The sequence below is a fragment of the Cryptomeria japonica genome, chromosome 1, assembly GCF_030272615.1.
Source record: "Cryptomeria japonica chromosome 1, Sugi_1.0, whole genome shotgun sequence".
Classification (NCBI taxonomy): Eukaryota; Viridiplantae; Streptophyta; class Pinopsida; order Cupressales; family Cupressaceae; genus Cryptomeria; species Cryptomeria japonica.
The window spans coordinates 83,546,324-83,618,412 of NC_081405.1; positions in this window are offsets into that span (position 1 = coordinate 83,546,324).

The window sequence follows — 72,089 nt, forward strand, 5'->3', positions numbered from 1 at the left end:
CTACACTTCGGACCTACTCAGAGTCCAGGCGGGTATACCTTTGTGAACTAAATTCACACTTTCAAAAGATAAATCCACAACAAACCAGTCCAGAAAACCAGTGGATCTAATCACCTTGAAAATAACTGAAACAAAGGAATGAAAATTATACTCATATTCAGTATGTTGACCTACAAAAAATGTAATAGAAAACTTCGATCTATACCAGTGCCTTATCCAAGGTCACAAAGTCATCTAAATTCAAACAATATTCCCTAAACAAAATATCTTCACACATCCCATTGGCTCAGCTTCTATCAACCCTTATATATGCCTGACACACATAAGAATTTATGCATACCAAATTAAACCATGCTCATCAAGATTCAAAGTATCCTATAGAGAATTTACTAGTAGAAGTGATCCCCACATATTTAATTTCCCTGCTAAAGAGAAAAGCTAGCAAACACATCTACTGAAAATTGCCTTACAACCCCATTCAAACAAAATAACCCTGGATGATTCGGAATGAAATAGTAAACAATTGCAAGCACATTTGAAGACAACACAAAGTTTTACTCAAAACCGATGGTCTATATATTGATATATTCTTCAAGAAAGTATTACAAAAACTTTTGAATATTCTCCATTAAACTTAGAAAAGCTCAGATATAAATTTCTGCAGCGTTTTCTTACAATTCTTTGTGATCCCTCTACTCTTAGTCCTGGTATCCATTTATAACAATATGGATGCACATAGCTTCAGACTTTCCTAGGAGAATTGGTTACAATCATTTCCTTTCCGAAAGAAGTTACAAAGCCTTTTACAAAAACAGTTACATGTCCTTTTTGACCTCTACAACTTCTTCTAATTGTTGTCTGGTTGCAACCTCTTCCTAATGTCCACAATGATCATTAGCCCTCTTAGAAAAATAGGTTAGATCATCTTGATAAACCACCATGATGACATTGATGAATTCTTTGAAGGCTACATCCATGGCTCTCTGAAATGTAGCTCTAGCATTTTTCAGTCCAAATGGCATTCTCACATAAACATATGTTCCCCATGGAGTAGTGAAGGCAGTTTTAAACTGTTCAGATTCATTCACTAACACTTGATTGTACCCCAAAAAACCATCCATCATTGATAAAAGATCACAACATGTTACTCTCTGCAGCATGGCTTCCATATTTGGGGAAGAGTAGTTATCTTTCAAAGAAGCAACATTTAGATTCCTAAAATCTACACACAATCTAATGTCCCCATTCTTTTTTCTTACTGGGACCAGATTGGAGACCCATGAAGAATGTCTTATAGGTTTGATAATCCCCCCTTCTCTTAATTTAGTCAACTCTTTCTACATCTTAGTTTCTAATAGGGGATTAATGGGTCTCTGTTTCTATCTGAAAGGCTTAGCATCTGGAAGTAAAGGAACTTCATGCTAAAAAAGATCTTGTCTATATGCCTTTATGTCTTCATAAGACCAAGCAAAAAACATGTTTATACTTCCTCAATAAATTAATAAGGTTAGTCCTGACATGAGGGGGTCATTTTTTCCCAATGTATACTAACTTAGGGGATGATTCAGTCCCCAGGTTTACATCCTCTAGTTCTTCCAACTTGGTGGTAGACTGTTGATGTAAGTGTCTGTCATTGTAACTAAACATGCTTTCTAGCTCTACTAGCCCTTTAGGTATTTCATTGATTTCCAACTGGACCAAATCATTTCCAAATATTGTTTCCCTATTATCCACCACCTCCACCAGTGCATTGCAATCAATCTTTTGTCCATCATAATCATCAACACATTGAATAAACCTAAGAATGTCTTCATCATCAGAAAAAACTTGCCAATTGTACACATTATCAGGAATAGCAGGCCTAGATTTTATTTTCACAGTGGAAATACCGGTTAGTGTTGCATCATCATTTTTCAAGGCCACATTAGCTAGGAAATCTGCCATAATGTTTTTTGACCGCTTTATCCAATTAATAGAAAATGCACTAAAATTCTCAATAACATCCCAAACTACATGTTTATATCTCTTCAATCTATCATTCTTGGATGCATATTTAGATCTTACCTGGGATACAACCAATTCTGAATCCCCTAACACTGTCAACAACTAGATTCCATGCTTCTTTGCAACCTCAAGCCCCAACAATAAGGCTTCATACTCTGCAGTGTTATTTGTGCATTGGAAGGCCAATAAGAATGAATCCTTGAAGGTTATACCTAATGGGGATTCAAAGAGAACCCCTACTCTAGATGCTTCTTTGGAGCAAGCTCCATCAAAATACATCTGCCATAATCCATACTGTTGTGCTTCTAATTCGACCACAATGGGGTCAGTATTCTTCAATTGGGGTAAAATTGGTTGAAGTCTAAAATTATCAAGATCTACATCAATCATACAATTGAGCATATTAGGGTCTACATTTTCAATTACCCTAGGAGCTCGTGGCTCTCTATACAATTTGACCTAATTTCCATTGATTGGAATGGTGGCATAAGATAAGTCCAGTTGAACATTTCCTCCTACTACTGCTACCCACTGCCTGGATAGTAACATACCATAATGGGGCTTGGTATCAGTAACAATAACATCCATTTTATAAGTTGCCTCAGGAAATGCTACTATTTTTACCTCAACATCTTTCATTGTACCTATCACAGGTACTTCCCTATTATCCATAGCATAACATTTCCCATATATAGTAGTTACTGATAGTCCTAATTCTTTCATAACACCATAAGGCATTACATTAGCAGTAGCTCCTGAATCTATCATGCAGTTTTTAATCAACCGGTTGTTTACTAACAAAGTAACATAGAAAGGATCTACCTGTGAAGGCTCTTGAGTGATAGTGGCTCCAACATAAACCTCTGGGGTTTGGAACTCTTGATCCTTTCCAATTCTATTTGAACTGGTGGGTAAGACTATGTCACTATCAGATATACTAGAAAATAAAGACAAGGTTGCATCCCTATGTTCTTTAATCTTCAGTAATTCTACTAATGGCACAGTAACCTTCATTTGAGTAAGAGCTTGAGCCATGTCAAATGTAGAACTACTACTTGTTTCAGTACTAGCTCTAACTCTTTCTGTCTTAAGCTGACTTGCTTTTTTCACTATGGTAGCTCCTTGTATATCACCAGTGTTTTAATCATTTGTACCCTTGGGTACATCCTTAACTTGTTCCCCTTTTTCTTGACCAATCTTAGGAACAGTAGTAGCACTACCTGCTGCCCCCTTTTGAGTGACCTCTTTTATGAACATGGAACCCAGTTTACCCTGATCAGTGTCTCTCTTAGTGCTCCTCAAGTTATAGTTGTGTTTTGCTTTGGCAATGGCAGCTTTAGTGAGATTTTTAACCTCTTCCTCACTAAGCCTTCTAAGATGAACCTCTTCATCCTCAATTGTTACCATATTCAATTTAGGATGCCAATCTAAGGTTAGTTGTCCTTGAACAAACCTTACTTATCTAGCACATCACTGTATTCACTTTGCACGGACTCCTCATCACTTTCTATGATGGTTTCAAACATATTGATGTCAGGCTCAGCTTCTTGTCTTATTGATTCTTCAAGAGCCTGAGCCACTGCACACTGATGAGGAGAATGTGTCCCATCACAAGCAATACACCAGGGAGTATTTTCTATATTATGGATAGTTTTCCCTTTCAAGGGATCTGGAGTTTGGCTTCTCATTCTGGGGTTTACCATCTTTCCAATTTGTATTATATGACATGGCATGTAATCAAGGGGGTCTATCTTGCCAGTTGTAATGAGGTTTGTCATTTTTGTTACCTTGGCAGTCAGATCCTTCATTGCAATAACCAGCTTCTCTATCTTATCTTCCTCCTTAGCAACTTTATTAGGTTGTTGTTTTGTCTCTTGCCATAATCTACCATCTGTTCTTCTTCCCAACTTCCTGGATACTTTTATATTACTTTCTACATTAATGGAAATTCTAAAAGAATCTCTCAAGTTATGTGGATTTTTATCTCTCAGGATATAGGCCATCTTAGAATCAAATGCATTGTAGTAGGTATTTAAACACATGTTATCATCTAATCTCGTCACTTGATACAATCTGTGCATAGCCTTTTGGAATTTGGCATTGAAGTCAGTGACCATTTCATTATCAGACTTTCTGATGTTATTGAACTCATTGAGCATGAAGCTCACATTAGTCTTATCACCATACTACTCTTGAAAACAATTTATAAAGTCCTCCCATGACCCTATGCTATTAACTGGAAGACCTCTATACCAATCTCTTGCATCATCAACCAGGGATTAGACAAACAGTTTCATGATAACATCTTCATCCACTATCTCATAATTGTTTATTAGGTCCCCAAAAGATTTCAGATGTTCCTCAACACTAATTGCATTGTTCCCAACAAATTTATGGAGTCTATTTCTTAACTCAGTAGGAACATGATTGGGATATCCTGGGATCCCATCAAAGAACAATTATCTATATTGTTCTAGATTGATTGGTCTCCTTTGAAAAGGGGTAATAGCATTATTGTTTCCCATGGTCATTCTAACTTTTGGAATTGGAGACTGAGATACTTGGGCATGTTGACTATTCACAAGGATTTGACTCATCGAGGCTATATTAGCAGGCACTGTAGGTTGAATCTTAACCGGGGGAAGGGAAACTTATTGAGGATCAAGCTTACTAAGGTCTTCTGATGGAAACATGATAGGGGGGTCCTTTAAGTAACTAATTTTTCTTTTTACTTCCTGATTTGTCGCTTCCAATTCAGCTTTCTCTAGTTCCATTTGGAGATCCTCTTTTTCTTTCCTCGTTCTCTCCATTTCTCTCTCATGTGCTGACAACCTATGAGAAATATCCTTTGCAGTTTTAGATTCAATTCCATCATCCACCCATTTCTATTTTCCTTTATCCATATTAGTCCTAGGATGCTAAGAATCACTAAATACTTCCCTGTTTGGTTGGACTATTGACCTATATGCTTGCTTGGCTTCTAGGATCAGAATTTCTCTAATCACAAGGCCTTCCTCATCACTCTTTTCTTTCTCCTTAGCTATCACTTCAAGATCAGCTATTTGTCTAAGAAGCCTATCTCTCTCCATTAATTTAGCTTTGACTTCCTTCTCCCTATTTGCTTCCTTTTTGGCTCTTAGGGAAATTAGATGGTGAACTCTTTTATTTAGATCTTCAATTTCTTGGGATACTTTATTTTCGTCAAGGAAATTTTCCTCAGAATCTGATATATTGACTTGATCTATGTCAGTCAAACTAATGTTCCCATGAATTGTTCTAGGCACAGAGTGTCTAATTGCATTTGAACTGGTCCTATCTTTTGCAGAGACACTAACATGGGATAAATCTTTATTTAAAACATGTGCATTATCAATATTTCCAAACAATCTAGAATGGAAACCTAATATATCTTGTTTAGAATCCCTGGAAGAAGAATTAGACTTTGCATAAATAGGTCGATTAGGCATCTTACCAGTATTATTATTCTTTTGTACCCAAGTAGCATTTGATGGTTCGTGTAACACTGATCTCTTCTAGCCCCTTTATGACTGCTCTGGTAAACCTTCTTGTAAAGTTTCATGAAGATGCTTCTTCATGAATGATCTAGTTTTTTTTCCTCCTTGCATTATGCTTATTTTCCTTTTAGAATGATTTATAATTCACAAGGACTGGTTCCAATATGACAGAGTTGCCACCCACAAGAGTATGGGAATTATGAAAACAAAGTTTAGAATAATACACAGGAATTCCACATACACAATGATTTTCTTCACAACTTAAGCACAAATTTACGTCAGGATCCTTAATGTGACTCTCCCCAACAGAGTTGCCACTTTTGTTGTTTTCAAAATCTGATTCACTTCAACATCCTTATAATAAAATGATTAAACTCTGTATAGGAAAGATGTCAAAGGGAAGGAAACTCTTTGGACAACATATGACAAGGTTTGATTTAACCTTCTACACTTCGAACCTACTCAGAGTCTAGGCGGGTATACCTTTGTGAACTAAATTCACACTTTCAAAAGATAAATCCACAGCAAACCAGTCCAGAAAACTAGTGGATCTAATCACCTTGAAAATAACTGAAACAAAGGAATGAAAATTATACTCATATTTAGTATGTTGACCTACAAAACATGTAATAGACAACTTCGATCTATACCAGTGCCTTATCCAAGGTCACAGAGTCATCTAAATTCAAACAATATATCTTCACACATCCCATTGGCTTGGCTTTTGTCAACCCTTAGATATGCCTGACACACATAAGAATTTATGCATACCAAATTAAACCATGCTTATCAAGATTCAAAGTATCCTACAAAGAATTTACTAGTAGAAGTGATCCCTGCATATTTAATTTCCCTCCTAAAGAGAAAAGATAGAAAACACATCTACTGAAAATTGCCTTACAACCCCATTCAAACAAAATAACCTTGGATGATTCGGAATGAAATAGTAAACAATTGCAAGCACATTTGAAGAGAACACAAAGTTTTACTCAAAACCGATGGTCTGTATATTGATATATTCTTCAAGAAAGTATTACAAAAACTTTTGAATATTCTCCATTAAACTTAGAAAAGCTCAGATATAGATTTTTGCAGTGTTTTCTTACAATTCTTTGCGATCCCTCTACTCTTAGTCCTGGTATCCATTTATAACAATATGGATGCACATAGCTTTGGACTTTCCTAGGAGAATTGGTTACAATCATTTCTTTTCCAAAAGAAGTTACAAAGCCTTTTACAAAAATAGTTACAAGTCCTTTTCAACCTCTGCAGCTTCTTCTAATTGTTGTCCAGTTGCAACCGCTTCTAACTATTCAAGAGTGCCCTCTAACTGCTCTACATCCTGGATGGCATATTTTCTTGTCCATTCATTATACACATCATCAGTTGGCCATGCAAAATTAATCACTTTTGTCTTAGCCTTGGTCAACCTTTTCCAAGAATTTCTCATCTTGTTGACTTTTGAATTGGTAAACCCCAGGAATTTTCTCTATCTCCTGAATTGTCACAACAAAGAAGGAAGCATCATCTAAATCAATAATTCCTTTAATTCTGGCTGACAGTTTGGCCTCTAATTCTTTTAGCCACACCTATTTGTCCTTCAGTTGATCTGGGCTAACAAAAACTTCTAGGAGAAACTCAAAAACTTGCTCAACATACTCCTTTTTGTACAAGTTGATTTTTCTATCAGCATTATCCACCCCTTCTGCTAATTTTACTAGGTCTTTGGTGGTGTCACAAGTGGATTTGATGATAGGATTGGCCCCTACTTCATCATAAGATGCACAAATAAGCTCCAAGTCCTGCTATCTAGGCCTCCACTTGTCAAAAATAGGTGTCAAAATGGCCTTATCTCCATTGAGCTCATTCCACATATCCAAAATCTTGCTTATATTATTATGTAATAGTGAAGCATTCATTGTATCTGCAAAACTTGAAATAGTAGCTCTGACTCTTTCCTCATATTTCTTGGCATACAAGGCCTGAGCCTGTTTCAAATTCTCTAGCTCTTGAGGAGCAATCTCAATCATTTGGGAGCTAGAAGGTGCTAGAGATGGTGGGAACTCAATGATGGGGCTGCTAGGTGGAGGTCTTGCAGGAGAGGAGGAGATCATCAGTGTTGAAGACTCACCTTGATGGTACTATCCTGTCAACTGGCTCTGCAACTTAGCAATGATGCTATCCTTACCTTTTACCTCCTCCTTGGCATTGTTATAGGCCTTTAAAGTTGTCTCCAACTTGACTTGGAGGTCTTCTTTTTCCTTGGCTTCCTTCTCTGCTACTGCAACACTAAATTTTGCAGTCTCTAGCATAGTGCTAGCAGCTTCTACCACCCCTGTGTTCTGCACTCTCTTCACTATCATTCCACCAAGGTAACTTGACCCTGGAGTATCTTTGCTTCTCTTATTTTCATCTCTCTTGAGAGACCACATGATGAGTGCAACATTATCTTTGCTGAAAGTAATTCCCTCCATGGGCTTGATTTCCTTCCTCACTACCTCCAAAACTAGGGCATCTGTTATGTCCCACTCGGGGAGAATAAGCACTCCATCTTGTGCCACCATATCTCTTCCTTGCTCAGGAGTGATGGTCTTAAATTCTTCCATCGTTTCTTTTTTTATTTCCTCCTCCACTAGAGCTAGATATTTGTGAGATTTCTCACCTTTTCTCTTCTCACATCTTGCATTGTATTTGTCTATATTTTGTTTCCATACAAACTGCATAAATGCTCCTGAGGTAACAAAATTGTTATCAGCCAAGAAGTCATCACTGGCTTGCTTGATCTCAGGATCCCACTCTTGGCCCCTAAGTTCATTGGTAGTGATGTTCATTTCAGCAGCAAGGGGCTCTTCTGGCATCCCCTCTTCTATTTCATCATATGTATAGGCAATTTCTCCTAGACTGCCTAACTGTATCAGTTGTTCAGCTGTTGCTTGTTCATCTCCTATATGGATAGGGGATTGGGATGGAGAGTACAAGGGTGTATCAGATTGTACTTCTTTTCCTACTCTCTTCTTTTTAGGGCTCTCTTGGATGTCAATGACATCTTGTATTTTCCTCTTTCCTTTGGAGGGGGAGGGTTCCCCTGTTGTAGGCATCAACACACTATAATTGGATTTCTTGTGCAGTGTATAATCACCAGGAGGGATTGCTTTTGTGGAGGCAGACCTACTTAGAATCATTCTTGCCTTTTCAGGGTTACTTTTAATCACAGCTTCCCTCTTTTCCTTCAGGGTCTGCATCACATCCTCAAAGCAAACAATTAAAAACTTTATTTTCTCCCCAAAAGGGAAAAAGCTAGACAATGGATCATAGTTGGCATCAAACTAATGTACAAAGTCTAAGGCTTTCTTATAAGCCACCCATTTTTCCTTCCTCAGCTCCTACTCATCTAGATCAAACTCATTTCTGATGAGGTCTTCAGGAAACTAAAATTGATGGGGTCTACCTCTGCACACTGCTCTCTTTCTAAACATGCCATTCAAGTAGTCTTCTAGATCGGCACACCTAGCTACTACAGTTGACAAATGATAAGGTTTGAGAAAGTCTTCAAAACAATTCCAACCTCCCTTGGTTATTATAAATTGATGGGCTATGGTAACCATAGGGAAAATAGTCCCTTTACCCCTACCTGTCAGCTCTGTCTCTTGTACACTACCAATATGTCTGAGGACTTCTACAATTCCCACTTTGAGAGGGACCTGATAGGGCAACAAGAATGGGGTGCCTCTAAAACCAAAAACTTTGAAAACTGTTAAGACTGGGTATAGGTAAATATCACCCCAATTATGGACAATCTTTATACTCTCTGCAAATTCTTTTGGTCTAACAAATTCCAAAAGAACCTTGGGGATTCTTGGGTTTTTTTAGTAGAGGAGAGTCCTAATCTTTGATGCAAAATAATTATCAAATTTTAAGAAAATGGCATCCTCTCTGTCCCATGACAACACAGTGCTCCATAGCTACACTGGCATTTTTTCTCCCTCTTTCTCTTTTATGAGGTCCAGTCCACTTGCAAAGTAATCACCACCTTTGAACAAAAATAGATGCATAAGGAGTGAATACCATCTGAAAGGCCTATCCACCTTCCCTTTTTTTATTCCTATTAATCCTCCATGGATAGCATCAGTAATGAAAGAAGAATAGTCAAATGTTAATGCAAGGGAAGGATTCAAAATCTGAGCAATCATTAACAAGTAGTGATTGGGTATACTTGAGCTAATGATTTGAAGTTAATGGGTTCCAAAAAACTAGTAAACTCATTGAGCCCAAAAGCACTTCTGAACTCTTCATCATTGATTTCAATAAGGGCTTTCCCATTTATGTCTCTAATGCTTCTTGTGACTGGATCATAATTATGTGCAATTTGAGTCAATAGATCCATGTCCATGAATACCCCTGGAACTACCAACTTCCCTACATCTAACTCCTAGATGCTATTCTATGGGGCTAGAGAATTTCTCATTCCGAACCCAACTTTGAATAACCCCAACCCAGACAACCTAGCATGTGGATCTTTCAACCAGTTGCCCTTATCATATAGCCCTTCTCCTATCTTCAAGCGAGGAGCTCTAGGCACTAATTCTTTTACCTTTGATGCCTGGTTAGTTGACAACGTCAACTGCTCAAGAAAATCATCACAAATGGCCCTCTCCTGATAATTAACTTTCCCAGAAAATTCTCTCTTAGGTTCCATATTGAAAATGCAAGCAATCAAAATACTACCCCAAAAAGGTTCAACCACAAATCACAACCTTAATTAAAACACCACAAAGAAATGGCCACACAAGAGTACAAGAAAACCTAATTTTAGCTTGAAGGAATCCTTTCTGCAACTGAATTGACTCATTCTATATTTGAAGACAATAGCTTTGTATTTTCTCTTCTGCAAAAATTCTTTTGAATGATACCTTTACTTAATCGACAAGAGATCATATATGGTACCTAGTGTCTTAACTGTGACATTGATTCCGCATGCTTTGGCCATCCCTTCAGAATTGATTTCCTGAGAGAATTCGAATTTTCGCTCCAATGGGTCACAACATTCCTCCAATTCTTTCCTTTCGCTCTTTCACTGTTTCGCAAAGCATAACCTTTAGGCAATTTCATCAAACGAAATTACGCCAACCGTCCGATCAAAAGAAACTTGATCGGTCATTATACTGACTTAACAGTCTTGCCTTCGCGTTGGCCCCACCTCCTTTCCGCCATTTCGCAGACTTTATCTTTCGAGCACTTCTCCTTCATGAAACTGCGCCAGACATTAGATGGAATTCTAACTACTTGGTGTTTAACTTTTACCGAAACCATCGACATCTTCATTAACCGTGCCTTTACCTTGACTGCTAGCAGTCTTTCGCTATTTCACGAAGCGTAAACAGCTTTCAACTTCGGGCCATGAAACAACATGAAGCGTTGGATCAAATTGGAGATGACCATCTTTTAAGGGAAACCTTTATGCGTGCTTTACTTACACCACCTTTTCATTGGTTACTGATTACTACGTGGCATTTGACCACTGGTTTTTGAAAACCATTCAAGCCTAGTTCAACGTTAGCCACGTGTCTCTCCCTTTTACCACCGGTTATACCTTGGCGGGCCCTTGACTTCTTTTTGAGACCATGTGTCCATGGACACGTCACCATATAGCATGACACCTGTATACCTTTTCTTCTTTTCACTGTTTCATGAAGCATATCCTTCGAGCACTTCACAACCACAAAATAATGCTATTCGTTGGATCAAAATGAAGTTGATCCTCCTTTAACCTCGTGTTTCATCTGCCTTTGGGGATGAAAAACCTTTTTGCCATTTCGCAGGGCATAAAGCATGAGCATCCTACCCTTGCAAATTCACGCGGGCTGTCAGATTATTTGTGACTTGCTTGATGCTTAATAATCGGAACTGACTCTGGCAGACATGGGCCCTCCGACTCAACCTCAAGCACCTGGCATCTAGTCAATTTCAAAGATGACATGTCAGTCTTTCATTTGCTAAGAGAAAACACTAGGTTTTACCTTTCCCTTGCCACCTATATATGATTGTACTTCTTTTCCTGTGGCATGACTCACCTCTAGGACCCACCTTCTTTTAACCCTTAGACCCTCCTTGCTGACTATTGTGACCTCTGCCACGTACCACCATCTTACTCGCCCTCTCGACCAGCTGGACCATCTACGTGGAGTGCCATGTCGTTTCACCACTTCGCGAAAGATAACTATCGAGCATTTTCATCTTGCTAAATAGCTCGAACCGTCAAATCAGATTGGACTTGAACACCTTTTAGTCCCTTAGAAAATCCTCGCATGCAGGGTCCCACCAGACACTTTTGCCATTTCACAAAAGGTATTTCACTTGCAAGTTCAGGCTGTGAAATAACGCCAACCATTGGATCTTGGAAGAGATGAAACCTCTTTAAACCAGACCAAAATCGCCATTTAGAACGCATTTCCTTTTCGCCATTTCGCGGATCTTAGACCACGCACAACTTCATCTAACGAAATAGCGAAAACCATAGATCTTCCTGAGAGATGCGCACAACTTAATGGGCCCGACAACATTAGGAGGAAAATATATAAGGCGTAAAATTTTACGATTAATTCAAATGACCTCCTAGGTAAATGACAAGGGGGGACACTTTCTACGAACCTGAGACCCATTACTTAAGTGGATAAAGTAACGAAGAAATAGAAACTAGAGGGTTTTTTGATAAAACATTGAACAATTTAAAATTAAAACCCTAAACCCCTAAGACCTAACACAAAGCTGAAGCAATTGATAGCATGTCTAATTCAAAATTTCAAAACTTAGCCAATTTATGGGAAGGGAAAACCCATTTTTTAAACAGTGATAACAGGTTCTAGGTGCAATGTAATCATTCTCTAGATAATATGTTGCATATTCTCCAATTCCTGATAAGTGCAACTTCATCCTTTTTTGCCATGTGGTGAAACTTGGCTTGTTCAACTTTGGTGCATCCCTTTTATAGATCATTGGATCTTGCCTCAAGTTCCTTTAAACTTTTCTTTTGGAGTTCTAGCTCTGATACCAATTGTTAGTTAGATGAGAGGGGGGGTGAATCAGATAAACTCACAATTCAAAATATTCATTAGATTCAACCTCGGTAGACCTTACTTGATATGCAACTATGACTGTAAATCATTCAAACTCATAAACTGATAAACTTGAAACAACAAAACACATTTAACACGAGATTTAACGTGGAAACCCAAATAGGGAAAAATGACTGTGGGGTTTTAGACCTAGAAAGAAAATATACTCTTCTAGAGTATGCTCAGTTAAAAGCCAATACTGTTAAAGATTACATGAACACATTGCTAGATGTGACCCGGTCAAGGGATTTCCCTCAGATTTATCAGAATCTTGCACTTTGTTAGAAGTGACCTTGTCAAAGGATTTCAAACACTCATTCAGAATGTTACCTTGCTACAAGATTTACAAATAAGACTGTTAGGTCATTTGGTTAAGAGATTTCTTGTCACTTACAAAAATAAATAATAGTAATTAAATATATCTGCAACTTCACATCTGAAATGTTAAAGTAGACTCTATGTGCTCAAAATAATCTTGTCAAAAGACTTATCTTCCTCCTTGTTGAGCTTCTCAATTTGTTCTTCAATTAGATCTTCAATCTTCTAGACTCGGTAATCACCTCTGCAGTATCACTGCTCTTCTATTTGCCGCATACTTTGTTCATCAAATTTTATTTATTTATAAGCAATTCCTAACTGCTTAATATCCTTAATCACATTTCCCATGATTAATCTTAGCCAACAGATCTTCAAACAGGACTAGGTTCATTGAATCCTTCAAACTTGTTGGTCACAAATTCTGATTTCCCTCCTATCCTCTTGTAAGAAAATGAATAACTCTGTCTGCATACGAAGAGATCAGGGAAATAGAACTCAAGAACAACATATAACAAGGTTTGAGAACCTTCTACACTTTGAACTTGTCTGAAGTTCAGGTGGGTATACCTTTTGTGAATAAATTCACACTTTTAAACAAAGATCCACATTAAACCAATGCATAAAAACCTATGGACCTCATCACCTTTGCAAATACTTGAAAACATTTGAAAATAATATGTGTTTATCTTTGATATTGATCACCAAGAAGGTCATGGAACCTAGAAAAACTATACCAGTGCCTTATCCTAGGCTTCAGAGTCACCTAAGCTATATAAGAATTTTGAATTTGGACATTTCAATACATTCTATCACTTCAATTTCATTAACTTAATATATGCCTGACATATTTGTAAGTTTTTCCTTTATGCTAAACCTGTTCATCAAATTCAAGCAAAAAACACTACTGATTCACTAATAGAGGGGTTCTACGTATATTTAATTCCTCCCCTTGAGAGAAAAAACTAAAATACCTTTGCAAGATTGCCTTGCAATCCCCATCCAATCAAATAACCCTTGATTATTTAGAAGAACACAGTAAATCAATAAATGCATGCAAGAAGACAACAGAAATGTGAGCTCAAAATGATCTAGTCTGTATATTGATATCCATCATCAAATTCTACATCTAACTCAGAGTAATTCTTCAAAACCAGAAGAGGGCCCCCCAAATATATTTTTGCCAGAGTTCTTTTACAAAATTCTTGAGATCCTTACAAATGAGAAGAAATTGGAAATATGAAGAGGAGGGAAAAATTAGGTCTGCAACCGAAATTGCCAAATGTCTCCTTTTCCAACCGAATTTCAATTCCTTCCTTTCTCCCATGGAAACTTCTCTCAAAAGATCTGATCTTTGTTGAAACAAACTTCATAACTGCATTCCTCATCTTGAGAGCTTTCCGATGATATATGATACTTGCCATTTTGACCAAAAATGGAGCCCTAAGTGAATTAATTCTTCAAGTGTGCACAATCATTTAAATTTTTGAATTTTTAATATAGTTTCAACTATATAATAAACCTCATTTAACTTTTATTTTTGGCTCTTGTTGTGCTCTGATGCTTTTCCACGTGCCAGCCTCTGATTGGTTCGTAGGGTCTATTGGGTGCCACCTCAACTGACACCTCATCACCGCCACATGTCTGCTTGCTTGTCTGTCCACCCATACACCACGTGTGTGCCACATCACCACCACTGGGACGAGGCCTGCCTGCTGGACCTCTGACTGGACCTACCACCTAAGCACCATCGTGCTTTCGCCATTTTGTAGCCTCTAACATTTGTGCATCTCGCCTTCGCAAAGTCGCCCGGCCCATCAGATCAACATAGACTTGCTCGATCTTTACCACTTCATTTTCATGGATGCATTTCACCATTTTGCCTTTTGCCATTTCATAGCCTCAAACCAGTGAGCATCTCCACCCTGCGAAGTCGCGTCGATCATCAAATCATCTCGAACTTGCTCACTGGTTAAGTCGGCCTTTCTTTGCAAAATTTGGCCTCTTTCCTCGAGAAGCATGCCTACGTGGGGTCCACCTGTCGCCATCTGTCACCTCCTCGATTGCCTTGGGATCCATGCCCATGTGCATGGGGTCTGCTTGGGTGCCCAACGGGCACCATCTGTCAAAAGCCTTGATGGCTTTGACATTATAGATGTGTGGGCTTTTGTATTTAAATACCAAAAAATTCCACAGTGAATGTGGGATAATGTCGTTTTGCCTAGAACTTCATTTTTCTGAGTTTTAATGGATGGCAACACATTTGTTTGGGATTTATATGTCTTTTCCCACACCATACTCTATCCTCAAGCTTGCACACAAGGAGAATGTTGTTGTTGCCTTTGATTTGGTTAAATGTTGCCCACCAAAAACTCCATGCAAATGGACAAACTATTGTTTGCTTAGGCTATGGGAGGTTTTGAATCCTTCAACTCCCTCTCCATGCTCTACTTACATTTTAATTGGCTACTCACACGTGAAAGGATTTGCTGGCGATTGAACTTGCTACCACATTTTCTTTGAAGTTTGCTTAAAACCTCCTTTCAACACCACACATAGGAGGACATTGGTACATTTACTAATTTGCATTGGATTGGAAGTTGTACTCTTTCACTTGCCACGCAGAGAAAGGATTATTGGCTACCTTGCAAATTTGGAATTACACCTGCCAGCATTTGCATTGAAAGCTTATAATGCCTCATTTGTTAACTACCAACTTGCAATTTGGTTTAATAAATGTCCCTTCGTATTTCAACTGCACAGGAGATGGATTTTATCATCATCACTCTTATAACATGTTTCAAAATCAAAATCTAAATTTAGATATTCTAAAAATCTCTCAGTGAACAAAGTCGTCAATAAAATAATAAGGCATAAGCATGAGCCAGGTCGGGCCCCAAAGTGGGTCTGACTAAAAAAAAAAATTGTTTTCAAGCAACTGGCCTTTGAAATGCTTCAGACACCTTGAACATACCTCTGGAAATGATCGACATCATTTTCAGATCATCAAACTGAATTTTACAACCTTCAAGCAGCTACGCCACATTTTCGCATTTAATCACGAAGATGTAATTTTCAAAACCTGTCAAAACACCTTTCTGGATCTTGAAAATTTACAAGCATGTACTCTGATATACAAGCATGAACATTGCCAAGCGGTTTCTCAAGATGAGTCCTGAGTGAAGAGATATTAATTGGCGAAAATGGCCAACTGGCCTTGTCGACACTGCGGACCTGATGAAGTCAATGTTCTGGCAACACATGATGCCTTTCTCAAAAATATCAAATGACCTTCGTAGGCCCTCAAATTTGAAACATAGGTACCTTGAAGTACATATTAAAACTTAGAATTCTCAGTTTTGATCACAAGAATAATAGGATGCAAATGGTGCACTCATGAAAATGGCTACATTAACTGATATAACACTGAAAGTACAGATAACTGAAAATGATGGCTAAATGAACCCTTTTGAAAATCGATCAAACAGATTGGTAGGAGCCTGAAACTAGAAACAAAGCTTGTCATTTATACTAAAATTAACCTGGAAGAAACATTTGGCATGACACCCACTGAGGCAACTTTTACACTCGTGCAAAATAGGGCACCGACAAGTTGTCGAAACAGGGACTTACCAGAACACACAAACTGCAAACGGATTTGGCTTTAAAAACTGAGCAAATGGATTCATCAAGACTTGAAATTTTGTAGGGTGACTCACATTTATGGATATAATTGAATCCATTTTGAATTTCTTCATGAAAATCAATAGGGAAAAAGATATAATCACTCAAAGTAGGCTACTTGATAAAATTTGCATTTGTGCCTAAAATGCACTTTCAGCTCACCCCTCAAAATGGGTACCTGATAAACTTATCCAAACTAAAATCTCAAAGTTTCACTCACTTCATAGGCCAAATGAAAGGTGTAGGACATGATTCAAAGCTTTACCCTTTGAAAATCAACCAGTTCCATTTTACCCTCTCACAAACTAGGCCATTCAAACTGACTCATTTGGAAACTTTTCTAACATGCAGAGAAAAATTTTGAAATGGGCCTCTAAAATTGACTCAATTTTAATGAGTCCCAACAGAACTGAAAAATGTTTTATCTTGCCTTGAAACTTGTATTCCTTCCTTGGTACTTGTGCTCGGTTATGACCGTTCAATCTGTGTTGTAGATCCAACTCTTGAATTTTCATTGTCATTGATCCTTAACAAACTTCTTGCACGATATTCCAATCTTCTATAAATCTCCAACTCATTGGCATCCTTCATTTAATAATGTATTTATTCATCCAATTCATTCTGTTACTGCTCGGTTGATACTCGGTAAATACTGAATTTTACTCAGTAACTTCTTTCTTCTTTAACCGACACTGATAACCTTGGTGTTTACCAACTAGCTCCTTGCTCGGTAAAATAGAACAGTATCAAACCTTTACTCATTATGTTGCATGAAATCTTTTCTACTTCTTATTCAGTCTTCGAATACACATATATAGGATATCAAAACATTCAAAATATCATAATCTCATCACTGTCTAACTCAGTAATAGTTGCCCATTGAATAACTTATTACTCCCCTTCATTTTCACATTCTTTCTGTGTCACTTATCAACATCTTTATACTCATCAAAACATACTCTTTAAGATATAGCAACATCATACTGAATCAGAAAATCAATTGTTTGACATCAATGACAAAATAATATTATTAAGACAGTAATCATCCTTTATCAATTATATCATCAATATCCATCAACCTTCTCAATATCATCATACCAACAAACTTATTGTAATGCCAAAAGAAAAATGCGCTAAGTGGTCCAAATTGTGAAATTGACTAGCAAAATGATCTCGAATTTTGATTTCGATCTCGAAAATGGAGTCAGAATGGGTGAATTAGCTAAGGGTACAATTTTCATGTCCTTCAGAGCAAGTTGAAAAATTAGGGTTTTGGCTATATAAGGGGTAAAAGTGTCATTTTCAATTCATTTTAATCCTCCAAGTTTAAAAATTCAAAAAGACTTCTGCAAAAAAAATGGTGGTCCCTACTTGTGAGCATCGATCTGGGCGCTAGAGATGACATAATCGATCTCGACACTATGAGCCAGCAGTAAGTGATCAATCTTAAGCCTCTTTATGTTCTCAATTTTGAAATTTTTTGTTCATTTTTCAAGTTTTAGCACGTTTGTAGTCAACCCTTCTTGTTTTGTCATGCGAGACAGGATCCTGTCTCGTACGACAAACTGTGGGAGCTTGTTTTGTCATTTGAAGCCATTAGTTTTGTCATTTGAACCCCACCCTTATGTCATACGACAACCTTCATAAAAGACCATTTTGTTGTCCTAAGTCTAATATTTTGTTGTATGGGAGTCTTTTGTCGTATGAAGCCCAATCCTGACTCGTATGAGTTGTTGTCCTTCTATGTTTTGTCATTTGGAAAATAGTGAGCATCTTTTAAGGTCTAAACTTGAAATTTTGATTTTGTAATTGACGTAGTTGGATTTGCGTGATATTATACTCCTCTTGTAGGCTTATTTGGAATGTTTTCTGATGCTTCATTGATTGATTTTTGCAGGTTCAATTGCCTCATGTGATCTTCAGATGTGTTTATCCACCTACCATGACATTAGTGCGACAGTTATTTGAGGTTGATCAGGCTCATATTGATTTGTGCGGCTTGACACATCTTCTTGGGTTACCAGAAATCCGTGTGAATCACGGAATGCTCATAGCATTGGTTGAGTGATTCCATTCAGAGCATAATGCCTTTCATTTGCTAGTTGGGGAGATGACTATCACTCTCGAGGATGTATATAGGATCCTTTGTATCCCTTTTGCTAGGGATAAGGTGGATTATGATGCAGCACAGCTACCTGGATTATAGGCGTTCAAACATGTCTTCAGGGATCCTGATATTTTGACACATTCCATCAGTTGGGACATCATGATGAGCAGATACATTAAGGAGCTTCCTCTGGCTTGTGTTCTAGCAGGGTTTATTAGGTGTTTTCTGATGCCGGATAGGGGACAATAGGGATTCCAATGTGGATTGGGTAGGATGCTGGAGAGATTGATGGAGACCCCTTAGAGGCTTGGCTGGGGTTCTTTCTTATTAGCCCACATGTATCACGAGATGCATGAGATAGTGTACAGGGAGGGCAAGAGAATGGCCGCTGGTGTGTTGATCTTACAGGTTTGGGCTTGGGAGCACCTTCCTGTTTGTCGGCCTATTGTAGATGATAGTAGAGAGCCTGGGTAGCTGATTATATATAGGTATGTTGGTTACATTACATAGCCCCATCTAGGCAAGACCAATTTTTGGCGGCAGCAGTTAGATGACCTTATAGTCGTGATATGGAGACCTTACAGGGGCCTAGAGCCATGAGATGACTGGCGGTTGGTACACCAGGATATTTTTGTTACACGCCCACTTATTGGCAGATCGCAGACTATGGTGGAGCGATTTGTAGTTTCTCAAGTGATGAGGCAGTATGTTAGGCCTCAAGGGATCTCGCAGGAGTACATAGCATATGCGAGATATGCTAATGAGGAGAGGAAGTGATGGTCATCGAGGCTATCCTATGCCTTGAGTATGCAAGAGCTAACTGGTTTACAACATCTTAGATGGGATTACATGGATGATGTTGCGGATGTAGGGGTATTTCCCCAATATAGGGATTGGTTCCAGCAGCATCCATTCCTGAGATTCATAGATCCAGCTAAGAAGGCTCCTCATATTGATGAGATTGAGGATGATGCCCTAGCATACGGATAGGGATAGAGATAGGGACAGGGATAGAGAGCCGAGGCTCCAAGGCAGGCAGGTGGCAATCCTGGTGCTAGTAGTAGCAGGGTTCCAGCTAGGGTTGGACACTAGAGGGGTGAGGGTGGATCCCTAAGGAGTATAGGCATGAGATTGGGTAGAGATGAGGAGGAGAGAGCAGCACCGAGATAGGTCCAACAATGCAGGGAGGAGTAGGGTGGAGTTGGAGGTGGGGGTGGGGGTGGAGATGAAGGTGGGGGTGGAGATGGGGGTGGACAGCCTACGAGAGAGTAGGGGACTGCCATGGGACGGTCGATGAGAGAATGTCTTGCAGAGTTGTAGTCATAGTTGATAGTGGCTCAGATGCAACTAGCGGAGCATGGTTGATAGTTATCATAGCTTAGGGTTGAGCATGACCATCAAGTCGCAGAGATGAGAGCAAAGACAGAGGCTTTGCAGCAGGAGGTCCTTCACAATATCAATAGGGTAGCTTATTACATTGCAGCATACAGTGTAGCAGTTCCAGTTGTGCAGCAGGTTGTCCCCTACTCATAATACATGGTACGGTCAGAGGGACCTCGGGCACCTTGTCAGGATCTTGATCAGCAGGCTCCACCTCCTCCACCAGGCGATGAGGGAGAGGCTAAGAGCTAGAGATTATTGGCAAATGCACACTCCAATGAGATATTGTAGGTGATTGAAGGTTTTGTCATTGATGGCAACCTTACAATCCTATGACATCAGCAAGACAATTTACCGGCATCGACAAAGACATACCCTACACCGACACAGAGACCACCAACAGTACAAGGAAGCATACCAGCACAGAAGCTGACAGAAATTTTGTTTGTAATATATTTTGTTAATTATTGTAAAATCATTGTAAGCCGACTTGGAAAGTTGTAAAATGACTCATATATATAAGAGATCATTGTAGAACATTTTGTAATAGAGGGAAGGAAATATATAGGCGAAATAAGGCAGACCTATTATGCGAATTATAGGTTAAGGGTTTATGTATGAAGCAGAGCTATAAACCAGTACTGGATCTGGCATAGTAGATGTTATTTTGAAGTAGTACAAGACATTGGATTTATATAATCCATTCTGTAAGTCAGTGAGACTTCCCATTTTGTAATTGAGCAATGAGCTCTAGGCACTTGGCCTTCCTGCATGTGCAGGCCCCTATTGTAGCAGTAATATTCTCTTATTAGCTAGTAAGTGAATATTGTGGGTCACAAATCTCACCAAGGTTTTTCCCACTTCGGGTTTCCTCGTTAAACTACTGTGTTATGGTGTGTTTTTCATGTGGTTGTTGTTATTTCTATTTATTGCATTATTTCTTGTTTACCAGTATACAGTATTGATATGCTCTATATGTTTTAAGTTAAAAAAATCTTATAACCGGTTAGATACTGATTCATCCCCCCCCCTCTCAATATCTGTGGGAATCCTAACAATTGGTATCAGAGCTTGGTCCTCTATTTTCAGAAGTCTAACAACTTGAGGAAGATCTTGACACCGGTAGAGATGGAAAACCTGATGAAGCAATTAGAAGTAGCTCTCTCAGACTATGATGCAAAAAAATTGAAAAATATCAAACTTGAAGATGATCTAAAAGCTGCACAGGATATTATTCAAGCACTTCAAGAAAATCTCACCATTTCAAGAAACAAGAGAAGAGAACTTTGTGAAAATATGCAAAATGAGAATGATGAAATGGAAACTCTTAGTGATCTGATGAATAAGCTGAAACAAGAAAACATGACAACAAAGAATGAGATGCAAGATATGACTATGAGATTTTGTAAAGATATTGAAGATAGAAAGAAGAATGAAGAAGACTTGACTAGAAGACTGAATGATGCTAAAAATGAAAACACAAGACTTAGTTATGAAAATGATATGTTAAAGACAGATCTGGTGCATGCACAGAATGACTCAAATGAACTCCTGAGACAAAAAGGTATCTTGGAAGGAGAACTAGCTACTACAAATCAGAACAAAGAAAAATTCAAGAAAAGCTCATAAGAACTTGGTGACTTGTTGAAGAATCAAAAACCTAATCATGAGACTAATAGTCTTGGCTTTGAAGCTGGTGAAAGCTCCAGTACTGCAAACACATAGGACCAAGGAAAACTGGTAAGACAATCTACTGCTTATAAATTTAATGGCCAATGCTTTAACTATAACAAGTATGGTCCTAGAGAAAATCAATGTAGATCTAGAAATTATCAGAATAACAATACACCCACCAATCAATGTTCAAAATGCAACATAGTTGGTCACAATTCAGAGAATTGCAGAATGAATGTAAGATGTTGTGTTTGTGGAAGATTTGGACACTTATCTAATCAATGCAAAACCCAAACCAGCATAGGATATGGAAAAACTATTCAGAAAAAATAATGTGACTTGTTATGCCTGTAACAAGATTGGACATATTGCAAAATTTTGTAGAAGCAAGTCCTCACCGGTAAATAACAAAGGTCCTAGTTTGAAAGGTAAAGAAAAGGTTGAAGAAGTAAAGCAGGAATTTTCAAAACAATGGATCGGGAAATCAAATCTAAATGGTGATAGGAACACTCCTCCACTGGCAAAACAGAGTAACACTCCATTGGCAGAAGAGAGTAACACTCCACCGGCAGGAGACTCTTCATCTAACTAAAGAAAATTCCCTTGAGGGTTTAGCAATCAAATGTGAAACATACTATTATTCCCTTAGTTGATGGTGAGAAGTTGAAATTACTTCTATACCGGCAGATAAGTTAAGTCATTACTTAACCGGCAAGCATTAAATGTGGTGGTTGGCAAAATTAACATTATAAATCAACTGTTTTGGCTCCAATTCCATTTCACCGAGCATTCAAACATTTGAAGAGCGTGAAAATTCCAGAGCAAACACACTCCAAGCAAAGAAGTGAAGCAATTCAGTAAGCAATCATTCCTAAGGGAGATAAAGGTATTTATAATCATGGCTTCTTCATCTGTTCCTAAATTCATAGCAAACCCTATTATAGTCAAAGTGATTAAATGCCCTAGACCTGTATTTCAGTTAGTTCCCAAGATTGCCAAGAAAGATGATAATGTTGGTGCTTTTTCTCAAATCCCCAAAGGAGTAGTTTTTGTTGAAGACCCTAGAATGTACATACATTGTCACATAGAAGAATTAGGTGATGAGGAAATCAAGAGCATGTATAAGACTATAATTTGTGATGATTCTGGTAATATTAAACCTAAACAGAAGATAGTGGAAACCCTAGGTTTCACTAAAATTCTCAGTATTCCAGATTTCCCTAAGGATGTTATTAGGATAGTTCTAAGCAGGGCTCATGGTGAATTCTTCTGGTTGGACTCAGTTCACAAAATTACAAAAGAGGCAGTAAAGGCTGTGATAGGGTTACCTTCCACCGGTAACAGATCTGATAAAACAAAGAAGGTCTCAAATGACCTAGTGATTAACCTAACAGGTGCAACATCTGATAAGAGATCCTTAAGAGTAAATGATGTAACCGACATCAATGTCAGATTCATTAGCATGATTTTAGGTTACAAAACCACACATGCAAATAGGTTAAACTCAGTCTCTAGCCTATGCATAAAGAGTGCTTATGATATGATTAAAGATAATGCAAAAATAGATGTGTGTGAGTGGTTGAAAGATGAACTTATTGACAATCTTGGAAAGATAAAGAAAGACAAAAAGGGGACATTTAGATTTGGAAACCTACTTGTCTGTTTAATGCTACACATAACAAAACAAGTGTCGGGTATCCATAACAAAAATCTTGGTTTTGACATACTAGTAGGCAAACAATTGTAAGATTTACTAATCAACATGGGAGAGAACAGAGAAAAGAATATAAATGAGTACTTTCAGGCATTTAAGGCCTGGATGAATACTAGAGTCAGATTATCACAAACAATTGCAAATAAGTATAACGATGAAATATGCTTTGTTATTAAGAAGGATGAGATTTGGATGGAGGCAATTATCCCAAGAACCATTTGGGTTACTGAAATGGGTTATGAAACTGATGACCACATAATTGAAACATATGCAAAAGCCCTCCTGGAAGCACCCAAGGAACTTAAAGAAGAGGTATTTGGCAGTGCTGAGACTATTGAAAATCAAATTCAATCAAAGAAAAGGGTAAAGAAGGTGGAAGCAACAGTTAGAAGAGGATCTAGACAAGATAAATCTATCAAAGAAGATGTACTTAAACAAACTGGTATTACTGAAAATGAGTTAGAAGCACTACAGCTAGAAACTCACCTTTCACCAGTTGCAACCTTTTCAGAAAGTGATAAGCCAGCTAAATTTAAAAGAGTTGTGAGAAAAAGGGAACCTTCACTAGTATCTAAACCTTTTCCTAGAAGAACCAGACAGAAACAACAGGCAGTAAGGCCCCCGGCTAGAAAAGTAACTCCAAAGAAGAAGTTAACACCCAAGAAGAAGACTCAACAAACCATTGCTCCAATTGATAAACTTCTAAATGAAATTACAAAGGATGGAAAGCTGAAAAACATCAATAAATTATATGATTCATTATCAATTGATGATAAGGAGAAAGTTGAAAATAGTGTAATTCTACACTTGGACATTTACAAGAAATTTCTAATGAAAGTTGTAGATGAATTACCCGCAGATCTATTCAAAAGACTTGAATGTAGAAGGCAAGTTGTTGTAGAGCTTGATAAGAAAATAAAAATTGAAAAACTTTTTGTTGTATATCCAGTCAACTCACCAAAAGAGATAGATGATCTGATCTCTAAGGCTAATCGGTCAGTATTTTCAACTGCACACTGGCATGTAGCACTTATGGTTGGTAGAGTGAATGAGGTAGCAGAGGAAACTGCTAATGCATGGGACATATTCCTTGTAGAGAAGGAAAAGTAGAAAGAATATAGAAACCCTAAACCCATCAAAGTATATCAGAAGGATAAGGATAAGGGAAAAGCCAGGGTTGGTGGACCACCTAGCATAAAAATAAAAGATAACTTATTCCCACCGGCTTTGGATACTCCACCGATAGTTACCACTGACAATCAACGGGCTAGTGAGAGTATGGGCATACCACAAGAGGACACCAATCCCAATTTTGAGGTGTTATATATAGTGGACATTGACACACAAAAAGTCAATATTGTGGTAGATAAGGATACAATTGGGAAAATAGATATGGCTAATGAGCCACCGGTAACAAATGGTACAAAAGGTAAACCGACAGGTGACAAACCGAGAAATGGGCAAAGTAACAGGCTCCTTCACAAGAATAGGTTCATATAGAGATAGTGCCACCGACAACAGTTGAGCAATCCAAACCTTTGCTTAAAGAAATGGAAACACAAACTGAACTACCAGAGGTCACCATAAGCAAGGAAATTGATCCCACTGGCGGGATACAGAGTGTTGGCTCTTCAAATGCAGAATTCAAATCAACTAATGTAACAGAAGTTCTTTTGGATTCCATTAAGAAGATAACAGATTGTAGCTCACAAGCATACAAGGCAATAGATGATACCATTCCAATTTTGAAAATGATAGCACCTAAATGTAATGTAGATAATAAAGATTCCTTGAGTCAACTTGACACTTTGTCTAAGTATATTACTGACAACACTGTGACAGTTGAACAAATAAAAGAGGAAACATTCAAGGAGAGAATAGAGAAAGAAAAACACAAATTCTTTGAGGAGGAAATAAAGAACTGTACAAGAAAATTTGACACTCCTTTACTGGAACTATGTAGTACACTGAATGAATTTAAAACTTTGTACAAGGATACATGTAAAACTAACTTTTTAATAGTTGATATAGACAAGAAAATCAGCAAGATACAGGAGGAAATAAATCAACTAGCTGATAACTTCATTAATTCATCTGATTCTTTATCAGTTTTTGAGCAGAAAATAATAGGTTTTGAGGAAGAACTACTAAAGTTGGAAAGAGAGAAGGAAAGAATAAAAGGAAAGGCTAAAGATCTACAATGGAGACTTATTCCAAAATTGGATTACCTCGCCTCCTTAAGAAAAGAAATATATGATGCTTTGATTCAAGGATGGAAAACACCGGCAAAGCAAATGCAACACCTCACCGATATAGTTTAGAGGACTGAGGCCGTAATAAAAGACAACAAAAATTTCATTGAGAGCTTGAATCTGGTTTTGGCAGATCTTTTTTAGATTGTAACCAACTGGTTACAAGGATGAAACAGGAAACCACACTCAATTGACACTTTGACAACCTTTGTCATTGATGCCAAAGGGGGAGTAGTGGAATGAGAAAAATAACCAAAAAATGACTCATCAGCTCAGGGGGAGCACATATTCTTTTGGTACACAAATTTTTGGTAAGACAATTCTGGCAGACTCTTTTGGATAACAATTTTTGGATTTTTCTCATGAGTGTTGCCATCAATGCCAAAGGGGGAGATTGTTGGAAAATGCACACTCCAATGAGATATTGTAGGTGATTGAAGGTTTTATCATTGATGGCAACCTTACAATCCTATGACACCGGCAAGACAATTTACTGGCACCGGAAAAGACAGACCCTACACCGGCACAGAGACCACCAGCAGTAAAAGGAAGCATACTGGCACAAAAGTTGACAAGAATTTTGTTTGTAATATATTTTGTTAATTATTGTAAAATCATTGTAAGCCGACCTGGCAAGTTGTAAAATGACTCATATATATAAGAGATCATTGTAGAACATTTTGTAATAGAGGGAAGGAAATATATAGGCAAAATAAGGTAGACCTATTATGCGAATTATAGGTTAAGGGTTTATGTATGAATCAGAGCTATAAACCGGTACTAGATCTACCATAGTAGATGTTATTTTGAAGTAGTACAAGACATTGGATTTATATAATCCATTCTGTAAGTCAGTGAGACTTCCCATTTTGTAATTGAGCAGTGAGCTTTAGGCACTTGGCCTTCCTACATGTGCAGGCCCCTATTGTAGCAGTAATATTCTCTTATTGGCCAATAAGTAAATATTGTGGATCACAAATCCCACCGAGGTTTTTCCCACACTGGGTTTCCTTGTTAAACTATTGTGTTATGGTGTGTTTTTCATGTGGTTATTGTTATTTCTATTTATTGCATTATTTCGTGTTTATCGGTATACAGTATTGATATGCTCTACATGTTTTAAGTTAAGAAAATCTTATAACCGGTTAGATACTGATTCACCCCCCCCTCTCAGTATCTGTGGGAATCCTAACAGAGATTCTTTTTGTAGCTCTGATATATTTTTGTAGACATACCCAATTTTTTGTAGCCTATACGATTCTTGGTCCGATGGGAGTTTGTACATGTCATTTGACATCATTTTGTACTCTGACTTAGTATGATATATATACAAGATCCGATTTGACTTCATCGTACTTGTGTTGATTCGATTATGAGTTGTTTTCTATATTTTGTAATCTATATGTATGCATTTCTGATTTAGCATGAATGTATGTAATGCAAATGATCATGGATGTCTATTTTTCTTTCTTTTTATATGCAAATAAATGAATGTGAATAAGTAATGAGTAATGCAAATTTTTCATGTTTCTATGTAATAAAATGAATGCAAATGAATAATAATGAAATGTATGAACCTATATAAAATGCTTATGTATGCAGCTAACATCTCAATACACAAGTACTCGATCAGAGAAATGATGAAAAAGACACCACTTAACTAAGAAATGATGATGCTTCCAACTCTCATGCAGAAGATAAAGGGATCAGTGTTACCATACCAAAATCACTCTAAATTCACAAAATGCAAAATGAAATGCAAAATGAGATGCAAAAGAGATGCAATCCTAAACCTAGTCACTGGATTTTGAAAAGCTTAATTTCATCATTGAGTGTTTTACAACCATAATAGACAGATTAGAATTCCTTGCTTTTCATGTGCAATATTAATTATCTTATCGGCAATGACCCTTTTTTCATTCATTTCCTTGGACAAATTACACATGGACCCGGATTGCACAATAAAGAAATTCCCTCAAAACAGACAAAGAAATGATGGGAACCTCCCTGTAGCATTCAAATAAGTGGAGTCAAGGTATGTGTGGTGATTTCACATTAATGTGAAGGCACTTATCACAGACACCTAGCTAATTAGATGTTTTCAGATCATCGGAATCATTCCTACAAGCAAAACAACGAAAATATTATGCCCCCGATCCTTGCTCCTCTTAGTCAAGATAAACTTCCTCGAGTTACTCAGAGGGAATAATAAGCGAAAGCCAATATAAAAGACAACACACAAAGAAAATTTCATGCATATCTCAAAAATTTTAGTGATTGTTTTCAGTTTTGTTGTTTTGCTTGTTTAGTCAGTGATAAAACTCTTCAGTAGTCAGGAGATAGGTAACAGACTCGGAGTGAATGACCAGGTATCACTAACGTAAAGATGACTTGGTTGATACTGCTTAGGACATGTAAAGTGTTCTATCAATTAACCTAAGACTAGGACAATGATCGATTTTAAGCCATGAGGGTTCCAACGAACTAGGATGTCACGAAAGTGACTAAAAGATATGTATAGGCGAAAGCAAAGATGCATGAAAGTAGGAATGTCAATGTTGCATTGATAGATGGACTGCTTGAGTACAAGAGGCACCTATTTGCCAGGTTTTCACCTACTTGGCAGAGATTCATTATTTTTTTTACCAAGGTGCCTGTTTACCAAGTTTTCACCAAGGCATTTTCTCTCTTTTTCTTTTTTTTTTCTTTTTTTTTTTGAATTTCTTCAAGACTTTTTCTAATTTTTAGGAATTTTTCAGGACTTTTTATCTATATAGGCTGTTGGAGCAGAGAATATCTAGGTGAAGAATTTCTTCAAATGGATGGTGTTGATCGGTTTGCAGAGCTATTCTCCTTCCGATATTGAGAGTTGATAGGCACTAGAACCAAAAGTTGCAGTAATGATATAGGGACCCAGCCAGTTGGGTTCAAACTTCCCTTTATTGTCTCGAAACTGTTGATTTTTAGGATTTTCTCTTAGAACTAGGTCACCAACCTAAAATTCTCTTTGTCGAACCTTCTTGTTATATCCTCTAGACATTCTCTTTTGATACACTCTGAGATGATCAAATGCCACTTTTCAACGCTCATCCAGCAATTCGAGCTCTTGCAATCTAGATATTGTATAGTCTTCATCAATAACAAGACCTTGCAAAGAAACTCTTAGAGATGGTATTTCCACCTCAATAGGTAATACTGCTTCGGACCCATACACCAAAGAAAAAGGTGTAGCCCCAGTAGGTGTTCTGATACTTGTTCTATAAGCCCACAAGGCAGGATTGAGCTGCAGATGCCAATCCTTTCCAGATTTATTGATTGTCATGTGTAAGATAGTCAACAGATTCTTGTTAGATGCTTCAACTTGTCCGTTACCTTGAGGGTAGTATGCAAATGACCAGTGTTGTTTTATTTTGAATTTCTCACAGAGTTCATTTAGATCTTTGTTCTTGAACTGTCCTCCGTTGTCAGTTATAATGGATGAAGGTATACCATACCTACAAATGATATAATTAAGAATAAATAGAGCTTCTTGTTTGTCAGTTGCTTTGATGAGCGGAACCGCTTCTACCCACTTAGTGAAGTACTCAGTGGCAGTGATAAGAAATTTGTGTTTGTTAAATGATGCAGGATATATTTGGCCAATTAGATCAAACACCCACTGTTGAAAGGGCCAGTGTGTCACAAAGGGTATGAGATCCCTTGTTGGAGGATGGATAAGGTGCCCATGCAGTTGGCACTTTTCATAGGTTTTAGCAAATTTTATAGCTTCTTTCTTCATGTTTGGCCAGTAGTAGCCAGCCCTTAGTAGTTTTCGTGCTAAAGTTAGATCGTTCGAATGGGATCCACAAACACCTTCATGAACCTCAGATAATGCATGTTGGGACTCCTCAGTTTCTAGACATTTAAAAAAAGTATTATCTAAACCTCTCTTGAATAGGTCGTTAGCAATGATGACGTACCGTGATGCATTTTGGATTAGGTTCCTTTTTTCATTTCAGGAAAGATAAGCAAGGACAACTTGGTCATGCAGGTAAGAGTAAATGTTGCTATAATGAGATGAGTCATGTCCAATAATAGAACAGACCATTTGGGACTCGGGAGAATCATAGGCAGGATAATGTAACTCTTCCACCAGAAATTCAAAGTGAAAATTAGATTCTTGTAGTTGTGGTATAGATGCCAAAGTGGCCATTGGATCCGCTGCTCTATTTGTTGTTCTGGGGATCTGCTGAAATGGTACGATGGTAAAGTATTTCTTGAGATCATCCACCATTCTCTTATAAGGCATCAGTTTCTCATCTCTTATCTGATATAGGTCATTGATTTGGTTAATAATGAGTTGAGAATCTCCATAGATGTGTAATTCAACAATCTTCCACTCGATGGCCAGCTTGATCCCATTTACCAAAGCTTCATATTATGCAATTTTGTTTGTGCAAGAGAAGAGAATCTTGTAAGCTTTCAAAATTGAATATTTTTGGGGACTAATAAAAAGTATTCTAGCACTAGAACCATGTTGAGTGAAACACCCATCAAAGAAAATCTTCCATGATTGTTCAGTAAGGTGCATGATTGATTTATCTGGGAACTCTATATGTAGAGGTTGACTGTCTTCAAGTGGAGCATCAGCAAGTTGGTCTGCAATAACCTGTCCTTTGATAGCTTTACGTTCCACATATTCAATATCAAATTCTATAAGAACCATGACCCATTTGGCCAGTCTTCCTGTAAGCGTTTCTTTGCTGAGAAGATATTTGAGTGGATCAATCTTGGCTACCAGCTTAATAGAGAGTGCTAATGTAAGGCCCACCCCAAACAAGCTTTGATTAACCTAGTTGACCATGTTTGACCCTACTAATAAGTGTTATATATTCAATAGGATGGGCTATGTTAGATAGATAGATTTGGTGAGAAAAGTAATTGAACCAGGTTATAGAATCATTTCACCTTGAAGTGTACATTTTTATGCATTATGGATTTAGAACTTACAGGATCCCAGGATTTGGATAACATTGGCGTATGTTGATGCTTCATTTATATGCATTATGATATAGAACTCTATATGATTCCAGAATAGGATAAATTTGAGATTATATATGTCATTATTGGATTTGCAGGACTTCACTATGATGATAGAAATAGGATGTATGTTTTATATATGCATTAAAATTATGAGGATTATGACAACTACATATGTGGATTTATTTGGATGTAAGATGTATTGATTTGTTTAAATGTATATGGTATGCAGAGTGTTTGACGTGTATTCTTATTCATGTGTTTAAATATTATATGAGGTTATTTGGAAGTACTAATGTGTAATTGAGATGCGCATGAAAATTATCCATGTGACCATGGAAATATTATGGAGAACCAAACCTAGACCTATGTACGTTCGTAAAACCAGGGTTTGTCTATTTGGAGAGACAACACCCCGTTTGTATAGTATTTTATTTGTGAAAGTGGATGTTGCATGTGTGTTAGATTTAATTTATGTATTTGTATAAATCCAACAAGAGACAAAAATTTCATGTATAATTTCGTAAAAATATTTTTATTGTGTCACTTGACACGTGTTGATTTATGTTTTGATTTTGAATTGTCTCTTGGAGGGAGTTGTTTAACCATAGCTTTTTCAATTAATATAATGTGGTTCTATATTTTAATAGGGTAGAAAATCTTTGGGGTGGTCAACTTAGGTTTGACCCGAAAATTAACTTCAGAGGGGTTTAAAAGGGGTTAAATGGACACCTAGGGGTAGTTTAAGAGTGTTTCCTAAAGCCCATAAGGTATACCTAAGGGTTAGGAGTAATTTTAGGCATGTTTCAACTCCCATGTGACCATTTAGACACCCTAAAAAGTGGGTTTCCTAAGTTGAGCGAAAATTGAAAATTAGAAGGCATCACCTAAGTTGTTAACTTTCTTTTTGATAAGAGATCCCTTTTGATCTTGTTTCTGATTTTTCCTTTTTCAATTTTAGAAACCTGTGAGAACTCTCACTGAGGTCTTCTTAGGCAAGAATGGGAGATTTTGCAGGCAATCGCCCACTCTCCATTTTTGGAGACAAGGAATTTTGAAAGAAAAAGATAGATTTGAAATTAGGGATTGGGCTAAGTGTAGAGAAGAAAGGGGTTGTGGAATTGGGTTGCTCATCCTCAACAAATCTAGCATACCTTTGGGTAGTTTGAAGGTTGGTTTAACTTTTCTTGTAATGTTTTTCATATTGCATGTTATGTTGAAAAGAAATTTGCTTGTGTAAAAAGGTTAGTTTCTTGTATGTTTACCTTGGGAAATTATTTGTGTTCTATGTTTTACTTATTGTATGCATTTTATGTGCTTTGGGAGTAACCAAGGCCTCCTACTCTTGGGAGAGAGGATGGTCTTATGGGTGGTAGAAGTTTGACAGCCCTCGAGTGAGAGGCTCTTGTTATGAGATTGATCACAAGGGATATTTAGGTGACCCTTGCTGCATGGCTTGTTTATGCATTTGGGGGTTATAAGGAGGGAAATAAGGCATGAATGCCTTGGGGGGAATAAGGATGTGGGATTGTTATAGTTATGATGTATTTGGTTTTCCATGAGGTGGCTTTGTGTTTTACCATACTTGCAGTCTCCTCAGGGTACTTGGTCTACTGCCACCCTTGAAAAGACATCACAATGTGTGGTGCAGTATAGCCTTGGTTGGGAATGTGTTTGTGAATTGTTTTCCCTTGTTTATTTTGTTTGCATGTGTGTAACCTATCTAGGGCTTGGTTCTCCAAGCTCGAGGGTGGCTCCTAGTTAGCCTAGGCTCAGAGGTGAGCACTCCATGGTCACCATCATTTGATTATTTGCAAGTTGTTGGAAGGAAAGAATAGGACAAGTGGAAATTTGATGGAGTTATTGTTGCAGAAATCTATTTGTAAATATAATTATTATTTTGAAAAGTCCTCATTTATTAGAAATGAGAGACCCATTTGTAAAGTGACGATAGTGTCTTTGAAATACGTTTTAAAGAGTTGTAATATTTTAGTATGCTATATTGCAAAAAAGAAATGAGAGACCCCATTTGTATTGATGGCTATAATGTATTTTAAACGTACTCTAAATAAATGAAATTATTTTGTTAGATAATAATTTATTGCAAAAGAAATACATTTATCTTGGATTAAGTTCCCTGTAGTTAATGTTAGTAGTATGCAAGTTAGTTTGGAAATGAAAGTCTATTTTTGCATGTGAATTCTGAAAATAAAAAGAATCAGTTATTTCCTATGCATACCTCTAAGATTTAATTTAAATATCAACTCATTTATCTAGTTGCTGTTAAATTTATTAAATTATGTCATTTATATAGTAGTTGTAAGAATTATTAAATTCTGTCATTTGTTTATGAGCAAAAAATAAAATCTATAGTTAAACAGATAAATAGAAATAAATAATTTCTAGAGTTGTTGTTCTAAGTATATTTAATTATGTTATTTACTTTATTTTGCAGAAAGTAAATCTCTATTTAAATAATCTATCTAATTTTTTTTTAGCAACCAGGATTTTTGATAAAAGGAAATAAATACAATGATTTTAATCTGATGAATTTATCTATTTTGTTAAAAATGTTTCAAAATAATAACCTCAACATATATTTTCAGAATTTGCCTTGATGCAAAATATATATATATATATATAAAATAAACAAAAAATAATAATAATTTTTAAAACCTCTTTAAAAAAATGGCAAATAAAGGGTTTTTGGTAGAACCAGGGCCGAGCAACCACTGTGCTTAACACAGTGGTCGACGTGGCCGGCCCCCACTGTGGGCGACCATAGTGGACGGCCCGAGGGCCACCACTGTGGGCAACCACAGTGGTCGTTGCCGACCTCCCAACCTCCACCTCTCCTCCCCTTCGCCGAGTTTGGCCATGGTCGCCGCCCAACAATATTCGGCCCTGCACAAACCAAAAAAAAAAGAATAGAACCCTAGACCGGTTAGGGCTAGGGTAAAATGTGGAAAGATAATAAAGAATGAAAAAAAAGAGAAATGAAGGGCATATTTTTATATTAAATAAAGGATTAGGGTTTACATGGTTAAAACACTTATATATATATATAGGGTTATGAATATAAAGTTGGTAAAATTTGTAGAAGTTTACTTTTATTTATGAGTATGGTTATACGTATATATATATATATATATATATATATATATATATATATATATATATATATATATATATATATATATATATATATATATATATATATATATATATATCGAGATGTTTTAAATTAAATATTTATGGAGTTTAAACTATTATAAACTTTATAATAAATTGGGTAAGACTATTTTGGTTATAAGAAATATTTAAACTTTATAGGACAATAATCAATATGAAAATTAAATGACGTTTTTTGTCAATTTAATTTAAACACATTTCAATTAATGATTAAAACGAAAATATAGACATTTATAAACAAAGTGCTAGGACTAATTTAATTAGTCCCTTAAAGCATTTATTGATTACTGAAGATTAATAATACCTTCGCCAAACATTTGTAGAGAATTTTAATTAAGTAATTAAAATCGTTGAGACACTAATAATTTCTTTGGAGAATTAATATTCCACATTTAATTAAATTTATTTTTCGCTTACTTAAGTTATGATTAGAGTTAACTCTAAACATAGTTAAGACGAAAACTTGTTAGTGCATTTAATATTAGCATTTTAATGTTATATAGTTGTGATTTAAAAAAAAAAATTATCCTGTTCGTGCCCAAAAGTTTGGGCATGACAGCTAACATATAGTGCCTTAATTTTTGTGATGCAAAGACCAATGCCAAGCATGCTTTCTCTATTATAGTATAGTTCATTTCATACAACACCAATGTTCTGCTGATGTAATAGATAGCTCGTTCATTTTTATTGTCATCTTGTTGTGCTAGAACTGCCCCCAATGAAGTATCTGCAGCTGATATGTATAGGATCAATGGCTTACCTTGAATCGGTGGCATTAATATGGGTGGATTAGAAAGATATTCTTTGATTTGTTGTAAATTTTGTTTACAATCTTTATCCTAGTTGTATTGAACTCCTTTCCTTAATACCTTTGTGAAGGGTTGAGCTTTGTCTGCTAGCTGAGATATAAAATGCCTTATTGACTGAAGACGACCCTGTAAACTTCTCATTTGACTGATATTTTTGGGCAGAGGCATTTACATTATAGCTTGGACCTTTTTAGGGTCAACCTCAATTCCTTTTTTTGAAATTATGTAACCAAGCAATTTTCCCGATGTTACCCCAAATGCACACAATTTAGGATTTAACCGGAGCTTGAATCTTTCCATCCTATCTAGTATGAGGCCTAGTTCTTGAATATGCGTAGATCTCTTCATAGTCTTTACCAGTGTGTCATCAACATAATCTTCCATGTTTTTATGCATCATATCATGGAAGATAGTGGTTACAACTCTTTGGTAAGTTGCTTCTGCGTTCTTTAGCCCAAATGGCATAACATTCCAACAGAAGGTTCCCCATGCACACGTGAAAGTTGTCTTTTCTTGATCTAATTGTAACCAGAGAATCCATCCATCAATGAATACATCTCATATCCAGCAGTCATATCTACTATCATGTCAATGTTGGGCAATGGAAAATCATCTTTCAGACATGCTTTGTTGAGATCCCTAAATTCTGTGCAAACTCTAATAGATTTGTCTGCCTTTGATACAGGTACTATGTTTGATATCCATTTTGCGTAGTCTATAGCTCTGATAAATCTAGCTTTTAGCAATTTCTCTAGTTTAGCTTTGACTAGCAGTGCCACATGAGGATGCATCTTATGGATTTTTTGCTTGACTGGTTTAACTCCTGGTGTAATAGAGAGATGATGCATGATGGGATCAGGATCTAGTCCTGGCATATCTGAGTATGTCCATGCAAAGTTGATCTTCTTTTCTAAAAAAAGGTTGTTGAAATCTCTTAACTCTTCTGCTGATAGTGATTGAGCTAAATGAATGATGTGTGGTGTCTCTTGACTCTCAATGTTCACTGGCTGAGTTAGCTCGATCAATATGGAAGACCTTTCCTGGAAATGACTTGGCTGTATATCAAGTATCTCACCTTCAGGTGCCTCAGAGAGGTTTTTATCTTTAGGTACATCCTTTATTTTCTCTTTTTTAGATTTTGATACCGCCACAATGTGGTTTTTGCAATCAGGTTTTTTATTTTTATTTTTCTTATTTTTGTGACTAAGATACTTGATATCTGTTTCAGTCCTATTTTCACTCTGTTCACTTGTGGAAGAGTTCATGGGTTCAACTGCATTGAGATGATAGGCTAACATATAGTCATTGGAAAAAGTAGGTACATTCAAGGGTTGGTTATAAAGAGTACAATCAATCAGTTCAGGATGTAGTAAGGATAAGGTTGGAATAGGTTCAATGGAGTTCACGGTACTATCATCATGGTTTTAGACTGACTAGTTGAGTTTCAGAAGACTACCTTGCGTATGTGTCTCGAGACCAAGAAGAGTCATGACATGATTATCGAAATTCATGTTAGTATTTATTGGACCTAACCCAACTGACCTACTTCTAGCGTCATCGCCTACTTTAGATTAGACTACATACCATGGTGTGACAGTAACAGGGTCAGCAGACAACATCTCAACATTCATGATAGAGTAGTCATAATGCATTGTTGAATAATTGTTGTTATAATTAGAGCTCATGTCTAAGTTATCAGAGTCATAAGATGAATTTTTTGACTCATCTTCAAGTGGCTTAGTAAAAATATATATAGTATCAATACCCACATCTTTGATGCTGCAAGTTCGTTCATGATTTGGTTCATTGAGTACTTGTATTTGACACACTTGTGGACATAACCTTGATGGTTTTGTTAATCCCTATCGTCTGTTCCATTCAGCTTCTTCTGGATTGATGACTGGTTCTGTTTCTATAGCTTCTAATTCTTCTTTTGTAGTTCCATACCTGATTTGTCTTATCTCGTTAGAGGGAGATTTGGTAGATGAATAAATTTCTTGTGTTCGTTCTTCCTCCAGCTGTTATTCATAGTCTTCTTGTCTTTTTAGTCTGATTTCTTCCATTTCCCTTTGCATTCTTAGGCGTATCAGCTCTTATGCATCATATGTTATATCAATGGATTCTTCAAGGGTTTTCATAGTAGATGTATCTGAGAGATGGTCAGGACCCCATTCATACTCATTTGAATTAGTTTCTAAATCATCTACTTGTTGTCTACCAGTATATGTGACCGAAATGTTCAGTGGTGCAAACAATTCTCTGATTCTGTATACTTCATCTCTCATATTCTCTGGGACTTCTACTTCCTGTGGTATTATAGCTGATATAATTGAAACTTGATTACCATTTATTTCCTCTCTTTGGGTGGGCAATTCTTTTTGTTCATCATCACACTCTTCCTGAGTTTGTTGAGTATTAAACTCTTGTGTTTTTAAAGGTAGTACCTTTTTCTTCCACTAGTCCAGCTTTATCATTGGAAGACTTAGTTTGTAACTGAATAGGTTCAACAATACCTTCTTGATGCTTGCCTAGAGGACCGGTACCTGAATATCCCATGCATTGAAGCATCTTATAGCCTAGACCATATTGTGTTGAGGAAATCTCACAATGTCATATTTCTTTGTTTGCACTATCTTCTTTGAAAAGCGATTTGAGAACATCATCCTCTTCTATTTCACCTGCAAGAGAAGTAGAGGACTGTATAAAGATATCATAAATGACTTTTGGAGTTGAATTTTGTGGCTTCATAACCTCTGATGGTTTTCTCGACTGTCTTGGTGATGGAGGAAGAGACATTAGTGAGAGTATAGGCTCTATTTTGTAGTCATTTATGCCAGTGTTTGTGATCTTCAATTTCTTTTCTAAATCTTTCAGCAAAGATTCTAAACTTTTAGTTGTAGAGGCTGCTCTATTATGAGGAACAAAAGCATCAGCACTTTGCATTAATGCATTGCAGGTATAGCTTGTATCAGTAGGAATACTGACTTCAACTCCATTATAAGGAAATTTCAAGCATTGATGATATGTAGATGGCACTACTTTCATTTCATGAATCCATGGCTTGCCCAGTAAGATGTCGTATGAAAGATGAAGATCCAGGACTTGAAAAATGACATCTCTTTCTATAGGTCCTACCCTAATCGGTAATCATACCAGACCCTTAGAGGTTCTTTCTTCTTCATCATAAGCCTTGATTGTTATTTTCTTTGTTGGATCAATAACGTTTTTAAAAAATCTCAGCTGTGTCAGTAGATTGTAGGTACATATATTCAACCCAACGCCTCCATCTATCAAAACACATTTAACTCGGTGTTTATGGATCATGGCTTCAATGTGTAATGGTTGGTTATGTGGGTGACTCAGTGAGTTATCATCTTCTTCAAAGAAAGTGAGATAATGAAGTGAAGTCAGGTGGCCCACCATAGATTGAAACCAATCTACGTCTAAATCTTTAGGGACACTGGTGGTAAGTAAAGCCTTGTCCAAAACCTCTCTATGAGCAGAAGAGATCTTAAGTAGTTCCAAAATGGAGATTTGAGCATTGGTTCTCTTCAATTGTTCAACAATACTATAACCAGGAGAAGATGATAAAGCCAGTTGTTTTGATTTGGCCATGATTGTGTCTATTTGTCTATTTGGTAGATTTGATGTTGTTTGATCGAAAGTTGAGAAACTATCTCCTGGGAGAGTAATCTTCCTTTAAGTGTGAGTCACAGCATTAGCAGTTTGTGCTTGATTTTGTTTATCCTAGATTATGATCACATTACAATATTCAGGTTGAGAAGATTCAATCATCTTGATCACATTATCCTTGTTAGTGTAGGTATAATTGACTCTAGCTCCTCCCTTGGATTTTGAGGAATCTCCTTGTTCATAAGTTGGTAAGGGACCTTTAAAGGCCTTATGATCAACATTAGTCATGTGATTTCCAACAACGATCTTGCCTGCGTCAATGAGATCTTGGATTTCATGTCGAAGTTTCATGCAGTTATTTATGTTGTGTCCCTTATTTTGATGGTAGTCACAGTATTCATTTTCTCTCCACCATTTGGGTCTAATTTTTGGGTCATATGGTCTAGAATTGTTTGGCAATGTTATTAGATTATTTGCCAATAAATTTTTAAAAGCTAATTCATATGATTCATCTAGAGGAGTAAAATCACGCTTAGATTTTGAAAGCCAAGGCTTTTCTTTAAACCATTCTCTTTCTTTCTTCAGAGGATTTTTTGCCGCAGTTTCAGCTACCTTGAGTGCTTGCATGCCACTAGCCAAGTTAAATATTGTGGATTTTGTTTTTGCTTGGACAGTATCTACCACTCCATCACTAACAACATTCCTGTTGTTATCTTTGTTGTATTTCCAGTAATTTCTCTTTTCTTTAGAACTATAACCTTGCGATGTTTCTTTCCGAAGTGATATATCTCCCTTTTTTGTAAGAACATCTTCCATTCTGAGGGCATTATCTACCATTTTGTTAAATGAAGGGTGTACTTAAATCTGGACACTATAATTTAATTCAGGGATTAAGTTGTTGACAAAGATATCCATTTTCTCAAGATCTAGGATAGTCCATCAATATCTAGAGAACATCTTTCTCCATCGATGGAGAAAAGTGAGAAAGGGTTCTGTCATGCCTAAACTTTTGGGCACGAACGAAATAATTTTTTTTTTTAAATACATAACCTAATGAAACTAAGTTTGCTAAAATAATGCAGTATCAGGTCTTGTCTTAACTACTTTTGAATTCTTTTTCAACTAGAATTAATTTTAACCACTATGTCAAGTAAGCGGGATAATCTAATTTGCATGCGGGAAATTAACTTTACAAAGAATTTATTATTATCTCATTAATTAATTAAATAATAAATTCACTTAAGCAAAAACCCCTAAATTAATTGACAAGGGATATTATTAATCTTAATCAATCTTTTTAATCATTGTAGGAATTAATTAAATTAATTCTAGCAATTGAATTTTTAAATCCCATGAATTATTTTAACAATAATTATAATGTGTCTAAAGGGCTAAATAAATCCATAGTAAAATTTGCCCTATAGAGTTTAATCTCGGCAAGCCTAAAATTTATGTGAACTAAAAAAAATAATCCCCTATGGCCAAAATAACTTACGAATTCATTATAAATTTTCTAAGAGATTAAACTCCAAAATAATTTAAAATTTAAAACATCATATTTAAATGTTTATATAACATACATATAAAATATGAATGTTTAATTAAAATAATTAAACTCAAGTTAATTTTACACACACACACACACAAATATATATATTCATTAAACACATATATATTTATATATGAGGATATTTATTTTCTAAACAAACATTATTATAAAAATATCCATGTAACCTAACTAAAAATATTATAAAACAATGATAACCTAATTTTCTTGTTATAACTTAGCCCTTCCTCTTTTTTTTTTATTTCTTTCTTTTACAAAAACCTAAAACTACCCTAACCTGAACCGAGTTAGGGTTTTATTGTTTTGCAGGGAAGAGGAGGGGGACCGCAAGTTTTTTTCTTTTTGCGTGGAGGAGGCCATGGGGGCTCCTCATAGGGGCGGCCGTAGTCGAGCTTGCAGGTCACGGCCCACAGAGGCGGCCTTGGCCACCACTGTGGGACGCGGCCCGCAGCCCGACTGTCGCCGCTGCAATGGGGCGCCACCCATAGGGGGGGCCGAAGTCACCCCGTCTGTGGGTTGCAGCCCATAATGTGGTTGTGGTCGTCACTGGGGGTCACCGCCCACAACACAGGGTGGTGGGGGGCGAGGCTCCCCCTTTCTTTTTTTTTTATTTAGAAAAAATAAAATTTAAATCTCTTTTTTTTTTCTTAAGCAATCAATATTTTTTTATTTTTTTTTAACCTTTTTAAATCATGCAGAAATTAATAAAATATTGACAGCATGATAATAGGGGCAAAATTTCTTTTATTTACTTTAAACAATCTGTTTATATTTTTTTTTCCTAAAATCACTTAAAGCACATTTTCAAAACTAACAAATTTAAATAAAGCATTTATTTTTCTATTGATAATCTATTTGCTAACTTTAGAGATAGACTGTTAATTTTAGATTTATTTTCTGCGATAAATAAAAGGGAAAATGACATAATTTAATAAACTATATTCAACAACTACATTAATCTAGAATTATTTAAATTAACCTTAGAGATAGGCATGTTAAATCTATTAAACCATGATATATATTTGGGAATAAATGATTAGGACTAAATGCTTAAGTTTCTCTTACTAACATGCAAGCTTACTACTTTACTCATTTCCATTATTTCAATATGCATAAGGAAATAAACTAAACTTTTATTTTCAGAAATAACATGCATACAACAAATATTATTTCAATAACTATAGGAACTCAATCCAAAAATAAACATTTCATTTTTGGAGTAATAGCTTAATAAAAATAATTCATTTCTTTAAGGCATATTTAAAATACAATATAGTCAACATTATAAATGGGTGAGATACCTATCTAGTCTCTCATTTCTATTAAATGAGGACTTTAAACAAAATGAATACATTTATTTTTCAAATAAATACAACATATAGCTTTCCTTTTACATTGTTGCAACTAAAATATAAAATATCCCATTCCATAATCTTTTTCTGCAAATCAAGTACATCCAGCAACTCCTAGCTTGTCTTTTTCTTTTCTTTCCAAGCAACCTGCAAATAAATCATGAGGCTATAACCATGGAGAGCTCACCTCCCAGCTTAGGCTTTCTAGAAGCCACCCCCGAGCTTGGAGAACCAAGCCCTAGACAGGTTACACTCAAGCAAACACAACAAGCAAGGGACAAACATGCAACAAACACCTTCCCAACCAAGGCTACACTTCATTACAAAATGTGATGTTTTTATATGTGTGGCAGTGGACCAAATACCCTAAGGAATCTGCAAGAATGGTAGATCACAAAGCCAACTCATGGCAAACAAAGATATATCATAAGTTCATTAACCCCACATCCTTATGCCCCCCAAGGCATTCATGCCATACTTTCTCTCCTTATGACCCCCAAATGCATAAACTAGGCCATGCAGCAAGAGTCACAAATAAACCCCTTGAGTTCACTCTCATAATGAGAGCCTCTCACTCAAGGGTTGTCAAACTTCTACCACCCACAAGACCATCCTACTCTCCCAAGAGTAGAAGGCCTTGGTTACTCCCAAATCACAAGAAAATGCATAAAAGAAGTAACGGATAGGTCAATTGTAGACGTATAAAAATGACCATTTCAAAATGAATATTTTATGTTCATTTCTCTATTTAATTAAATCCAATTTAATTAAATTATCCACATTCTTCTATTTAATTAAGTAAATTACTCAATTTATTTAAATTAAATTCACTATACCATTTAATGAATAAATCATTTTATTCAATTAAATCCCCCCTATCCACTTTTAATTAAATACAAATTTAATTAAATAGTTATCCTAAATTAAATAAATCTAATTTATTTAATTTCCCCAAATTACAACCAAATTGAATTAAAATACTTTATCTCAATTAAATCCTATTATCCCTCCATCCACTTGCAAAATCCTACATCTCCCACTTGCCTTCCTAAACCCCTTTCTAATCCCTTCTAGACTCTTCTAATTGCTTCTAATTAACCTAACCCCTCCTCTAAACTTTGTCACATCCCTAAGCAAAGGGAAGTCACTTCTCAAAACCTCAAAGTCTTTGATAACCATTAAAGGCTTCAAGTCTTCAACCACTTAATTCCTCAAAGTCTTTGATAAGCATTAAAGGCTTCCAACTTTCAACCATTTAATCCCCCAAAGTCTCCAATAACCATTAATGGTTAATTCAAACCCTCTTACATGGTTAAAGAATTTGTTTTAACTCAACCTTCACCCAACCCAAGGGTCTCATCAGGCCTTTAGTGCTTTGACCATGATTATCTCTTAATCATTTGCACAAAGGTTTATCTTTGGATTAACTCTTAATCGAGTGGGTAATCCTAACTTAAGCTTGACCCTTACCCTCTAGATAACCATGAGGTCTTCTCAGGCATTTAATGTCTCCAACCCCTTCTCTCAACCCAACCCTATGTTGACACTTGTCACCATTTCATTGGTACAAATTGCAAACATGGATCCCCAACTTTCAAACTCGACCCTTGATTAAATCTTTTAATCCTGACCATCCATTGCCCTATTTTTGCTATAAACAGAGCTCTCATTCTTCCATTTTAACAATCAATCCTTAAAATTTGTAGCATCACACTTATGCTCAAATACATTCAAGCTTTCTCTTTTCATATATGCCCATCATTTTAGCCTCTTTTACATCAAGAATTAGTCTAAATATGCATGTTTAAAATACTTTCTTTATCATTTTAGCTCAATCATAGACTAAATATATCATGTTAGGATAGTACTCATATTAACCTTGTCATCTTATCATCTAGTTTATTGCATTTTAAAATCATGCATAGCTTAGAATGCATCACATACTAAAATCTATCAAAGCATCCCTCGTTCTTGCATTTGCCATCCCTAGACCATTTTGCTCAGTGATCTGAGAGCAAAAACATTGGTTTGAGGGACATTGTAAGATAGAGAACCATGGGACCAACCTTGGGAAGCTGAGTAATACTTCATTACTCCATAGCTTGCACCAAGAAGTCCTCTGTGTGTGTGTGGACAGGTATTTTAGAATATTTTCACATATTGAGTTTTATCAGCCCACTTTTCCCGCATACACACATAATAATTTTCACAAAGGAAAATACAAGAAACCAAATTTTACATACAAGCAATCTTTCCAACATAAACATGCAACGTAAAAATAAACAAAAGGAGAAGATGAACCAACCTTCAATCTGCCCAAAGGTGTGCTAGAACTAGTTCGAGGATGAGAAGCCCAATTCCACAAATCCTTTCTTCTACACTTAGCCAAAATTCTATCCCAAAACTATTCTTTCAAAATTGCATGATCTCCAAAAATGGAGAGTGGGTGATTACCCATAAAATCTCTCATTCTTGCCTAAAAAGACCTTAGTGAGAGTTCTCACAGGTTTCTAAAACTAAAAAAGGAAAAAGTAAGAGAAATTGGGAAAAAGGATCTCACATCAAAAGGGAAGGTTATCTAACCTAGATGGCACCTTCTAAATTGAATTTTCGCTCACCTTAAAAAACCCACTTTTTGAGGTGACTAAACACTCACATGGGAGTAGTCACATGCCTAAAAATACTCCTAACCCATAGGTATACCTTATGGACTTTAGGAAACACCTCTAAACTACCCCTAGGAGTCCATTTGACCCCTTAGAAACCCATCTGAAGTTAACTTTCGGGTCAAACCTGAGTTGACCACTTCAAAGACTCTCTACACAAGGAAAATTTAGAAGCACATTCAAATGTTTGAAAAGGCTATGGTTGAAACAACTTCCTCCAAGAGACAAGTCAAAAATCAAGACATAAATCAACACATGTGTCAAGTGACACAATAAAATACATTACAAAATTACACATGAAATTTGTCTCTTGTCGGATTTACACAAATAAATAATTCAATTTAACACACATGCAATATTTACTTTCACAAATAAAATACGATACATACGGGGTGTTGTCTCTCCAAATAGACAAACCCTGGTTTTACGAACGTACATAGGTCTAGGTTTGGTTCTCCATAATGTTTCCATGGTCACATGGATAATTTTCCTGCGCATCTCAATTACACATTAGTAATTCCAAATAACCTCATATAGAATTAAACACATGACTAAGAATACACATCAAACACTCTGCCTATAAATGATTTTAAACAAATCAATATATCTTATATCCAAATAAATCCACATAAGTAATTATCATAATCCTCATAATTTTTCTCCATACATAAAACATGCATCCTATTTCTATCATCATAGTAAAGTCCCGCAAATCCAATAATGACATACATCATCCCAAATTTATCCTATTCTAGAATCATATAGAGTTCTATATCTATAATGCATAGAAATGAAGAATCAATATATATCAATGTTATCCAAATCATGGAATCATATAAGTTATAAATCCATAATGCATAAAACAAAGTATCCATAATAGTCTCAACATGAAAATCACTTAAATGCTAGGATGAGTTGGGGTAGGGCCTCACACCCTCCCCCTCTAGGCATGAACTTCCTCTTGGAGTTCATCAAAAAGATGGGGGTACTATGATGTCATACATGTTGCATCCTCCCATGAAGTCATAACCTCATCATAGCTATCCCACTGGACCCTAACCTGGTCCAGCTCTCGACCTCGAAGGGCCAGCATCTGGTGTGCCAAAATGCGAATGGGCTCGAAAGCTAGCTGCCTGTCTGACTCCATGTGCAAGGAATCCCAATCTAAAATATGAGATGCACCATAGATATACTTCCTCAAAACTGATACATGAAACACATCATGGATGCGTGACAGGCTAGGTGGCAATGTTAAACGATAGGTAACTGGTCCTATCCTCTCAAGGTTCTCAAATGGTCCTACAAAGTGAGGTGCAAGCTTAGAACCCTTTCTGTAATGGATTGGACTTTTATGCGGCTACACTCTCAAGAATACTTTGTCTCCAACCAAGTAGCTACGATCTATCCTCTTCGCATCTACATACTTATTCTATCTATCCTATTGTCTATAAAATTTGATTCTCTATAACATCCTTAAAATAATATGATTGAACTCGGTGCAGAAGAGACATCAAAGATAAGGAAATTCTCAAGACAAAATATGACAAGGTTTTATTGAACCTTCTACACTTCGGACTTACTCAGAGCCCAGGTGGGTATACCTTTGTGAATTGAATTCACACTTTCAAACATAAACCCATAGCAAACCAGTCCAGAAAACCAGTGGATCTATTCACCTTGAAATTAACTAAAAACAAAAGAATGGAAATTATACTTAAATTTAGCATTTTGATCAACAAAACATGCAATAAACAACTTCAATCAATACCAGTGCCTTATCCAAGGTCACAGAGTCATCTAAACTTAGATAATACTCCTCAAACAAAATAAATTTATGCATCCCATTGGCTTGGTTTCTATTAATCCTTGTATATTCCTGACACCTATAAGAACTTATGCATTCCAAATTAAGCTATGATCATCAAAATTCAAAGTCTCTTCCAAAGATTTTACTAGTATGAGTGATCCCCACATCTTTAATTTCCCTCCTAAAGAGAAAAGCTAGTGAACACTTCTACTAAAAATTGCTTTGCAATTCCATTCAAACAAAATAACCCTGGATTATTCAGAATGAAAATAGTAAACAAATTGTAAACACACTTGAAGACGACACAAAGCTTCACTCAAAACCGATGGTCTGTATATTGATATTAATTTCAAGAAATATTACAAGAAGTTTTTGAATATTCTCCATTAGACCTAGAAAAGCTCAGATAAATTTTTGCAGCGTTTTCTTACAATTCTTTTGTGATCCCTCTTCCTCTAGTCCTGGTATCCATTTATAACAACATGGATGCAACAAGCTTCGGACTTCTTGAGGAGAGTTTGTTACAATCATTTCTTTCAAAATAAAGAGGTTACAAGATTTTCACAAAAACAGTTACAAGCTCTTTTCGGCCTCTGCAGTTTCTTCAACAGGTTGTTCGATTGCAACCTCTTCTACCTTTTAGGGGCTCTCTCCAACTATTCCAAATCATGGGTGGCATATTTGTTTTTCCACTCATCATACACCTCTTTTGTCGGCCTTGAGAAATTAATCACTTTATCCTTAGTCTTGGTCAACCTTTTTCAAGAATTTCTCATTTTATTGACTTCTGAATTGAGAAAACCATAATGTGACTTAATTTTCTCTATCTCTTGTATTGTCAAAACAAAGAAAGAAGCATCATCTAAATCAATAATTCTTTTAATTCTTGCTGACAATTTAGCTTCTATCTCCTTAAGCCACATTTGTCTGTCCTTTAATTGATCTGGGCTAGCAAAAACTCCTAGGAGCAACTCAAAAACTTGATCAGTATACTCCTTTTTGCACAAACTAACCTTCCTATCAACATTATCCACCTCTACTGCTAATTGTACTAAAACTTTAGTGATGTCAGAAGTGGATCTAATGATGGGATTGGCCCTTGCTTCATCACAGGATACACACATAAACTCTAAATCTTGCTCCCTAGGCCTCCATTTGTCAAAAATAGGTGTCAAAATGGCCTTGTCTCCCCTGAGCTCATTCCATATATCCACAATTTTACCTACAATGTTGTAGAGCAATGAGGCATTCATTGTATCTGCAAAACTATAAATTGTAGCCCTTACTCTCTCCTCATACTTCTTTGCATATAAGGCCTGAGCCTGTTTTAAGTTTTCTAATTCTTGAGGAGTAATTTCAACCATTTGAGAGCTGGAGGGTGCTGGAGATGGTGGAAACTCAATGATAGGGCTAGTAGGTGGAGGTCTTGCAGGAGAAGAGGAGATCATCAGTGTTGAAGACTCACCCTGATGGTATTGTCCAGTCAACTGGCTCTGCAGCTTAGCAATGATGCTATCCTTACCTCTTACCTCCTCCTTAGCACTGTTATAGGCCTTCAAAACTATTTCCAACTTGACTTGGAGGGCCTCTTTCTCTTTGGCTTCCTTTTCTACTACTGCAACACTAAATTTTGCAGTCTCTAACACAATTCTAGCAACTTCCACTACCCCTGTACTCTGCACTCTTTTCACCATCATCCCACCAAGGTAATTTGACCCTGGGGTATCTTTGCTCTTCTTACTCTCATTTCTCTTAAGAGACCACATGACGAGTGCAACATTATCCTTATTGAAAGTTACTCCCTCCATGGGTTTGGTCTCTTTCCTCACTACGTCTAGTACCAGGGCATCTACTATATCCCACTTGGGTAAAATAAGCACTCCAACTTGTGCTACCATATCTCTCCCTTGCTCAGGGGTGATGGTTTTGAACTCTTCCATCATCTCTTGCTTTATTTCCTCTTCTACCAGGGCTAGATCTTTATTAGGCTTTCTCTTTTCACGTCTAGCATTATATTAATCTATATTTTGTTTCCATATAAACTGCATAAATGCTTCTGATGTGACAAAATTGTTGTCAGCCAAGAAGGCATTACTTGCCTGCTTTATCTCAGGATCCCACTCCTGGCCTTTGAGTTCAGTGGTGGTAATATCCATTTCAGCAGCAAGGGGTTCTTCTGGCATTCCTTCTTCCACTTCATCATAAGTGTAGGCAATTTCCCCTAGACTACCTAACTGTAGGAGTTGCTCAGCTGCTGCTTGCTCATTTCCTATATGGATAGGGGATTGGGATGGGGAGTACAAAGGTGTATCTGATTGTACTTCTTTCCCTACCCTTTGCTTCTTTGGGCTTTCTTGGATGTCAATGACATCCTGTATCTTCCTCTTTCCTTTAGAGGTAGAGGGCTCCTCTATCGTAGGCATCAGCACACTATAACTGGATTTCTTGTGTAGTGTATAATCATCAAGAGGGATTACTTTGTTGGAAGCTAACCTACTTAGGATCATTCTCACCTTTTCAGGGTTACTTTTGATTATAGCTTCCCTCTTCTCCTTCAGGGTCTGCATCACATCTTCAAAGAAAACAATTAAAAACTTTATTTTCTCCTCCAGAGGGAAAAGGTTAGACAATGGGTCATAGCTAGCATCAAACTGATGCATGAAATCCAAGGCTTTCTTATAAGCCACCCATTTCTCTTTCCATAGCTCCTGCTCATCTAAATCAAACTCATTTTTGATGAGGTCTTCAGGAAATTGGAATTGATGGGGCCTACCTCTGCATGCTGCCTTCTTTCTAAACATGTCATTGAAGAAGTCTTCTGGATCCGCACACCTAGACACTGCAGTGGACAAATGATAAGGCTTGAGAAAATCCTCAAAGCAATTCCAACCTCCCTTTGTTATTACAAATTGGTGGGCTATGGTAGCTGCAGGGAAAATAGTCCCTTTACCCCTGCCTATCAACTCCACCTCTTGTACACCACCAATTTGTCTAAGGATCTTTGCAATTCCCACTTTGAGAGGGACCTGGTAAGGTAACAAGAATGGGGTGCCTCTAAAACCAAACACTCTGAAAACTGTCGAGACTGGATACAAATAAATGTCACCCCAATTGTGAACAATTTTTATGTTCTCTGCAAATTCTTTTGGTCTTATGAATTCCAGAAGAACCTTGGGGATTCTTAGGTTCTCTGAGCAGAGGAGAGTCTTGATCTTGGATGCAAAGTATTTGTCAAACTTCAAGAAACTGGCATCCTCTCTATCCCATGACAACATAGTACTCCATAATTGTACCGGCATTTTTTCTCCTTCTTTCTCCTTGACAAGGTCCAGTCCACTGGAAAAGTAATCACCACCTTTGAAAAGAAATAGATGCATCAGGAGTGAGTACCATCTGAAAGGCCTATCCACCTTTCCATTCTTTATTCCTATTAACCCTCCATGGATAGCATCAGCAATGAAAGAAGCATAATCAAATGTGATTGCAAGAGAAGGATTCAAAATCTGAGCAATCATTAACAGGTAGTTGTACGTTAGGAAATACGAAATCATCACAAGCAAGATAAACATACTAATCAATAGCTCAATCACAAATGCATCCATTGCAATGAATCTATCCTAAGACACACTCAATAGAGACATGAAACAAAAGCATTCAAAAGCAAAGAAACTAAGCAAACCAAAGACACGATTTGAATGCTCCTTCATGCGGCTCCATTGTTCTTCTTTCCTCTTCAAATGGTTTAGTTGTGGATCTCACCTACTAGTGCATACACACAATTGAAAGCAAGATTGACATTGATTATTGATCAAGAGTACTAGAAGCATAAATTCGATAGTCTGATTAAGGATTATTAATTAAGGGGTTTGATTGAAGAAATTCATCCAATTTATAGAAGAATTGGAGAGATGACAAGATTAGCATGATTCAATTCAAATGGAAATTGCAAATCAATTATGTCAATTATGACAAATTATGACAAATTATGCACTTTCTATGCAAAATTTGTTGATTGATAATTCATGACAATTTATGACAAATTTCTATGTCAAGAATTGATTGATTGTCAATTATGACAAATTATGACAAATTTCTATGTCATTTCCATGAACTTAGGAGAGAAATAGGAGGAATTAGAAAATAGGAAATTAGAAAATTAAGAAAATTGAAATTGATGAAAATTAGGAATTAGAAATTAGGTAAATTAATTAATAATTTATCATTTATTAATTAATTCACAAAGAGGAATAATTAGCCAATTAAATGAACATTTAATTGTGATAAGAAGACTTAGGATAAATAAATAACTTATTAATCCTAAAGGAAGAAAATGATAAGCAAGGTTAAATGACTAAATCACGAAACCCTAGAAGGTGAATTAGCAATGCGAGGATGACAATTAGGTCTTGATTGAAGATAATTAATGTCGATCATGATTTTGATTTAACAAAGGACCAATGTGATAAATGATTTGATAAATGTGCCAATTGACGAGGAACAATGACAAATTGATCCAAATTGACATAATTGAGACAAACAATGATCGATATCGAAATGATCGCAAAATGACAAAATTGAAAATGATGACAAGAGTTGATGATAAATAGATTGCAAGATGACAAGATTAAAAATGATAAAGATTGATGACAAATCGATAAGAGGACAAAACCCTAATTAGGATTGACAATGTCCAAAATGATAAGATTGATGATAAGACTAATAAGAGGACAAAACCCTAATTTGGATTGACGATGTCCAAAATGATAACAAATTAGCACGCACATTGATGCGATAGGATGAAATCGATCAAAATCATGATTGGATAGTGTTGTCGACAAGACCAAATTTGAAAGTGAGACATGAAGAATGTAGAAGAATGACTCGATGCTTGCAAATGATAAAAACCAAGTGCGTGACATAGGAGAAATGGTAATGCGACGCAAAAACCTAAAATGAGGCAATGCGCAAATGTTAAAGTATGACTCCGCAAGCGTTGACCATTTTTAGGTGTCTACATTTTGCCCCTCTTTGAGACAATGCGATTTTAAGCGTTGTTTCAAAGAACAATAATGAAAATGCCTCGGACGCTGACAATGACATATGAAAATGCCCCAGACAATAACAATGACATATGCATGCCCCCTCGAGGAATTGACCGAAAACATGCAGAAAAGAGGCTAATTGATCGATAAGAATGATAGAAAATGATAGGATCAAATGGACTGACCATCGGATATCGGATGCAGGAAGGACAAGAAATTTAAGATGCAAAAGACCGTGACCAACATAAGATGGAGAGGGTGCACGTCCATCTATGCACTGACAAAGATCTATAAATGAGGCAAAGAGAATGAAATTTGCTCATTTGCACTAGACAAGGAGGAGAATTTGTTGCTCTGGACAAGGACACTTGCAGATAGATGGCAAACATTCCAATAGCGGATCACCTGGGGGAAGGTGTACGCACATTCAGATGACTGGAGGACGCAGGAGCAGTGGTATGTATCTCGAAAACCCATGTTTTCAATTTGATGAATTTGACTCGTTTGTGGGACATTGTGGGGCCCATAGGGGATGCAAAAGAGGACTTCTACGCTTGTGTAGTCTAATTCTGCGCTTGTGTCATGTCTTCTGCGCTTGTGTAGGCACATGCTCCTTATGACAGATAGTGGACATTATGTAGTGTGATATTATATAGTCAGCCTGCGGGCCATACTTAGGACAGACAGTCCGATTTTGTACTCCAATATTATTATGATATGTGACATGAAATGCATCGATATGATGGGATGCAATGTGTTATGATTTGTAGTTATTTTGCTATGTATGGATGACTTAAGCACTGTTGATGTACAATTGTGGAACATATATGGATGTATTTTTATGTATTTTTGATGTATTTATGAAATGAAGTGGATAAAATGCTTGATATGATGCTTAATGTAATGCAAATGTACTAACCAAATGGATGCAGGATGCAACAAATGTTTGGGGAAATCGGAGCACTAGACCGAATTGATGGAAGAAATGTTAGTAAGAAGAAAATGAGACAGAAGACAGTTAAAGATGAAGAAAACTTGCTTTCAGTAATGCACTGTGTAGGTGAGAACCTTTATTTTTATGTAGCAAAATGGATGCGTAGCATCATGGCATTGAAGGCCAGAGCTGAAATGCAACCTTTTTTGCAAAAGACAGACACATCACAGACAAACAACAATCACAATCAAAAAGAAAAGGACCATGGTCCATCCCGGTCACTCTAAATCACTCAGGGACATCATTGAGCAACATAGGAACATGATCAAAGCCAAAGATAAATCAATAAAAAGATAAGATACACAAATCCAAGCAAATCAGACAAACATCTTGATCTTTATTGTCAAAAGTTGAAAGTGCTGATAAGACGATCATGCTGTCTGGTTTCAGGACATGTGGTACCCCATCTAAGATAGGCCACAGTCTAGTTTCGAGTATACCACACCCTGTATAAGACCCATGATAGTGTGCCAAGGATGAATAAATTTGCGGTTGATTGATATGACAAGTGCGATCAGTTTGAATGTCTGGTTTTGATTGAAAAAGTTCATCTGTTTATGCATGATTTCATTAAAACACAATGTGTGATTATGAGTTGTTGGATGTATACTCAGTGATCTACCTTATTCACAAAGGGATGATCCTTTATTGACAAAATGCTTGTTTTTGGATTTTAATGTTTGGAAATGTTTTTGTGTTCATTTTTTTCAGGACTTTTTATGATTTTTAGGGATTTTCATTTTTTTCAGTTTTTAGATATTTTTTCAGGACATTATTCGATTTTTTTGAGATTTTTTTCAAGACATTTTTAAATGTTTTTGAGATTTTTTCAGGACATTTTAAAATGTTTTTGAAATTTTTTTCAGGACATTTTTAAATGTTTTTGAGATTTTTTTCAGGACATTTTAAAATTTTTTAAGGATTATTTCAGGACATTTTTCAATTTTCATGATTTTGCCCCAGTGTCTAGCAAGGCAAGGAATATGAAAGGTGAATAAATAAGCTTGCTGAAATGATGGTGGATAGAGGGAAGACAAAGGCCTTTTATCATGGAGACAATACAGATGCAATTTTCAAGGGCTATTGCGTGATGGGACAAGAGACTAGATATGACAATGTAAAGCAGTGACATGGCATGAGGGACATGTCAAGAGGTTTTTGAAACTATGTTTGAATTTTGCATCCTTATGTTAGATCAAGATCAAGGGACAGAAAGAGTGTATGGATAGTGATAAGATATGGATAGGATAAGCAAGACCAAGAATGGAAATGGACTGAAGGTTGGGATAGGCTAAGGGATAGTGGCAGAAAGTTGCAATAAGATAGGGAATATGGATGAAAGGTTGTAATAAGCAAATGGATAAAGACCAAAAGCTAGGATGGACTGAAAGCTGCAAACAAGATGCATGATGCTCATGAAGATCGTCAGCCTTGTCAAGATCAAATGTGGAAAGGGAAAATGAACATGAGGGATGATAGGACAAGGAAGGGTAATGACATGGTATGATAGGATAATGAAGGGCAATAGGATATGAAGGAGGAAAACTGCCCCCAAGTGTGATTGTGCAAGAAGTTCATAAATTACGCATGACGCCTGTTTGCCAAGTTTTCATCATGGTACTTGCCCAAGGCGCCTATTTGCCAGGTTTTCACCAGTGGACAAATTATTTTTCTTTACTTTTTTTTTCTTTTGTCTTTTTTTTTTTTCACTTTTTTTTTGTATTTTGACTTTCTCAATAGAAGATGGACACATGATAGGGGATGGAAGAAGGACTCAAGCATCTTTTTTTTTTTTTTTTTGGATAGTAGCCTTGAAATAAATGGACCATGACCTTTAAAAGTATGCTCAAAGACGTTGGTAGGATAAGGACATGGAAAATGACATGAAACTAAGGCAAGGATTTATGCAAAGGATTGGATCAAAGGGATCGAAGGATGAAACATATGCATTGGATAATGGATAGGGTATTGGAAGAATTGTGCTTTAGTGGATGGAAATGTTGGCAAGATTGACATTGGCACACACCTTGAGGAGTGATGGACTGATGGAGGAAAGACGTATTTTGGATATTGAGATTTGGATGGAGGAATAGCTTGGGATTTTGGGACATAAGGGCCCAAAATGGATGAAGAAGGTGATGGAGGAACAAACTTGGAAGGTTTGGATGGAGGAATAGCAATTTTGGATGCCAATTTTGATGTTTCTTTAGGATTTTGTGCTTCAAGGAGCTGCTTAGGGATCCACATGGTTTTTGATTTTTCATGCTTTCGTGGTTCCTTGGAGTGCATTGCTTGCACAAGGGATTTAGGAACCCATATATATTTTGACTTTGCTTTATTTTGCTCAATGGGCCTTTGTGGCCTTTTGGATATTTCTTTTTCTTTATAGATCATATTTTTCTTTGTTTTGACATGTCGATTATATTGGACATGTTGATCCTTGAATACATGTGGATTTTTAGACTTATGACTTTTATACTTGGCATCCAAATTGCTTGGAGGAGGAAAGGAATGCATGGATGGATATGAATGAAATAGATTTCTTTTGGATGGATGAAATTTACTCAAGGATGTGTGCCTTTGCTGACCTTGCATAGAAGACGAAGGGACATAAGGACCTAGAATGGATGGAAGTGATGATGGGGAAGGTGGACATTTGGATTTTGACTTTGAAGGGATACCAACGCCTTGAGAGTGAGTTGTGTAGCCATGACCATTAGTATATTCTTTGATATGAAGGGGTTCTTTCTCATGAAGGTCTACTCCTTTGCCTTTATGAATATTTTGACTTGTAGGATACTCTTTTCTTTGGGAAGAAGATGCAAGTCCATTATGAGGTGGATATGATATGCGAGAAATAATGAGATCTTGAAGTGGATCGGTTTGGACCAAAGTGGGAGAACCCATTATGCATGTTGAGGGTTCATGAACATCTTGCACTGACACATTAGAATCATGAAGGGGATTAGGATCATGTTGTGGACATGGTTCAATGACAGGCTCTTCAAGAGATGGAATGGGAGGAATAATGGGATCATCACAAGAAATATGATCTTGGAGTGGATATGCTGGATTAAGACAAGGAGATGGAGGAACAAGTGGATCTTGTGGAGGATCTGAAGGAATGATAGGGTCTTGTGTTGGAAATGAACTTGGAAGGATACTTTGATCTTGACAAGGAGGAAGATCATTGGATTCCTCTTTAAAATTGCTTTGCTCTTGACTTTTAATGGGATCATCCGAAAGGATAGAAAGGATATCTTGATCTTTCTTAGGAAGTGGAATGTCAATGGGATTTGAAAGGACATTTTTTTCATGAAATGGAAGGGGATTGTTTGGGATTGGATGGACTGGGATATCTTGATCTTGCTCGGGGAATGGAGTGTCAATAGGATCTTGGATAGGATGGACAAGAATAGGGGAATCATCGTGAGTGTCTAGGAACATGGGATCTTGGTCAACAATTGGATGGGATGATAAGGTTTCGAGATTGTGATCTTGATCTATTTCAAGACACGTTTCTTCATGCTCTAAATTATCCTCTTGACATGGGGCTGGACTTTGGATATGCATGGAGGATTCTGACAATGAATCAATGTTTTGGCATGAAGGAAATGCAATTTGAACATTTGTGATGGATTCTAGCAAGGAATCAATGCTCGAACATGAGGAAGAGGGACTTTGAATGGGGTCCTCTAAAATAGGTAATGGCAATAAAGTGCATGGTGGCATTGGGTCTTTTATTTCTGAAACATGACAAGGATGGGCATCATGAATTGGATTATCATGGCAATCATGAATTGGATTATCATGGCAATCAATTATGGATAGCTCTTGGATAATTGCATCCTTGGGTGTATTGTTTGATGAGAACAATATGGAAGGTTCTTGTGAAACTTCTAAAGGTGTAGGGATAGATGCCACTGGAGAGTCAATTTGTTTGCGGGGGGATGAGGCATTGCTAGACATAAGTGTATTATCTTGATCTTCCTCAATAAACTCACTTGGTAATTTCCTTAAGAGCATTGCAATAAAGCCACCTTTATTTCGAGGTTTTGACATGGTTGTATTTGGAATTTGAACTTGTTTAGAAAGAATTTGGTTCTGATTTGATGTCATGTTTTGATGTTGAACTAGATGTTGATCAAATTGGTTTGACATGTTCAAAATTTGGCTTGGTGCATGTTGCAAGCTTTGTTTTTTAATTTTTGGTGGTGATTCTTGACATTGATATTCCACCATTGGGTGAACCATTTGTTGACATTGTATAGCTGGTTGGACATATTGTTGAAATTGGACCATTGGTTGTGTTGGTTGCTTATGTTGGACAATTGGTTGTGATGGTTGAAAATCTGATTGATAGTAAACACCTTCTTGTTCTTGATGTGAAGGCACATAATGTTGTTGTCTCTTTTCTTGAAATTGTTTCATCATCTCTATTTGTGAGAGGAGAGCTGGTATGTCTGATCGTTCGATAAGAGACCTTACATCAATTGGCTCAATATTTGGATTTCAACCTGGAAGTTTTTGAAACATTTTGGACATTTGTGATCTATTCTTCTCAATGTTTTTCACTCTTTGTTCCAATATCTCCTCTTCTTGAGCTAGTTTCTCCTCTAGTTTTTGTATTTGGAGACTTGTTTCATCATAAAAAGTTTGATCAATGTTGCTTTGTTGTTGGGTTGGATAGAATTGTGATTGCATTGTCAGTTGATATGTCAAACTTTGTTGCATCATTGGTGCTTGAAACCTTGTTTCAATAGACATGTCACTATGCAAATGCAATATTTTTGGAATTTTTCAAGATAATATATGCTATGCAACTAAATGCAAACTTAAATAGATGAAAATGCAATCTATGTTTTTGGTTATTTTTCAAGATTTGGACAAACTTTTGAATGCAATTCTAAGAATCAAACCCTTAGGAAATTGAAATGATGTCTAGACCTCAAAGGACAAAAGGACCAAGTGACAAAAGGACAAAATGACAATGTCTCCCCTATATGCTTGGATACTAAGCTAGGTTTGACCAAATGAAAATAATGACAAAAGAGAAAAGGTTTGATAAGGTCTAGACCTCCTAACAATGACTTAGGTTTGTATCAAAGATTTGGATTACTCAAGTATGACAAAACCTAGTTTTTGAGACTATATGCAAAGGGAAAATTAATATGCAAGTGACCCTAATATGATATGATAATGACCTAAGCTTAATGAAGAAACCTAGGGTATGCAAAGTATGAATGTATGATAATGGTATGACTTTAATGCAAGAGGACATATGCAAATGGATGACCCTTATTGATATGCAAAGGAGTATGACTTAGATGAAACCTAACCTTGGTACTTGACAATGACTTTTGCAAAATGCAACCTAGGATGAACCTAAATGTAAGTAACATGCTTGTTGAGACAAGATATTGAACTATATTTGACAACCATGTTTGAAGGTGTGCTTTGAAGATTTGTTGGACCTTTGTTGGATGAATGTCTCTTGTGTTTAAACTTATGTTGGATCAATTTGCCTTGTTCTTGAAACGAGATACAATTCAACTTTTGACAAGTAAAGAAGACAAGATATTTTAACATAGACTCAAGACAATCATGCTCATTTCCACATTTCTTATGGTAGGCAAAGACATTAGGTACTTGAGAGGTAGACTCATTATGGGATTCAAGGAGAATACATAGATGCTTGACCCCACGGGCTCCCCTCCATGGCACTCACTTCTTAGGGCAGCCAAGCATCAGTCCCCATGGAAATCTCCCCATGGCAAACTTAGTATCTCTTCCAAGTATCCTAATTTGTCCTTCTCAAGCAACTAGAAGGGTTTTTGGCCTCTAAAAACAAGGTGTTTAGTAAGGATTTCTGTTAAGCATTACTCCTTGATGTCACGCAAGCATGATTGAGACATTAAGCCCATCAAGATACCAAACAAATTTAGTCACGCAAGAACGATTTAGACCAAGAGGCCCTACTTAGATGTTGATATGAGAAAGAGTCCAAGGGTCATCACTTTCCAAGTAACTACAATTCCCACGTAACACTTCCTTCAAAGCTTTCGCTCATCGGGTATTTTTTTATAGTGAGTTAGAATGCCAAGGAATTCTAGCCGTACTCACTTTGGGTCATCCCCTTCTCATGATTATCACTTTCTTGCAAAAGCAAAGTGGTCGGGAAGGCAGGCCCTCTAAATGTGACACACAATCAACAATACAAGCAAGGTATCGAAGATTTGGATTTCTGATCACCCTAAGAAGGATGAGAGCATACTCCCCTACTCCAATGTCATACTCAACAATCAAAGCAAACAAATTTTCATTCCAACCTATTTAAAAATCACTAAGTGCCTAATTAAAAATCACAAACACAAAGTTTGGTTGTTTCTCCAAGGCAACCTGCAAAAACCCGAGTTAGAAGTTTGATTTATTGTCTTGGGCTATCGATTCTGCATAACACATGTTAGTAGTTTGATTTGTTGTCTTTTCCATGCGTATGCTAAGATTTTGCATAAATAATTAGTACCAAAAACCAAAGCACAGAAAACAGAATGCAAAAACACAACAAATTTCAAGTAAAACACTGCATTTTTTACCTCTGTTCTGGACTTTACACAGGCGCAGAAGTCATGACATAGGCGCAGAAGTCATGACACAAGCACAAAATGTCTTCAACACAAGCGCAGAATGCTTAACACAGGTGCAAGTTGCTTCACACAGGTGCAGAAGTCTCCAGAAAACCCTGCATGACCCTGTTTTTGGGTTTTTGGCCTGCAAATCAACTCAAAAGCACTCAAAAACACAATAAAGGGATTAGAAGGTTAGTGTTCATGTCGGGTTCACCAATTAATGTACGTTAGGAAATAGGAAATCATCACAAGCAAGATAAACATACTAATCAATAGCTCAATCACAAATGCATCCATTGCAATGAATCTATCCTAAGACACACTCAATAGAGACATGAAACAAAAGCATTCAAAAGCAAAGAAATTAAGCAAACCAAAGACATGATTTGAATGCTCCTTCATGTGGCTCCATTGTTCTTCTTTCCTCTTCAAATGGTTTAGTTGTGGATCTCACCTACTAGTGCATACACACAATTGAAAGCAAGATTGACATTGATTATTGATCAAGAGTACTAGAAGCATAAATTCGATAGTCTGATTAAGGATTATTAATTAAGGGGTTTGATTGAAGAAATTCATCCAATTTATAGAAGAATTGGAGAGATGATAAGATTAGCATGATTCAATTCAAATGGAAATTGCAAATCAATTATGTCAATTATGACAAATTATGACAAATTATGCACTTTCTATGCAAAATTTGTTGATTGATAATTCATGACAATTTATGACAAATTTCTATGTCAAGAATTGATTGATTGTCAATTATGACAAATTATGACAAATTTCTATGTCATTTCCATGAACTTAGGAGAGAAATAGGAGGAATTAGAAAATAGGAAATTAGAAAATTAAGAAAATTGAAATTGATGACAATTAGGAATTAGAAATTAGGTAAATTAATTAATAATTTATCATTTATTAATTAATTCACAAAGAGGAATAATTAGCCAATTAAATGAACATTTAATTGTGATAAGAAGACTTAGGATAAATAAATAATTTATTAATCCTAAAGGAAGAAAATGATAAGCAAGGTTAAATGACTAAATCACGAAACCCTAGAAGGTGAATTAGCAATGCGAGGATGACAATTAGGTCTTGATTGAAGATAATTAATGTCGATCATGATTTTGATTTAACAAAGGACCAATGTGATAAATGATTTGATAAATGCGCCAATTGACAAGGAACAATGACAAATTGATCCAAATTGACATAATTGAGACAGACAATGATCGATAGCGAAATGATCACAAAATGACAAAATTGAAAATGATGACAAGAGTTGATGATAAATAGATTGCAAGATGACAAGATTAAAAATGATAAAGATTGATGACAAATCGATAAGATGACAAAACCCTAATTAGGATTGACAATGTCCAAAATGATAAGATTGATGATAAGATTAATAAGAGGACAAAACCCTAATTAGGATTGACGATGTCCAAAATGATAACAAATTAGCACGCACATTGATGCGATAGGATGAAATCGATCAAAATCATGATTGGATAGTGTTGTCGACAAGACCAAATTTGAAAGAGAGATGAATGAAGAATGTAGAAGAATGACTCGATGCTTGCAAATGATAAAAACCAAGTGCGTGACATAGGAGAAATGGTAATGCGACACAAAAACCTAAAATGAGGCAATGCGCAAATGTTAAAGTATGACTCCGCAAGCGTTGACCATTTTTAGGTGTCTACAGTAGTGATTTGGCATATTTGCTTCAGCATCTTCTCCCAAAACTTGGCAAAGTACCCAATACATTCCTTTAGCCCTTAGGGTGAACATACTCAATGAAAAGGGCTCTTGTGTGTTGGGTCCTACAACTATCAACCCACCTATCTTCACAAAAAACTCCTTGAGAGGCCCGTTCCTGAAATGACTCCTCTGTGCACTGTAAATTTGAGCTAATGATTTGAAATTTATGGGTTCTAGAAAATTGGTAAACTCATTAAGCCCAAAAGCATTCCTGAATTCTTCAACATTAATCTCAATAAGGGTTATTCCATTTATATCCTGAACGCTTCTTATGACTGGATCATAGTTGAGCACAATTTGGGTCAACAAATCTATGTCCATAAATACCTCTGGGACTACCAATTTCCCAACATCTAATTCCCAAATACTATTTTGCGGGGCTAGAGAATTTCTCATTCCAAATCCAATCTTAAATAACCCCAACCCAGACAATCCAACTTGTGGGTCTCTCAAGTAGTTACCCTTGTCATATAGTCCTTCTCCTATCTTTAAACAGGGAGCTCTAGGCACTAATTCTTTTGCCTTCGATGCCTGATTAGTTGACAACGTCAACTATTCCAGAAAATCATCACAGACACTCCTTTCTGAATAATTGACTTTGCCAGAAAAATCTCTTTTAGGAGCCATTTAAAAAATGTAAGAAATGAATACCACTCCTAGACACTTCTGTGACAAATCAATATCTTATCTAAAACACACCACGCAAGAATTGCTACACAGGAGTACGAGAAAACCTATTCTTAAATTGAAGGAATTTGCTCTACAACTGAACTGACTTGCTCTGTACCTGAAGAAGATAGCTCTGCATCCGCTCCTCTACAAAATTCTTTAAAAGATATCTTCACCCGCTTGATGGGAAATCAAATATTGTATTCAGGGTCTTAACTACAACATTGATTCCACATGCTTCGGCCGTCCCTTCAAAATTGTTTTCATAGGAGAATTCGTATTTTTCGTTCCAACAGGTCACAATGTTCCTGCAAGTCTTTCATTTTGCTCTTTCGCAACTTCGTGAAGCATAACTATCGGGCAGCTTGGTCTTGCGAAATAGCACCGACCGTCCGATCAAAAGAAACTTGATCGAGCGTTATACCAACTAACAACTTTGGCTTAGCGCTGGGTCCCACTTCTCTATTGGCTACATGTTACCACGTGGTGCTCAACCATTGGCCTTGAAACTTCTTTCGCATTCAACTTAATGTTGGCCGTGTGTCTTTCTTGTATACCGCCGGTTCCACCTTGGCGGGCCTACAACTTTCTTCTAAGACCATGTGTCACCGGACACATTGCCATCCATCACGACACATGGATGGTTCTCGTTCACTTTCGCTATTTCGCAGGGTATAAAGCATGAGCATCTTACCCTTGCAAAATAGCATGGGCCGTTAGATCATTTTTTAATTGATTGGCATTTAACCATCTGAATAGGCTTCGGGAAGGGTGGGCCCTCTGACTTACTTTGAACACCTGGCGTCCAGTCATCTGCAAAGCTGACATGACCATCTATCACGACACATGGATGGTTCTCGTTCACTTTTTCTATTTCGCAGGGTATAAAGCACGAGCATCTTACCCTTGCGAAATAGAGCGGGTTGTCAGATCATTTTTTAATTGATCGACATTTAACCATCTGACTAGGCTTTGGGAAGGGTGGGCCCTCTGACTCACTTTGAACACCTGGCATCCAGTCACCTTTGGAGCTGACTCATCGCTTTTTCATATGCCGAGAGAAAGCACTGGGCTCCAGTAAATTCTTGACAACTATATCTGCCAGGTCATCTCCTAACTTGCGACCTGACTCACCTCTGGGGCCTGCCTTTTAGCTTTTAATCCTGACCTGCTAACTGTTGTGACTTATGCCACGTGCGGCCATTTTACTTGCTCTCATCAACCAGCTAGACTACCTAGGTGGCATGCCATGTCATTTTCGCAACTTCGCTGGTTTTAAACTACGCGCAACTTCACCTAGCGAAATAGCGAAAGTCATAGATTCATTCGCGAGATGCGCACTAGTTACTAGGCCCGACAACTTTAGGAGGAATACATATAAGGCATAAATTTTTTGCGATTAATTAACATGACCGCCTAGGCAAACGACAAGGGGGGACACTTCCTACAATCCCATGACCCATTACTTAAGTGAATAAAGCAATGAAAGAATAGAAACCAGAAGGTTTTAAACAAACATTAGAGGATCTAAAATCAAAAACCCTTAAACCCTTAAGGCCTAAAACAAAGCCGAAGCATTTGAAAATGCGCCCTACTCAAAATTTCAATAAACCATAGCCAATCATGGGAAAAGAAAAGCCCATTTTAATCAATGATAACATATCTTGTGCCTCTCTAAGATGTTGCCTAATCAAATCCACCTACTGTTCCATATCTCAAACTATCTCAAGACCAATAGCAACTTTGTCCTCTATGCGGTCCCAACTCAATGGTGTCCTACAAGGCCTACCGTATAATGCTTGATAGGGTGGCATCCCCAATGAAGTGTGATGCCCATTGTTATAGGCAAAATCAACTAAGGGAAGGTACTCTTCCCATCTGGTCCGATGATCCATGATGTATATGCAAAGCATATCCTCTAACACCTAGTTAACCTTCTCTATCTGACCATCTGTTTCCGGATGATAAGCTGTACTAAAATTAAGCTTGGTGCCCAAAGCTACCTGTAATGCCTTCTAAAAGGAAGAAGTGAAGAGGGAATCCCTATCAAAAATAATCTTGTGTGGAATGCCATGAAGTCTGACAATGTCTTGCAAGAACACATGTGTTATTGCTGGTGCTGTGAAGGTAGTCTGAACTGGTGAAAAGTGGGCCACTTTGGTCAACTTGTCAACTATCACCAAGATGGCATCATGGCGATGAGATGACATAGGGAGACCAATGATGAAATCCATGGATATAGTTTCCCACTTCCACTCTGGTATAGCATGAGACTAGAGCAACCCACCTGGATGGCGGTGCTCCGCCTTGACTCTCTAACACTCGAGGCATCGGGCTACTAACTCAGCAATGAGCTATCGCATTCTTGGCCAATGATATAACTATCTCAAGTCAGCATGCATCTTCTTAACTCTGGGATGTGCTGCATAAGGGGCTCTATGAGCCTCCATGACAATGAACTCTCGCAATCCCCTGGAAGAAGGTACATAGATGCATCCTCTATGATGTAATAGTCCATCGGAATCTAAGGAAAAATTCACATATTTCCCTTCTAGATTTTCCTAAGATCGTATCACCTGACAAACCTCTAAATACCATCCATCCTCTAGCAGCTACTACAATATACAATCTCTCAAATCCGTGGCCATAGATATGGTGTATACCTCGTGACATCTCCTACTCAAAGCATCTACAACTACATTTTCTTTCTTTTGATGTAGTGAATGTTAAAATCATACTCGCATAAGAACTCCATCCATCTCCTCTAACGTGCATTAAGGTTTGGCTGAGTGAATATGTATTGAAGGCTCTGATGGTCTGAATGAAGCTCAAAATGATGACCCAAAAGGAAGTGTCTCCACCTCACAAGTGTGTGCACTACTGCTACAAGCTCAAGGTCATGAGTAGGGTAGTTAAGCTCATGAGTCTTTAGTTTCCTAGACTCAAAAGCTATAGCCCTACCATCCTACATAAGGACTACTCCTAAACCCTCTAGGGAAGCATCTATGCAAACCATGAAGTCAGCTGAGGGATCTAGTACTACAAGGATAGGTGTGCTAGTAAGTGCCTTTTTGAGTTCCTAAAAGGCCCTCTCGCACTTCTCTGTCCACTCAAATTCTTCCCTTTACACTGAAGAGAAGTAATAGGATGTGCGACTCTAGAAAATCCCCCAACAAAGCGTCGGTAATAACCTGCTAAGCCCATGAATCTCCTGACCTCTGTCACACTGGTTGGCACTGGCCAATCCAAAATAGCTCTGATCTTTGATGGGTCAACTAAGATGCCATCATCAGAAATAACATGCCCAAGGTACTTGACCTCTGAACAAAAGAATGCACACTTCGACAAACTGCCATACAACTAATTGTCCCTCAAACAATGCAAAACCTGTCTCAGGTGCTCCTCATGCTCCTTCTCATTCTAAGAATATATCAATATGTCATCGAGGAACACAATCACAAAATGGTCAAGAAATGTGCGAAATACCCCATTCATGAGGCTCATGAAAATAGCTGGAGCATTCGTAAGACTTAATGGAACCACGATGAACTCATAGTGGCCATATCTAATGCAAAATGCGGTCTTATGGATATCGCTTTCCACTATTCTCAACTGATGGTATCTCGACTTCAAATCAATTTTGGAAAATACTTTGGCACCCTTAAGTTGGTTGAATAAATCATCAATCCTAGGCAAGGGATATCAGTTCTTGATGGTTACTTTGTTCAACTGATGATAATCCATGCATAACCGAAAAGATCCGTCCTTCTTCTTTATGAAGATGACTAGTGCACCCCAAGGGGATACGCTAGGACGTATGTGACTCTTCTATAGGACTTCCTCAAGCTGCATCTTGAGCTTATTAAGCTCATTTGTGGTCATCCTATATGGTACTCTTGAAACTAGCTCAGCTCCTAATACAAGGTCTATATGAAAGTCAATCTCTCTACGGGGTGGAATTCCTGGTAGCTCTAAAAGAAACACGTCTGAATATCCCTTAAGGATAGGATGGTCATCAATCGATGTTTCCTTTTCATCCTCTTCCCCTCTATCACTGATGGTGATGGAAAATAGCTGACATCCCTTTCGCATGCTCCGCTTAAGCTGCATTGCGGAAATCATACGAAGAGACATGGGTCTCTGAATCCCAGTGATTACTATGGGTGAACCATGATCATCCTCACACTTGATCTCTTTCAAGTGGCAATCCATCTTGACTCTGTGGGCATAAAGTCAATCCATGCCAAGTATGATGCCATATGATCCAAGTGGTGTAACTCTAAGGTCTACTAAGGTGGTGGTATTGCCAATCTGAAGCTAACATGCCCTAACCTCTGATTCCACTGACACTCTAGCCCCTGAAGATAACTCCACTTCCCAACTGACACCTTGTCTAGTTGCCACTAGCCCGCAATGCTCCACAACCAATGGAGATATAAAGGAGTCAGTAGCTCCTGAATCAAATAATATAGATACACTACTACCTTTGATCATACCTGCAGCCTCAATGACTGTGGCCTACTGCTCTGCCTGGCAGTTGTCAACCGCTATGAAGACCCTATGGGACCTGCTCATATCTCCAACTGTAGGCTCTGATGCTACCATCCTCTGATTCCCTATCATCTGACCCTAAGGACACTCTCTCGCCATGTGCCCCATGGCTCCACACATGAAGCAAGCATTGTGTGCCTGAAACTGGGCGCCTTGAGGCCTAGAGAAAGGTTGTCCCCCTGTCCTGCTAGAACCACTATACCCACCCCTAGAGGACTGCTGAGTCCTTGCCGGAGGTGTGTAAGGAACCTAAGATCACTTATCTCACCTTTGATCTTGAGACTTCCACTACTTGGGCTTTGTGCCCTACTGACTCTACAGAGGCCTCTACCTCTGGTTTTGTTGTGACTGTTGTGGAGGAGGGGGTTTGGAGAGCCCCAATGTGTGTATGTTATTACCCTTCCAATGGGATTTCTGAAACCCGTATGTCTAGGGTATAGGGTTTCAGTCCTAGAACCGATCCCTTGTATCCTGTGGCCTGACCTAAATCTCCTCTGCTATCAAGGCCTTCTCCATGGCAACCTGAAGGCTCCCTAGAGTGGACATCCTCACTGGTCCTTCTATGCTAGCACTCAGCCCTCTGATAAAATGGTTGATGAGAAGCTTCTCATCTTTTAGGTAGTCCATGTATGGCAAGAGCTCGAAGAACTTTCTCTCGTACTGGGTCACTGAGAGACCCTTTTGCTGGAGGTCATGGAACTCATATATCCTACGTTGTCTGTAATGCTCTGACAAGTACCTCTCCCTGAACCTCTTTGTAAAAATCTCCCATGTGAGAGTATCAGCAACTAAACCACACTTGTATTCGTCCTGTCTCCACCATGTGGAGGTCATTCTTCTCAATAGGTGGACTACTACGCATGTCTTTAGATTGCTCTCGTAAGAGCACAATGCAAAGCACCTATCCAGGCTCAAAAGCCAAGCCTCAGTTTCTATCCCGTTGGTAGATCCCCCAAAAGATGGTGGCTGGAGGCACATAACCTCTCTGATTAGATCCCCTGGATCCCGACGTGCTCTCTCATAATACATTGGCTCTGTCCTGGTAGGTGAACGGAATCAGGCTCATGCCCAACCTGAATCTCTATAGGATTAGGAGGTGGACTCCTACTTTGTTCCCTATCTGTCGATCTATGGCTCCCTTAGTTCTGGTTTTCAACATGATGATCCCCTGTTGGAAGCCGATCTTGGACTATACTAATCAGGTTTTGGAGTGCTAATAAGATGTCTCGGTTTGGGTTAATGGTTGTTCAGGAGGGGCCTATGGGTTCCCTTCTGGAATCGATTCCTCCCTATCAACCTCTTCGCATGTCATGCATACATGCCTATGACCCCTTCCGCGCTTGCGAGCTTGTCGCGTAGTCAAAGGCATCCTTATGAGAAAAATAAAATAAAATGAATAAAATAAATAATTTTTCAGAGAAATATTTAATTAATAAAAATTAAATATCATAGAAAATTAATATAATTAATTAAATGAAACGTAATGGAGAAAGGTTCCTAGTGTTGCAAACCTTGCTCTGATACCAAAATGTCATGCCCAAACTTTTGGGCATGAACGGAATAAATTTTTTTTTAAATACATAACCTAATGAAGCTAAGTTTGCTAAAATAATGCAGTATCAAGTCTTGTCTTAACTACTTTTGAATTCTTCTTCAACTAGAATTAATTTTAACCACTATGTCAAGTAAGCGGGATAATCTAATTTGCATGCGAGAAATTAACTTTACAAAGAATTTATTATTATCTCATTAATTAATTAAATAATTAATTCACTTAAGTAAAAACCCCTAAATTAATTGACAAGGGATATTATTAATCTCAATCAATCTTTTTAATCATTGTAGGAATTAATTAAATTAATTCTAGCAATTGGATTTTTAAATCCCATGAATTATTTTAACAATAATTATAATGTGTCTAAAGGGATAAATAAATCCAAAATAAAATTTTCCCTATAGAGTTTAATCTCGGCAAGCCTAAAAAAAAAATCCCCTATGGCCAAAATAACTTACGAAATCATTATAAATTTCCTATAAGATTAAACTCCAAAATAATTTAAAATTTAAAACATCATATTTATATATGAGGATATTTATTTTCTAAACAAACATTATTATAAAAATATCCATGTAACCTAACTAAAAATATTATTAAACAATGTTAACCTAATTTTCTTGTTATAACTTAACCCTTCCCCCTTTTTTTTTTTTTTAATTTCTTTCTTTTACAAAAACCCAAAACTACCCTAACCCAAACTGGGTTAGGGTTTTATTGTTTTGCAAGGAAGAGGAGGTGGCCGAATTTCATGGTGGAGGAGGGGGGTCGTGAGTTTTTTCTTTTTGCAGGAAGCGGCGTGGAGGAGGCAATGGGGGCTCCCCACAGGGGCGACTACAGCCGAGCCTATGGGTCACGACCCACAGAGGTGGCCTTGGCCGCCACTGTGGGATGTGGCCTGTAGCCCGGCTGCCGCCGCTGCTGTGGGGCGCCGCCCACAGGGGGGACCGAAGCCACCTCGTCTATGGGTTGCGACCCACAGTGTGGCTACGGCCGTCACTTGGGGTCACCGCCATAGCATGGGGGGGCCCGAGGCTCCCCTTTTTTTGTTTTTTGTAATTTTTTTATTTAGAAAAAATAAAATTTAAATCTCTTTATATATATATATATGTATATATATATATACATATATATATAAATATATACATATATATATACACATTTATATATATATATATATATATACACATTTATATATATATATATATATACACACACTTAAGCAATCTATATTTTTTTAAAAAAAATTTAACCTTTTTAAATCATGCAGAAATTAATAAAATATTGACAGCATGATAATAAGGGCAAAATTTCTTTTATTTACTTTAAACAATCTGTTTATATTTTTTTTTCCTAAAATTATTTAAAGCAGATTTTCGAAACTAACAGATTTAAATTAAGCATTTCTTTTTCTATTGACAATCTATTTGCTAATTTTAGAGATAGACTACTAATTTTAGATTTATTTTCTGTGATAAATAAAAGGGAAAATGATAAAATTTAATAAACTATATTCAACAACTACATTAATCTAGAATTATTTAAATAAACCTTAGAGATAGGTATGTTAAATCTATTAAACCATGATATGTATTTGGGAATAAATGATTAGGACTAAATGCTTAATTTTCTCTTACTAACATGCAAGCTTACTACTTTACTCATTTCTATTATTTCAATATGCATAAGGAAATAAACTGAACTTTTATTTTCAGAAATAACATGCATACAACAAATATTATTTCAATAACTATAAGAACTTAATCCAAAAATAAATATTTTATTTTTGTAGTAATAGCTTAATAAAAATAATGCATTTCTTTAAAGCATATTTAAAATACAATATAGTCAACATTACAAATGGGTGAGATACCCATCTAGTCTCTCATTTTTATTAAATGAGGACTTTAAAAAAAATGAATACATTTATTTTTCAAATAAATACAACATATAGCTTTCCTTTTACATTGCTGCAACTAAAATATAAAATATCCCATTCCCTAATCTTTTTTTGCAAGTCAAGTAAATCCAGTAACTCCTAGCTTGTCTTTTTCTTTTCTTTCCAAGCAAACTGCAAATAAATCATGAAGCTATGACCATGGAGAGCTCACCTCCCAGCCTAGGCTTTCTAGAAGCCACCACCGAGCTTGGAGAACCAATCCCTAGACAGGTTACACTCAGGCAAACACAACAAGCAAGGGACAAACATACAACACACACCTTTCCAACCAAGGCTACACTTCATCACAAAATGTGATGTTTTTACATGGGTGGTAGTGGACCAAATACCTTGAGGAGACTGCAAGAATGGTAGATCACAAAGCCACCTTATTGAAAACAAAGATATATCATAAGTTCATTAACCCCATATCCTTATGCCCCCCAAGGCATTCATGCCATACTTTCTCTCCTTATGACCCCCAAATGCATAAACCAGGCCATGCAGCAAGGGTCACATATATACCCCTTGAGTTCACTCTCATAATGAGAGTCTCTCACTCGAGGGTTGTCAAACTTCTACCACCCACAAGACCATCTTACTCTCCCAAGAGTAGAAGGCCTTGGTTACTCCCAAATCATAAGAAAATGTATAAAAGAAGTAATAGATAGGTCACATAATAATTTTCACAAAGGAAAATACAAGAAACCAACTTTTACATACAAGCAATCTTTCCAACATAAACATGCAACGTAAAGAGAAACAAAAGGAGAAGATGAACCAACCTTCAATCTGTTCAAAGGTTTGCTAGAACTAGTTTGAGGATGAGCAGCCCAATTCCACAAATCCTTTCTTCTACACTTAGCCAAAATTCTATCCCAAAACTATTCTTTTGAAAATTGCATGATCTCCAAAAATGTAGTGGGTGATTACCCACAAAATATCTCATTCCTGCCTCAAAAAACCTCAGTGAAAGTTCTCACAGGTTTCTAAAACTGAAAAAGGAAAAAGTAAGAGAAATTGGGAAAAAGGATCTCACATCAAAAGGGAAGGTTATCTAACCTAGATGGCACCTTCTAAATTGAATTTTCGCTCACCTTAGGAAACCCATTTTTTGAGGTGACTAAATAGTTACATGGGAGTAGCCACATGCCTAACAATACTCCTAACCCATAGGTATACCTTATGGACTTTAGGAAACACCTCTAAACTACCCCTAGGAGTCCATTTGACCCCTTAGAAACCCATCTGAAGTTAACTTTCGGGTCAAACCTGAGTTGACCACTCCAAAGACTCTCTACCCAAGGAAAATTTAGAAGCACATTCAAATGTTTGAAAAGGCTATGGTTGAAACAACTTCCTCCAAGAGACAAGTCAAAAATCAAGACATAAATCAACACGTGTCAAGTGACACAATAAAATACATTACAAAATTACACATGAAATTTGTCTCTTGTTGGATTTACACAAATTAATAATTCAATTTAACACACATGCAACATTTACTTTCACAAATAAAATACAATACATATGGGGTGTTGTCTCTCCAAATAGACAAACCCTAGTTTTACGAGCGTACATAGGTCTAGGTTTGGTTCTCCGTAATATTTCCATGGTCACATGGATAATTTTCCTGCGCATCTCAATTACACATTAGTAATTCCAAATAACCTCATATACAATTAAACACATGAATAAGAATAGACATCAAACACTCTGCATACAAATTATTTTAAACAAATCAATATATCTTATATCCAAATAAATTCACATAAGTAATTATCATAATCCTCATAATTTTGTTCCATACATAAAACATGCATCTGATTTCTATCATCATAGTAAAGTTCTACAAATCCAATAATGACATACATCATCCCAAATTTATCCTATTCTAGAATCATATAGAGTTTTATATCTATAATGCATAGAAATGAAGAATCAATATATATCAATGTTATCCAAATCATGGAATCATATAAGTTATAAATCCATAATGCATAAAATAAAGCATTCATAATAGTCTCAACATGAAAATCACTGAAATGCTAGGATGAGTCGGGGTAGGGCCTCACAGGTTCTCATGTCTTTTATTTGGTATTGCAAAGCTCCATCATAGTGATTGGGTGACGAATGTTGTAGGACTATTGTTGTAGGAATAGTTGGATTAATTCTTTGAAAGTTTTTATTCCCATGGGTAGACTTGAGAACCATTCCATAGCTTTCCCCCCTAAACTTCTTTGGAAAAGGCGCATGAGATACGTTTGGTCATGCATGAACTCCATACATAAAGCACAAAATTCTGTGATATGATCTTGGGGGTCTGTATTCCTGTCATATTTGTCAAATTTAGGCATTTATAATCTTAAGGGAAATGGAGGCATGTAAAGGTTTTTGTCAAATGGGAATGGGCATATTATGTCCAGAGAATATTGTTTTGGTGTTTTATCTTTGTTTTTCAGTTTTGTGACCTCAGTTGGTAATGCGTGCATTTGTTTGTTCATCCTTCCCAATGGTGTCTCTTCCTCTTTAGTGACAAGGGCCTCTACATTATAACCAATAGGGAGTTTGGCGCCTTGCTTTGCTAATTCTAGGAAATAATTTTCTTTTTCCCTAGCCATGATGACCTTCATCATTTTTCGGAACTCTTTATCATTCTGACATCTGTGTATTTCGACCTCGGGAGGCTTAGAGAGTTCAGATTCATTTGATGAGGACTCACTATCAGTGCCATGAGTGTTGAAGTTGTCATGAATGTCTCGTTTACGAGCTTGTCTTTCTTTCCTTTCTCCAGACATGGTGGGAGATAGGGGCTGACCAAAGATTGGTAGATCGTAAACTGGTATTTGTGACGAGGATGGTTTATTTGGAAAGAGGTTTTCTACAAAGAATGGATTGTCGTTTGATGAAAACGGTGTTTCTTTTTCTTTGTCTGTTTTACTACAAGAGTTTCTGGTTTGAACAGGCATTTGCAACTGACGGGACCGAGAACTAGATGTGTTGCAGAAGTCAAGATCAAATTGGAGCTAGTAGTTCGTTTAATGTAGTGATTGAGAGAAGTTACTAAGATCTAGTCTGGTTTCAAGAATGATCTATCCTATGTAAGATGTTATCTAAGTTAACTTAGGTTTGATAAGA